The sequence below is a fragment of the Muscardinus avellanarius genome, assembly GCF_963383645.1.
Source record: "Muscardinus avellanarius genome assembly, chromosome: 6".
NCBI classification, from domain to species: domain Eukaryota; kingdom Metazoa; phylum Chordata; class Mammalia; order Rodentia; family Gliridae; genus Muscardinus; species Muscardinus avellanarius.
Window position 1 is genome coordinate 66,548,982 of NC_137791.1, and position 72,089 is coordinate 66,621,070.

Here is a 72,089-nt window from a genome sequence, read left to right on the forward strand (position 1 = left end):
AGAATATTTCTGACTTAGCTGACTGTCCTTCGCCCAGAGTCAGCAAGGTTTGGGGTTATGGAAAGTACAAAGTAAAAGGTCTGAGAGATGATCAGGTGGTGATGGCACAAGGGTATTGATTAACCTACCTGTAATGTATGCACTTTGGATTGGTCTCTATTGTATTCTGGTGGTGATAGCACGAGGATATTGATTGACCTGTAACTGTATAAATACCCCAGAAGTAGTTGACAAAGAGAGATGATATTGACCCAGGAGTAGGCGTTGGCCAGTACAGATGTCGGTCAGTAGGTTGACCAGTAGAAATATTGACCCAGGAGCAGGGGTCCTCCAGTAGAGATAGTAGGCTGGCGGCCCCCAACGTTAGAATTAAAAATTCTTTCATCCTCAGGCCTCTCTTCAGAACCTGCACTTTTGCCGGCTGGCTCCGGCAAGGGGTGCTGGGGATTGAATCCAGGGGCTTTCTGCCTCCAAGCTACATCCCTGGAGCCCTTTTTTAAGTTTATTTTTTGTCTATTTTGGAACTGGAGACCTAACCCTGGGTGCTACTTAGCTATATTCCAACCCCTTTCCCCGTTTGCCATACTGGGGATGGAACCCAGAGGCATTCTACCTCTGAGCTACACCCCCAGCCCTATTTTTTATTTTTTATTTTGAAACAGGGTCTCACGGAGTTGCAAAGGGACTCACTGAGTAGCTGAGGTTGTCTGAGAACCGCCATCCTCTTGTCTCAGCCTCCCAAATGCTGGGATTACAAGCGTGAGCCACCATGCCTGGCTTCATGTTTTGATTTGAGACAGGGTCTCTAGGTAGCTGAGAGTCTCCTTGCCCTGAAACCTTCCATACTCATATCTCAGCCTGCCAAGTACTGAGATTACAGGTGTGTGCCACCACACCCAGTTCTTCCCCCCTTTGAAAAAATACATACTAATTTTAGAGCAGTTGGAAATTCACAACAAAATTGAGGGGAAGGTGTAATTTCCTATGTAAGTGCTATTGCCACAGAAGTACAACCTCCCCCAAGCTGAAATTCCCTCACTAGAATGGTACATTTATTACAAGATGAACCTCGATTAATATGCCATTATCACTTAGTCTCTAGTTAACATTAGGATTCACTCTAGATGTACATTCTATGGTTTTTGACAGATGATTCTTGTTTCATCTTCTTGAGAGAGCTGAAATGGGTATTGTCCTTAAAAATACATACATATATATATATATATATATACACACATGCACATGTATTTTATATATATAAATATATTTTATTTATTTATTTATTTATTTGCAGTATTGGGGATTGATTCTTCCTGAGAGCTACATCCTTAACCCTTTTTTGTGGGTCTGGGGCTGGAACCCAGGGGCATTCGACCTTCGAGCTACACCCCCTGCCCTATTTTTTATTCTTTATTTTGAAACGGTCTCACTAAATTGCGGAGGGCCTCGCTAAGTAGCTGAGGCTTTCTGCAAACTGTGATCTTGCTGGGATTACCACACCCGGCTCCTTAACCCTACTTTTTATTCTTTATTTTGAACAGGATCTCACTAAGTGGTGGAGGGCTTCACTAAGTAGCTGAGCCTGACCACAAACCTGTCATCTTTCTGTCTCAGCCTCCCAAGTATTGGGATTACAAGCATGTGCCATCACGCCTGTCTTATGTTTTTTTTTTTTTTTTTTTTTAAAGAAGGCTGTGGATGTAGCTTAGTGGTAGAGCAAGCCAGAGGCCCTGGGTTGATCCCCAGCACACAATTTAAATACAAGAACGGGGGGAATATTTTTAACATCTTAGAAAATAATTCCAGATAGTTTCCATTTTTAAAAATTGTATATTAGCCAGGTGTGGTGGCGCACACCTGTAATCCCAGTACTTGGGAACATTGCAGGTTCCTGACCAGCCTCAGCTACTTAGGCCCTCCACAACTTTGTGAGACCCTGTTTTAAAATAAGGAATAAAAAATAATGCTAGGGGTAGCTGGAGGTAGAATGCCTCTGAATTCCATACCTAGTACCACAAAAAAAAAAATGTGTTTTTGGTATCTTATATTTGAAATCTCAACAAATAACCATATGCAAAGAATTAGCGGAACGTGAGGGCATGTGCCTGTAATCCCAGCTATTCAGGAAGCTGAGGCAGGAGGATAGAAAGTTTGAAACCAGACTAGGCAATTCTTCAAGACTTTGTCTCAAAATAAAATTTAAATAAATGGCTAGGGATGTAGCTTAGTGGTAGAGCATGTGTATGGTATACAGGAGTCCCTGGGTTTGGTCCCCAGCATTGCAAAAAAAAAAAAAAAAAATCCTAATGAGGGAAAAGAAATGTTTCACAGAATGCCATGTTTCAGTACTAAAACTTATTAGTGTACCATATCTTCTCTTTTATGAAAAAATATAGTTTATGTAACCAGTGAAATAAGAGGAAGTGGGATATTTTAAATATATTAACTTTACTGATATCAAGATATGTCTACAAAAAAAAACTGGTTAGGTATTTTTTAAGTGTTCTCTCTGTCTTCAGGGGTCTTTGTGGAAATATCACGACATAGTAATGTTTGGAATACATAGCTGTAGATTAGAATTAAGTTCTCTACTCATTGGCCATGGGACCAAGTCAGGTTGTTATCTGAACCTGTTTCCTTAGCAGTGAAATAGGGATAAAATAATATATCATCTTCCCATAATTGCTGTAAGGATTATTCATTATTCTCTGTAGAAGCATTTTATATGCCAATAATCCACTCTAATATTCATTGATATCACTAGTAACATGCTTTATTTTAAAATGCTTCCAAGCCAGGCATGGTGGTACACGCTTATAATCCCAGTACTTGGGAGGCCGAGACAGGAGGATTGCACAGTATGTTTGAGTAATATTTAAAATGCTAAAATATAATTTTAGTTTATTCTAAAATTTATTCTTTTTTTTTAATTTTATTTTATTGGTGCACTGTATTCATACATCATAGTGGGATACAAACTTTTGTAGACATACATGCACACATCGCCCAGTCAGCCCCCACCCGATCCCCACCCCATTCTCTCCCCATCCCTCCCTCCCATGCTTGGCTTAGTGGTTGACATCTAGTATTATAGCAATTTATCCAAAATTAAAAATGATAATCTCACATACAGTTTCATTTGTCTGATACCAAGCTTTTGATGACTTAAAGATAACATTTCAATATTTCTTTTTGCTTTCTTTCTTACCAGAGAATATTTTTTTCTTTTTTTTAGGTGAAACTATCATATATTTATTTTTCAGAAAAAAATCTATCCTGATATGGAATATGGACTCTAGATACCCAAAACAATCTCGAAGCAAAAACAAAGCTAGAAGATGTATATTTTCTGATTTCAAACCATATAAAGCTACAATAATTGAAACAGTGTAGTACTGTTCTAAAGGCAGATATATAGACCATTGGAGTTAAATACAAGCCTAGAGCTAACTTCTTCCCTATATTGTCAAGTTATTTTTGACAAGGTTTCCACGAAGATTTGGTGGTGGAAATAATAATCTTTTAACTAAATATTGTTGAAAAATAATAATTACATGGAAAAGAATAAAATTGGACCCTTACCTAATCCCACATACAAGTATTAACTCAAACTAGATAAAAGACCTAAATATAAATCTTAAGACTATAAACTTTTAGGAGAAAATCTGGGTCATAAAACCTCACAACATTGAAATTGGCAGTGATTTCTTGGATATGATTTCAATGGCACAGGCAACAGAAGAATATACAAACTCCCTAAAAAATAAAAAACATATTGTATATCCAAAGACAATGTAAACAGAGTTAAAAGTTACTAATAGAATTGGATAAAATATTTCCAATTGCTATATCTGAAGGTATATTAATATTCCGACTAGAAATCCTAAAAATTAACAACAATAAAGGCAAACAATACCCTTTAGAGATAGGTAAAAGACTAACATAAATAATGAATCTCCACAGATAACCAATCTTAGTTGTCTGTTGGATGGAAACTCTTGTTTCTCTGGTTCTGGTGAGTGTTACCTATTTCTTCTTTGTAGTTAATCTCTTTGAGTATTTTCTCTAGCGCTGGTTTTGAAGACATAAATTCCTTCAGTTTCTGTTTGTCATGGAAGCTTCTTATTTCTCCATCTAATTTGATAGAAAGTTTTGCTGGATAGGAAATTTTTGGCTGGAAGTTGTTTTCTTTCAGAGTTTGGAATATGTTACTCCAAGCCCTTCTGGCTCTCATGACTTGGTTTGGGAAGTCTGGAGTGATTCTAATTGGTTTGCCTCTGAATGTCACTTGGCCCTTTGTTTTTGTTGCCTTTAAGATTCTCTGCTTGGCTTCCACATTGGTCATTTTGACAATTATATGGCGTGGGGATCCTCTTCTCAGATCCTGTCTAAAGGGAGTTCTATAAGTTTCCTGGATCTGTGTATCAACCTCTTGCTCTATATTTGGAAAATTTTCTGCTATTACTTCCTTGAAGAGATTGTTGATCCCTTTGGTATCACTTTCTTTTCCCTCCTCTATTCCAATTATTCTTAAGTTAGCTCTCTTAAGATGGGCCCATATTTCTTCAATGTCAGATTCCTGCTGTTGGATATCTTTTTCTAGATTAGAAACTATGCATTCATTTTTGGATTGCTCATCTTCTAAGAGCGAGATTCTGTTCTCCATGTGGTCTAATCGGTTGTTTGTGCTTTGAATTGAGGCCTTTACTTCATTAATTGCATCCTTTATCTCTTTTTGGCTCTCTCTGAGTTCTTTTTGAAGCACCTCTATTATTTCTACAGTTATTTTCCTGATTTGATCTTCTAGAAATCTCTGATTTTCTGTTTTATCAGGTTCTGATATTGTGGGGTTGTGCACATTCATTACTTCAGTGTTATTCCTCTTTCCCATGATTTCGGAGGTTTGTGCCTTCTCTGGGTTCTTCCCTTGGGTCACTATGGCTTCACTTAAGGTGCTCTGGATCTCGAGTCTGTATTATCTCAGACCCTACTACTCCTTTACTGGGTTGTATCACAGAGTCTCCGACCCAGGGAGTCGATAGAGGCTGCTTTAAACTATGGGGGGTGCCAGGTTGCACGCTCTCCTATGGTGTGATATCTCTGCCACCACCACTCCCTCACTGGGTCAAGTCCCAGGAGGCACAATACTGGGATTTCTCCTCTGTGGCCCGCAATTTGACTCACTGTTCTTGAGTACGTAGATGTAGCTGTACTGGACTCGGTGAATTCACTGCTGCTGCCGCCGCCGGTGGCAATATGGCGCCTCTGCCACGCCCTCGGCCATGAGGCTGGCGTATTTTTTCTTCTCTGGTTTTGATTTCCACTCTGAATCCCTTTTAATTTGTTGTGCTTTTGGGGTCTTGTTGAGGAAATGTTTGTCTGTGCCTATGTGTTGTAGTGTTGGACCTATGCCCTCTTCAAGGAGCTTCAAAGTCTCTGGTTTAATTTCCAAGTCTTTGATCCATCGTGAGTTGACTTTTGTACAGGGTGAAAAAGTGGGATTAACATCCAATTTTCTGCATATGGTTAACCAGTTTTGCCAACACCATTTGTGCTGAGCTCAGCCACTGGGAGCTTTAAATGCTGTCTGCGCCGAAAGATCCCGCCTGGCTGTTCCGCATCGGCTCACCTCGGCTTGCTGTAGCCGTCCGCTGAGTTCGCCGCTGCCGCCGGCAGTATGGCGCTGCTGCCGCGTCCTCGGGCGCGTGTGTCTCCTCTGTGGCCCTGAGCTCTGTTCTCAGTCCGCTTTCTCTCTGGAGCCTGGTGGTTTTTTTGTTTTTCTGGTGATGGTGTTTTCTGGCTATGAAAGGCGCTCTTTTTGTGGTAATGGAGATTGGTTGTTAGCGGGACTCTTAAGCCCCGCTTTTCTCGGTCGCCATCTTCCCGGAAGTCCCTAAAATTTAGAAATTCTTTTTTGTTGTTGCTTTTTGCTATACTGGGGATTGAACTCAGGAGTATTCTGACTCTGAGTTACACCCCCAGCTCTATTTTTTATTCTTTATTTTGAAACAGGGTCTCACTAAGTTGCAGAGGGCCAGGTTGCAAACCTGTGATTCTCATCTCAGCTTTCCAAGTACTGGGATTATAAGCATGCACCACCATACCTGGGTGGAAATTCTTTTTATTCCTAAACAAAACAAATGCCAAAGGAAATTAAATATTTTATCTTCAATCTCCTTATTGTTTGCATAATATTTCTGTTGTATAATTTTGTGTGTGTGTCAAAAGAGTGTAAAGTAATATTAAATCCTAATTGATCTGTTTTAGTATTGCTGGCTTAGAAAAAGTATGGTTATTTTTTTTAGAAGTTTATATTTTGCTTATGTATATTATAATTTGTGACTTTATAACACAAAATTAATGTTTTTCCATTGAGAGTTTGCAATGTGTAACTGCCCTATTTTCTTTGTGTAGTGATAAGTTGCTGGAAAAGAGACTTTATAATGTGAAGCCAACTTCTGTTTCTGGATCAGTTTACCAATAACATTCACATATCTTAGGGAATATGAGGTGGGTCAAATGATGTTGTACAAACCTATTAATGAATCTCTGCATTGGAATAATGTTGCCTATTTCCTTGAGCTGTTTTTTTCTCCTTTGTAATTGCCAGTCTTTTCATTTGAAATCTGAATGCCATTCAAAGTTCTAAATCAATACTTGGGAATTTATAAGAATAAATTAGTAGAACTGTGGCTCCTTAGACATGCTCTATAAAAATAGTCTGAGATGTTTAGAGCAATTAGAGATGAAGGCCAGCATTTGCAGAGTACTTCATGTATAAAAGATTTCACTATATTGCATCTTTTGTTATTTTAATGGAGAGGATTACCTAACATTTCAGTGATGAGAGTTTTCGTTAAATTAATTGGAAAACAAAGGATAATCATTTCAGCTAAAGATTTGCCTAAGGGAATACCGTGATTTTAAGATCAATTATTTTTATGGATATTCTACTTTTGAACTTTTTTTTTATTATTTATTTTTGGTGGTACTGGGGATGGAACCCTTCTACCTCCAAGCTACTCTCCCAGACCTATCTTTTATATATATTTTTTTGTTTGGAAATGGTCTCTTAAGCCAGAGAGGCTGGCTTCGAACCTGCGTGATCCTCCTGTCTCTGCCTCCCAAACGAGGGGATTACAAGCCTGCGTCACCACGCCCGGCGCTCTACTGTTGAACTTTTAAAAGTTCGGAAACAGCCTGCGTGATGGCACAGGCTTGTAATCCCAGGATTTGGGAGGGTCAGACAGGAGAATCGGGGTTCACAAACAGCCTCAGCTACTTAGTGAGGCCCTCTGCAATTCAGTGAAATCCTGTTTCAAAATAAAGAATAAAAAATAATGTTAGGGGTGTAGCTCGAAGGTCGAATGCTCCTGGGTTCCATCCCTAGTACTGCATATAAATAAGTAGTTCAGAAACATTACTTGTATGGGGAGAATATTAACACTACTGTTCTCATTTAGTCATCTGTACATAGGTGCCTCCATACAGAGTTGGCCTAGGGGTAAGACTTGGACTTTGTAGTAAAGATACCTATGTTGAATACCTATGAGTCTTGCCGTTTAATAGCAATGAAAGTTTGGATAAGCTTCTTACCTTCTTTGAGCCTCTTTATCCATAACGTTAAAAAATATGAATACTCCTTTTGTGAGTTGTCCTGAAGATTGAAGTGAGTACATGTCAAGTATTTAATTCATGATAGCAATTACTATACGTATCTATCTATCTAATGTGCCAGACAGTTTATTAACTCATTTAAGCCTTTTAACAATCTTGTGTAGTTGGGGCTATTATTTACTCATTTTCAAAGATGATGAACTTGAAGCAGAATTTATCCTAATGTAGATCATTATAAAGCAAATTGTATTTCTTTTCAGGAAAAATGTTAATGACTCAGGATCACATACTTTATAAAAGTAATAATACTCATGTATTAAATGTTTACTATATACTAAATACAGGGCCACATACTTTACATACACTATTTAATTTAACCTTCACCACAACCTTAAAAGAAAGCTAGAATTCAGAGTAATTTTATTTATTTATTTATTCATTCATTTATTTATTTAGTGGGGGGGTACTGGGGATGGAACCCAGGGGCATTCTACCTCCAAGCTACACCCAGCCCTATATTTTATTCTTTATTTTGAAACAGGTTCTCAATGAGTGGCAGAGGGCCTCACTAAGTAGCTGAGGTTGTCTGCAAACTGCTGATCCTTCCTCCAAGTAATACCCCAACCTGATTTTATTTTTTATTTTGAAACATAGTCCCAGTAAGTTGCAAAGGGCCTCACTCAGTTGCCCAGGCTGACTTTGAATCTGTGATCCTCCTGTTTCAGCTTTCCAAGTACTGGGATTACAAACACGCACCACCATACTCAGTTTATTTTTTTAATTAAATATGTATATTTAAATTCTGGATATTTATGTTCTGGAGTTTAGGCTGAATTACATTTTCACTTGATACTAATATAGTCTTTATAAACTCCTAAAGTCTACTAAGTTCCTTATGGAGGGTAAAATGTCTTGAGTAAATATTTTCTTGTTCTGTCTTCTTGTTCTGTTATTTATAATAAACTTTTTAAAAGTTGAGGACATTACAATTTTATTTTATTGCTTTTTTTTTTTTTTTTTTTTTTTTTTTTTTTGCAGTACCTGGGATTGAACCCAGGGGCATTCTACCTCCAAGCTACACCTCCATCCCTATTTGTTTATTCTTTATTTTGGAACAGTCTCACCAAGTTGTGAAGGGCTTCACTAAGTAGCTGAGGCTGTCCATGAATTTCCTGTCTCAGCCTCCCAAGTACTGGGATTACAAGAGTAGACAACCATGCCTGGCTGAGGACATTGCAATTTTAAGCAGGTGTGTGTGTGTGTGTGTGTGTGTGTGTGTGTGTGTGTGTGTGTGTGTGTTATACTGGGGATTGAACCCATGGTTTCTCTACCCCACTGAATTATGTCCCAATCTTTTTTATTTTATAACAGGGTCTTACTAAATTGTTGAAGCTGGCCTCAAATTTACAAAATAAAAGGAAGACAGTTTGATTCAGAGACATACAGAGGCTCACAGAAGAAGAGGGATCATATCCTATTGGGAGAATTAGTGAAAATTTAGTAAAAGAAGCAGTGTGTGTGTGTGTGTGTGTGTGTGTGTGTGTGTGTGTGTGTGTGTGTGTGATGTACTGGGGGTGGAACTCAGGGACTTTTCTACCTCCAGGCTATAATCCCAGGCCTATTTTATATTTTATTTGGAAACAGGGTCTCACTAAGTTGCTGAGAGCCTCACTAAGTAGCTGAGGCTGGCTTCGAACATGCGCAATCCTCCTGTCTCAGCCTCCCAAATGCTGGGATTACAAGCGTGCGCCACCACGGCTGGTTAAAAGAAGCAGTTTTTAAACTGGGTCTTGACATTCTCCTACAAGGAAGAGCTCTTTCACATGTGTTTGAAGAAAACTGAGTAATGAGTTATGTAATATATTAGAAAAAGAATGAGTTTAGTCAGCTGGAATAAGACTTTAGCTTCTTCTGTTTTCTAGCTCTATGTTCTTGACTTTGGGCAAGCCAGGGATGTTTAGGTCATCTATAATGCTGTGATGCTTAAATGAGAGAATAGGTAAGATTTCTGGCAAACTCTGTGGCTCATAGTGGTTTAATAAGTAATCTTAGCTAGGTGTGATAGCACACACCTGCAGTCCAGCTACTCAGGAGGCTGAGGCAGGAGGATAGAAACTTGGAGACCAGCCCGTGCAACTTAGACACTGTCTCAAAAAATAAAAAGGGCTAGAGATATATCTCAGTGGTATAGCACCCCTGAATTCAATCCCAAGTACCTCAAAAAACAAACCTCCAAAAACCTAACTTCTAGTACTACAGAAAATAAGATTGGTAAAAAAAATAGACACCCTTGTCGTCTTGATCTTAAGTGAAGTGCTTCCAGCCTTTTCCTGTTCGGTATGATGTAGGTGGAGCCTAGTTGGGGCATGCCTTCAAGGGGTATGCTTGTCCCTGGACCCTGCTTCTCTATCTCTGTCCTGGTTGCCAAGAGCTGAGCAGCTTCCTCTGCTGTATGCTCCTGTCACCATGCTATTCTTTTTTTTGGTACTGAGGATGGAACCCAGGGGCACTCTACCTCTGAGATACACCCCATTCTTATTTTTTCTTTTTGAAAAAGGGTATTGCTAGATTGATAAGAGTCTTAGTACTTCCTGAGGCTGTCCTCAAACCTGCCACCCACCTGTCTTGGTACCGAGATTACAAGCATATGCCACCATGCTTGGCTTGCTATAGTTATTCTGTGTGTGTTGTGTGTGTGTGTGAGTGTGCACGCGCGCACACGTGCACATGCATGCATGGGTACTGGGGATTGAAACTAGGGAGATCCTGCTTTCAAGCAATACCCCTAGCCCAGTTTAAATTTTATTTTGAAGCAGGGCGTGGCGGCGCACGCTTGTAATCCCCGCGCTTGGGAGGCAGAGACAGGAAGATTGCACAGGTTCGAAGCCAGCCGCGGGCGCTGGCTTAGGAGACCCTGTTTCCAAATAAAAATGTAAAAATAGGTCTGGGAGTGTAGCCCGGAGGTAGAATGGCTTCCAGGAACCCCAGTACCACCAAAAAAATAAAGTAGAAAGCTTTGCATGTAATGGAACTTCAGAAAATTATAGATATCTTAACCAGAATTTTAGCTGCATCAACTTCTTTATTGTTAACCTTGTTTCCAGCTTTGGACAGGAGCAAATGGTCTGTGTAAAATTAAAGATTGTAGTTAATAAAAGTTTCTGTGGCAGATAGGCATAATGGTAGCCCCCAATGAGTCAAGTCTTCATATAATCCCATTTCAGGCAGGAAGAACCTATAACTTTCTTCTAATTAACAGCATTGGTGCTAGGATGTCAGGCTCTTCATTATGTTACATTATATAATAACCTTGTGAGCACACTGGAATGAGAGGCTCTCCTGCAGGCCTTGAAAAGTAAGCTACAAGGTAGACAGCCATGTAGCAGGGAACTTCCACAGTCCCTCAGAACTACAGACTTCTACATGACAGCAAAAAGCTAGGGCCCCTCAGACACATAGCTGCAAGGAAATAAATTCTACCAGTGACTGGGATGAGTGTGGAAGCAGATTTTTCCACAGTTGAGCCTTGGCCTACACCTCCAGTTCAGCTGTTTGAGGTCTTTAAGCATAGGATCTAACTAAGCTATGCCCAGACTTTTTTTTATTTTGGTGGTACTAGGGTTCCTGGAAACCCTTCTACCTTTGGGCTACACTCCCAAACCTATTTTATACTTTTTGTTTAGAAACGGTCTCTTAAGCCAGTGAGGCTGGCTTCGAACCTGCGTGATCTCTGCCTACCAAGCACAGGGATTACAAGCGTGCATCACCATGCCTGGCTACCCAGACTTTTAAACCACAGAAACTGCAGGAAAATAAATGTACATTAAGTCACTAAGTTTGTGGTGATCTGTTACTGAAGAAATAAATACCGAAGAAATAATCACTTGTATATCCATTATTGCATTTTAATAATTCTCAGTGTAGTCCTATGAGTAGATAGGTATCCCTGTTAATATATGTAAAAACTGAGGTTTAGTAAAGCCTTTAAAAATGGCCACACAGCCAGGTATGGTGGCACATACTAGTAATCCTAGTATGTGGGAAGCTGAGACAGGAGGATTACAAGTTTGTGGTCAGCTTCAGCTACCTAGTGAGGCCCTCTGTGACTTAGTGAGACCCTGTTTCAAAATAAAGTATAAATATAGGACTAGGGGTGTAGCTCAGAGGTAGAATGCTGCTGGGTTCAATCTAGAATGCCCCTGGGTTCAATCCCCAGTACCATGAAAAAAGACCACACAGTCAGCAAGTGGTAAAATAGTTGCTTAAACTTAAAATCCTTTGTTTCTGTTACTGCAGTAGAACTGTAGTGTAGAACTATTGATGGTGTAGATAGTCACTAAATATGCTTTGATAAGTTTGATTTTTTATGAATAATAAACTCTATCTGAAAATGAAATGAACTCTTTATGCAGCAGTTTCTGTGTCTGGCTATATAGTATCACTGTGGTAGAAGAATAAAAGTCACTAAAATGGAAGGCTGACACTCTTCCCCTGGTACTTGAAAAAGAATGTAGCTACAGATAAGCATCCTGCAGGGGGCCAGATAACCAGGCAACTGCCTGTAAATAGGTAAAGGCCATATCCAGCCTTGTAGAAGGCCACATAGGTCAGTGACCTGCTCAGGAATTTCCCCCTCTTGCCCTTCCTGTACCTAACATCCTTGAGTGATCCTGCAATCACTGTCATGTTTCAACTTCTGGAAGCCTACCTGGAACTCGGAGCCAGTCTTTTAGGAGCTATCCTAAATTCACCCTACTGATGTAATACACTTCCTCTTTTCTACCCTAATTGGCATTGGGTTGATTATTCCAGAGGATTTCTGCAACATTGCTAATCCTGAAAATATTACTGTAAATGGTATCTTCATTTCATAAAAGAGATAAATGAGGTTTAAATAGATTGTCATTTTCCTAAGATCATACATTTGAAAAGTGGTGGAACTGACCTCGAAATCTAAGATGAACTTACTTGAAACAAAACATCTGTTTTTACCTGGCATTGCTAAACAAAGTTTCTAAATTTTAAAAATTTTAGTTCATAGCCTCTCCTTTGGGTAGTATATTTGATATACCAAATATATATTTGATATATTTGAACTTTTCTCATATTAAGTTTTTGAGGAGTTCTTTTACTGGCATAATTAGATTAAGTGAATTATGTGACATTTAGCATAAAAACTACAGTTAAGCTGAGAATAGTGATGCATGCCTGTAATCCCAGTACTTGGGAGGCTGCGATAGAAGGATTGAAGGTTTGAGGACAGCCTTAGCAAGTAGTGAGACTCTGATCAACCTATTGAGAATTTGTTTCAAAATAAAAATAATTCAGGCATGGTGGCACACTCTAATCCCAGTAATTGAGAGGCTGAGACAGCAGGATCACAGACTTGAGGACAGCCTCAGCAACCTAGTGAGTTCCTGTTTCAAAATAAACAAAAAAAAGTGTTGGAGGTATAGCGCAAAGATAGCATGCCCCTGGGTTCAGTTCACAAAAACAACAAGAATAAATAAAAATTAAAATAGGGTTTGGGGTATAGATCAGAGGTAGACACCTCTGGTTTCAACTCCCAGTACCCCAAACAAAATTACAAAGTTACTCTTTCAATAATGATTGATATTATTGTATATATTTAGTATTAATATACTTTGGTATAGTATTAATATACTATTAGTAAATGATGAGTTATTTTGGTTTATATTTATGTGTGTTTTGTTTTTTATTTTTTTCAGTCCCAGTGAACTGTACAATGGCAGTTGAGTGAATTTTTTAAAATACCTGAAGTTTAATGACTATTATCTACCTTGTCTTCTCATCCTTAAAAAAGAATAAATGTGATGTTTGAGAAGAGAGCTATCTTGAAAAAGTAGTGTTGCAAATGGCTTCAGAATCTATAAATGGGAAACAAACTAGGAATAACTTCACCAAGGGGAAAAGGAAACCACACCAGCAAATAAAGACCAGACCTTCCGCAAGTGACTGTGATGGGGAAGACTCCTTCATCTTTGAAGCGGATGAAGCTTGGAAAGATTTTCATGGTTCTCTTCTTCGATTTTATGAAAATGGAGAACTCTGTGATGTCACACTAAAGGTGAGACTACTTTTGTTCTCACTTTTCTCAACCGCTAGTGTGGAAAATTAGGGTGTCTGTAATTGAACAAAGCACACTTTTGGTGCTATACTTGTTATAGTCACAGTGATTATTATCTATTTTCTTTCTCTCTATCTCTCTGTACTGAGGATTGAACCCAGGGGCATTCTATCTCTGAACTATACCTCCAGCCTTTTTAAAAATAAAAATCAGGAGAGGCTGGCCTTGAATCTGGGATCCACCTGTTTTAGCCTCCTGAGTACTGGCATCACAGGTGTGTGTCACCATGCCTGGTTCAATTTTATTTTTTAATTGAAAGGAAAAAGACATAAGAAATATTAAAAAAAAAGAAAGGTTAGCATAAAATAAAACTATTATGTTAATTTGATTGTGATTTTTGGTTAATTCTAAATTTAGTTTTTAACTTATTTTGGTTCTAGGAGTTGAATCCAGAGACATTCTACCTCTGATATACACTCACAAACCATTTTTTTATATTTTTATTTTGAAATAAGCTTTTGCTAAGTTGCTAAGGGTCTTGCTAAATTTCTGAATCTGGCTTTGAACCTGCAATCTTCCTGTCTCAGCCTCCCAAGTAGTGGGATAATATGCATGAGCTACTGCACCTAATTGATGTGTGTGTGTGTGTGTGGTGCGTGTGTATGCACGTGCACATGTGTTATTGGGGATTAAATCCAGAGGTATTGTTCTGCTGAGCTACACCTCCATCCCTAATTTTTATTCTTTTCTTTTTTCTTTTTTAGTTCTGGAGATGGAATCCAGGGGCATTCCTCTTAGCTACACCCCCAGTCCTATTTTTTTATTCTTTATTTTGAAACAGGTTCTCACTGAGTTGTCAAGGGCTTACTAAATAGCTAAGTGATCCTCCTGTCTCAAGTACTGTGATTTCAAGCATGTACTACCACGCCCAGCTGTAACTTAGTATTTAAGAGTTAATTTAGCTGTTTTGTTTTCTTTTTTAGTTTTTGAGAGTTCTATTGTTATTACTGAAGTTAGGTTGACATTGACCAGATAAGCTTTTAACTTTTTTTTTTTTTTTTTTTTGCGATACTGGAGGTGGAACCCAGGGGCATTCTACCTCCAAGCTACACTCCCAGCCCTATTTTTTATTCTTTATTTTGAAATAGGGTTTCACTGAGTTGCAAAGGATCTCACTAAGTAGTAGCTGAGGCTGTCTGTGAAATGTGATCCTCCTCTCTCAGCCTTCCAAATGCTGGGATTACAAGTGTGCGCCACCATGTTTGGCTAGTTTTAACTTCTGAATTTAAAATTTTTGATTTTTTTTTTTTTAGTCTGTTTAAAGTCAGAATTCTTGGTTATTTACTCAGCTGTACTTCGTTATATGTCTCTAATTTAACCTTTACTTCATTGCTATTAACTATTCAGTGAAATTTGTCTCCATCTGATAATTTAAATAGAGTAATTTAGACTTGGACAAAATTTCAGCAGTTCTTGAGTGAACTGTTAAGTCTGAGTTCTATAGGATCATGTTTTGTTAAGCAGACTTAATAAAATTGAAAAGTGATAAAGCAGTGTTGACAAGGTTGTGTTCTGATTGTTTCCCATTTCATATTTCACAGTTTGTTTTGTTTTCTTTTGGTTCATGCTAGACAATAGCCCTACATTGAGACAGTGAACTATACCCTCAGCCCCCATTACACATGTGTGTGTGTGTGTGTGTGTGTGTGTGTGTGTGTGTATGAGATATATATATATATACTGGAGATGAAACCTAGGGGCATGCTGCTTCCGAGCTACATCCCCAGCCCTATTTTTTTATTCTTTTTTTTTTTTTTTTTTTTTAAACAGGGTCTCACTGAGCTGCAAAGGGCCTCACTGAGTAGCTGAGGCTGTCTGCGAACCCTGATCCTCCTGTCTCAGCCTCTCAAATGCTGCCCATTAAACAATTAAAATACTTATTATTATCTCTATGTGGTATTATTAAGGGATTCAGTCAACTACATCTGTTCAGCATTTTCCCTGTGAGATTTGCCTCTTTGGGATCTTTTTCATTTTGCTTTTTTCTCCTGTTTGCACACATTCTTAGCACTCATTGTCATGATAACTAATTGAGGGTACAATTTGAAAAAGATCAGGTGACACTCAACACAAATTCATAAATTGAAAACAGGTTTTAGGTTACAGTCCCAGCTTAGAATGCACCTGAGGCTGGCTTCGAACCTGTGTGATCCTCCTGTCTCAGCCTCCCAAGCTCTGAGATTACATGCATGCGCCATCACACACAGCTCTTTAGGCTATTTTCAAATATTTATTAGATTACAGATCCTGTTTTAGTTCTGAAGTAAATTTGAAAACAGCCAAGTTTTGTTATAGTTTGTGATATAACTTGAGTCTTACTAGAACCTAAATCCTGCTTGATGAGTTCTGTTTATTTATTTATTTTTTTTAGTTTTTAATTTTTGGTGGTACTGGAGGTGGAACCCAGAGGCTTTCTACCTCCAGGCTATACTCCCAGACCTTTTTAATATTTTTTTTGGAAACAGGGTCTCACTAAGTACCTGAGGCTGGCTTTGAACCCGTGCGATCCTCCTGTCTCAGCCTCCCAAGCACAGGGATTACAAGCGTGCACCACCACGCCCGGCAAAGAGTTCTGTTTCAAAAGTAAATATTGTTTAGCAAATAGAAGTGATCCTCTTTTACTTGTTAAAATAAGTGGTATTCAAGTCAAGTGTGGTGAAACACACTTGTAGTCCCAGTATTTAACATGCTGAGACAGGAGGATCGCATGTTGGTGGCCAGCCTCAGCTTCTTAGTGTTGCCCTTTTCAACTTAGACCCTGTTTCAAAATAAAGAATAAAAAAATAGGCTGGAGCTAAAGCACAGAGGTAGAATGCCCCTGGGTTCATCCCCAGTAACACATACACACACACAATTGATGTAAGATTTCAGTGTTTTATTTATATTATTATATGAAATATATCATCTCAAATTATTATTTTTTTATTTTTATTTTGGTGGTACTAGGGGTACAACCCAGAGGCTTTCTACCTCTGGGCTATACTCCCAGACCTATTCTATATTTTATTTGGAAACAGGTTCTCACTAAGTTGCTGAGAGCCTCACTAAGTAGCTGAGGCTGGCTTTGAACCAGCGCAATCCTCCTGTCTCAGCCTCCCAAGCGCAGGGATTACAAGTGTGCGCCACCACGCCCAGCTTTCAAAGTAATTTAAACAGAAAAAGAAAAAGTCCCACTTGAGCTCATAATAAATACTAAATATTAGCCGGGCATGGTGGCACACGCTTGTAATCCCAGCATTCGGGAGGCTGAGAACAGAGGATCATGGTTCGCGGACAACCTCAGCTACTTAGGCCCTCTGTAACTCAGTGAGACCCGGTTTCAAAATAAAGAATAAAAAACAGGGCAGGGGGTATAGCTCGGAGGTCGAATGCCCCTGGGTTCCATCCCCAAACCTGGAGGAAAAATAAATAAATACTAAATATTGATGTATTTACTCTATGTTTTAGTTTTCTAATTGATAAATTATGACTAATAATTACACCTGCTCATAGTATTAGGACAATTGAGTTAGTATATAAAAACCACTTTTTTTTGGTGGTACTAGGGATAGAACCCAGGGCCTTCTACCTCCAGGCTACATCCCCGACCTGTTTTCTATTTTATTTGGAAACAGGGTCTCACTAAGTAGCTGAGGCTGGTTTTGAACCTTCGTGATCCTCCAGTCTCAGCCTCCTAAGTGCGGGGTTACAAGCGTGCGCCACCACACCCAGCTTAAAAACCACTTAAAAAGTGCCTGGTGTGTATTAAGTGCCAGATGTTTGCTGTTCTTACTCACAAAGTATAGCTGAAAGATGAGATGATAGAACAATCATAGTACATTGTGTAAACCTTGTAGATACACATGTAAAAATCGAGTGGATAATAAGATGACTGCCTGACTTTAAGAAATTAGTATTATTAAAACAAATACTCTATAATTTGTCTGGTGTTTTTGTCTCTTCTATAGCATGTGTTCTATGCTGATCTAAAGCTGATTTTGATATTAAACTGTCTGTCTTGTTTGTTTTGAACAGGTTGGCTCAAAGCTAATCTCTTGTCACAAGCTGGTACTGGCTTGTGTTATTCCCTATTTTAGAGCCATGTTTCTCTCTGAAATGGCCGAAGCCAAGCAAACGCTGATTGAGATTAGAGACTTTGATGGTGATGCAATAGAAGACTTGGTAAAGTTTGTCTATTCCTCACGGCTCACTCTGACTGTTGACAACGTCCAGCCTCTCTTATACGCAGCCTGTATTCTTCAGGTTGAGTTGGTGGCCAGAGCTTGTTGTGAATACATGAAGTTACATTTTCATCCCTCCAATTGTCTGGCAGTCAGAGCCTTTGCAGAGAGTCACAATCGAATAGACTTAATGGACATGGCAGATCAGTATGCCTGTGAACATTTTACTGAAGTAGTGGAGTGTGAAGACTTTGTAAGCGTGTCACCCCAGCATCTCCATAAGCTTTTGTCCTCCAGTGACTTAAATATTGAGAATGAAAAGCAGGTCTACAGTGCTGCCATCAAGTGGCTTCTTGCTAATCCTCAGCATCATTCCAAGTGGTTGGATGAAACACTTGCACAGGTAGGCCTAAAATAAGATTGTGTATGGAAATGAAATGGTAGAGAAGCAAATTAAGATTTTTATTGATTATGAAAAATGTAGCTTATTTAGGGAAGATAGAAACCATTGATGAAATACAATAGTGAAAATGGCTTCAATGCTTCTACTTTCCTATCCGCGTCCTATGTACTAATGTTTGTCACAGTTGAATGCTTTTTAATCTGAACATTTAAAATATTTCTTTGGCATAGTAATAGGGAGTATTATGTTTAGGCTAATAAAAATTATTCTGAGGATACATTTCTAAAGTAATACCATAACTCGCCAGGCGTGCTGGCGCATGCTTGTAATCCCGGCTCTTGGGAGGCAGAGACAGGAGGATCGCATAGGTTTGAAGCCAGCCTCAGCTACTTAGTGAGGCTCTCAGCAACATAGTGAGACCCTGTTTCCAAATAAAGTATAAAATAGGTCTGGGAGTGTAGCCCGAATGTAGAAAGCCCCTGGGTTCCACCCCCAGTACCACACACACACACAAAAAAGTAATATCATAACTGTTTTATAATAGTTTCTAAATTTTAATGAAACTTTTGCTAATGAATTATAGTTATTTCTAATTCTAAAAAGAACCATAAGATATCATGTTTTATTTCTTAATACTGATTTTTTTTTTTTTTTTGGTGGTACTGGGGTTCCTGGGAGCCCTTCTACCTCTGGGCTACACTCTCAGACCTATTTTATATTTTTATTTGGAAACAGGGTCTCTTAAGCCAGCACAGCTGGCTTTGAACCTGCGCGATCCTCTTGTCTTCGCCTCCCAAGTGCAGGGATTACAAGCGTGAGCTTGCGCCATCATGCCCAGCATAACACTGATTTTTTTTAAAAAACTGAGAAATATGTCATTATTATTATTACTTTTTTTTTTGCAGTACTGGGGAGAACCCAGGGGCATTCTACCTCTGAGTGACACCCCCAGCCCTATTTTTTATTCTTTATTTTGAAACAGGGTCTAGCTGAGTTGCAAAGGCCTCACTAATTAGCTTAGGCTGGCTTTGAACCTGCAAGATCCTCCTGTCTCAGCCTCCCAGGTACTAGGATTAAAGTGTGAGCCATCACGCCTGGCTATTGCTGTTTTTTAAAAATAGGAACCTAATAAGTAGGCCATTTAGAATGAATCTGTTATCCTTTTCTTTATTTTCTTTCTCTCCTTATTCACCCTACTCCACTTCCTCCCATCTCTTCTTTTCCCTCTCTTCATTTATTTCTGAGACGTAAAATGAATCTTTTTAAAAGTGAAGTGTTGCTGGGCATGGTGGCGTATGCTTGTAATCCCCGGGCTTGGGAGGTAGAGACAGGAGGATCGTGCTTGTTTCAAGCCAGCCTCACTGGCTTAAGAGACCCTGTTTCCAAATAAAAAAAATATAAAAATAGGTTTGGGAGTGTAGCCTGGAGGTAGAAGGGTTTCCAGCAGTACCACCAAAAAAGAAAAAAGAAAAAAAAGTGAAGTATTCTTATTTAGTTATTTTTCAAAATTAAATGCTTTGTTACAACTTTGTGTCTAATAAAAACTCAGTAATTATGACTCTGTGTGTGTGTGTGTGTGTGTGTGTGTGTGTGTGTGTGTGTGTGTTACTGTGGGCCTTCTACCTCTGGGCTACACCCCAGACCTATTTTTTTTTTTAATTTGGAAACAGGGTCTCGCTAGGTGTCTGAGAGCGTTACTGAGTTGGCTGAGGCTGCCTTTGAACCTGCAATCTTCCTGTCTCCGCCCTCCAAGTACTGGGATTACAAGCATGCACTACCACACCTGGCTAATTATGACAGTTTTATTATTTATTTATTTATTTATTGCAGTGCTGGGGATGGAACCCAGGTGCAGTCTACCTCCAAGTGACACCCTCAGCTCTATTTTTTTATTCTTTATTTTTGAAACAGGGTCTCACTGAGTTGCAAAGGGCCTCACTAAGTAGCTGAGGCTGTCTTTGAATTGTGATCCTCTGGTCTCAGCCTCCCAAATGCTGGGATTACAAATGTGAGCCACCATGCCCTGCTTAATTATGACAATTTTTAATAAAAATTTCTTAATAGCATTATTAAAAAATTAACAAATATTAAGAATAAAGCTAGGTATGGTGGTACATGCCTGTAATCCTAGTACTTGGGAGGCTGAGACAAGAAGATCAAACATTTGAGGTTGGCCGTAGCAAGTTAATGAGACCCTCAGCAACTTAGAGATACCTAGTTTCAAGAAATAGAAGATAAGCCGGGCGTGGTGGTGCACACTTGTAATCCCAGCATTTGGGAGGCTGAGACCGGAGGATCACGGTTCTCGGATAGCCTCAGCTTCTTAGTGAGTCCTCTGCAACTCAGTGAGACCTGGTTTCAAAATAAAGAATAAAAAATAGGGCAGGGGGTGTAGCTCGGAGATCGAATGCTCCTGGGTTCAATCCCCAGACCCACACACACACACAAAAGTAAATAAATAAATAAATAAAATAAAATAAAAGATAAAAAGGGGGTGAAGCTTGGAGGTGGAATGCTCCTGGATTCAATCCCTAATACAAAAATGAGGCATAAAATTGCTTATAATTACCAATGTTTGAGTATTTATAGGCAGATGAAACCTACTCAAAGTATGATTTTAAGTTGTTTTTTAAGCACTTGTAGCAATGTTTTGTTCTGGTTTTGGTTTTGTTATTCTGGGGATTGAACCCAAGGCCTTGTACATACTAGACAGATGCTCTACCACTGAACTATACCACCAGTCCCTAGATGAGTTTTAAAAAGAAAATAGGATGCAGTGATCCAATTACTATTTAAATCTTACATCCCTGCTATTCATGATCCTAGGTTCGTCTGCCATTATTACCAGTTGATTTTCTTATGGGTGTTGTGGCAAAAGAGCAGATTGTCAAGCAAAATCTAAAATGCAGAGATTTACTGGATGAAGCAAGAAATTACCATCTTCATTTGAGTAGCAGAGCAGTACCTGACTTTGAATACTCTGTTCGGACTACCCCAAGGAAGCGCACTGCTGGTAATCAAATTACTCATTTTAGTAACTCAGGAGTTTGTTGTTTGTTGAGATCTTTGTTGTATTTGGAGGTTGTGTATGTCTACCCAAAATTATATTTACCTAGGTAGTGCAAGATAATTAATATCTGATTATCTTATAGTAGTAATTGGCTAATAAGTATGTGTATGTGTGTATGTGTGTGTATTTTTTTCCCAATTCTTAGTGAACAAGATTTACTTTTACCAATAAGCCAATTAAAACATTTTTTTGGTATATCGTGGTCATACATCTTAATGGAGTACAAAATGGTAGAGGCATACATGCATACATCACCCAATTAGCCCTTATTCAATTCCTGCCCCATTCCTTCCTCCTCCCTCCTTCTCATGTTTGGCTTAGTGTTTGACTCTGATATGTTTCTTAATATACATCATGAACATTAGAGAATTTCCTTCTCCCCCCTCCCATCCCCTCAGTTAGGTTGCCTTATTTGCTCATCTATAGAATCTCCTTCTTCGTCTAGAGTTCCTCCCATGACCCATTTTTGCCCTAACTTACGCATATTAGGGAGAGCATCTGATTTTTTATTTTTTGTGACAAATTTCACTTAGTATTATGTTCTCCAGTTCAGTAAATCAAATTTTTAAAAAGCCACAAATCCTATATGCTCTGAAGACCTACTGAAATATGTTTTTGAGGTCTTACGTGATTTTTCTAGGCAGAATTAGCTCCTCTACTAGTGCATTTAGGACTTTAAACTGGTTTTGCTTTTATTTATTTAATTATTTATTTTTGTGATACTGGGTATTGAATTCAGGAGCATTCTACTCCCAACCTATATACCCCAACCTATATTTTATTTATTTATTTATTTATTTATGGGTCTGGGGATGGAACCCAAGGGCATTCGACCTCTGAGCTACACCTCCCCCCACCCTATTTTTTATTCTTTATTTGTAACAGGGTCTCACTAAGTTGCAGAGGGCCTCAATAAGTAGCCGAGGCTGACCACAAACCATGATCCTGTCTCAGCCTCCTGAATGCTGGGATTACAAGCGTTCGCCACCATGCCCAGCTTCCAACCCTATATTTTTATTCTTTATTATGAAACAGGGTCTCATTAAGTGGCAGAGGGCCTCACTAAGTAGCTGAGGCTGGCTGTGAACCTATGATCTTCCCAAGTACTGAGATTACAGGCGTGTGCCACCATGTCTGGCTCTTAAACTTTTTTTTTTTTTTCTTTGAGTGGTGGGGGAGCCCAGGGCATTTTACCTTTGAGCTACACTCTCGGCCCATTTTTTTTTTTTTTTTTATCCTTTATGTTGAAACAAGGTCTCACTGAGTTGCAAAGGGCCTCACTAAGTAGCTGAGTCTGTCCACAAACCAAATCTTCCAGTCTTAGACTCCCAAATGCTTGGATTACAAGTGTGTGCCACCATGCCCAGCTTAATCTTGTTTTAATATATTACATTGTAATCTATTTATTTGACTTTTTTTTTTTCTTTTGCAGTACTGGGGATGGAACCCAGGGGCATTTGACCTCCAAGCTACACCCCCAGCCCTATTTTTTATTTTGAAATAGGGTCTAACTGAGTTGCAAAGGGCCTCACTAAGTAGCTGAGGCTTGCTGGAAACCCATATCCTCCTGTCTCAGCCTCCCAAATTCTGGGATTACAAGCATGCACCATCATACCTGGCTTATTACTTGACTTTTTATGTGTGTGGAACTAAGAATTGAACCCAGAAGCATTCTACCTTCAAGCTACACCCTCAGCCTGATTTTATTTTTAATTTGGAAACAGGATGTCATTAGGCTGCTGAGAACCTCAATAAGTTGTGAGGCTAGCTTTGAACCTGTGATCCTTATGTCTCAGCCACCCAAGTCTGGGATTACAAGTGTGTGCCACCATGCCAGACTTGACATGTTTTGAGTTCTTTAAAGATGGCTAAGTATCTTATGTAGGTTTGTTTGTTTATTTATTTATTGTGGTACTGAGGGTGGAACCCCAGGGGCTTTTCTACCTCCAGGCTACACTCCTAGACCTATTTTATACTTTATTTGAAAACAGGATCTCACTAAGTTGCTGAGAGCCTCACTAAGTAGCTGAGGTTGGCTTTGAACCTGTGCAATTCTCCTGTTTCAGCCTCCCAAGTGCTGGGATTACAAGCTTGTGGCACTACGTCTGGCCTTTTGTAGGTTTATATCCTTAGTGCTCTAAGAGTAAGCTTTAATACATATTATGTGTTTAATTTTTTTCTTTTCTTTTGCAGTACTGGCGATTGAACCAGGGACATTCTACTTCTGAGCTACCTCCCATATATATATATATATATATATATATATATTTTTTTTTTTGCAGTATTGGAAATGGAATCCATGGGCATTCTACCTCTTAGCTATACCCCTAGCCCTGTTTTTTATTCTTTATTTTGAAACAGGGTCTCACTGAGTTGCAAAGGGCCTCACTAAGTAGTTGAGGCTGGCTGCAAACCGCGATCCTCCTGTCTCAGCCTCCCAAATGCTTGGATTATAAGCATGCGCCACCATGCCTGGCTTCCCTCCCCCAAGTTTTTATTGTTTATTTTGAAACAGTGTCTCACTAAGTTGTGGAGAGCCTCATTAAGTAGTGGAGGCTGGTGGCAAACCTGTGAACCTCCTGTATCAGCCTCCCAAGTATTGGATTTATAAGTGTGCACCACCATGTCTGGCTGAATATTGTTTTTACATTTTACCAAATCAAAAGAAGGACACTAGCGGGGCGTGGTGGTGCACACACTTGTAATCCCAGCATTTGGGAGGTCAAGACAGGAGGATCGTGATTTGCAGCCAGCCTCAGCTATTTCGTGAGGCCCTTAGCAATTCAGTGAGACCATGTTTCAAAATAAAGAATAAAAAATAGAGCTGGGAGTGTAGCTTGGTGGTAGAATGCCCCTGGGTTCCATCCCCAGTACAACAACAACAACAAAAAAAGCACCAAATGTATTTGTATCATGGACCATATTAAACACTTGGTATCTAAAGCTCACCCATATTTTTTAGACTTTGGCCTTGCAACAAAATAGTTTATGTTTACTGTGTGTGTGTGTGTGTGTGTGTGTGTGTGTGTGTGTGTGTGTGTGTGTGTGTTACTGGACATTAAACTCAGGAGCATTCTGTCTGAGAGATATACCCCCAGACCTATTTTATTTTTATTTTAAAACAGGATCTGCCGGGCATGGTGGCGCACACTTGAAATCCTGGCTCTTGGGAGCCTGAGACAGGAGGATTGCACAGGTTTGAAGCCAGCCTCAGCTACTTAGTGAGGCTCTCAGCAACTTAGTGAGACCCTTTTTCCAAATAAAGTATAAAATAGGACTAGTAGTATAGCCTGGAGGTAGAAAAGCCCCTGGGTTCCACCCTCAGTAACCCCCCCCACACACAATAATAAGTATATAAAACAGGATCTCACTAGATTGATGAGTTTCACGACTTGCTGAGGCTATCCTCAAACCTGTAATCCTTCTGTCTTAGCCTTCCAAATACTAGGATACAAGTGTGCCACCATGCCCCACTCATTATGTTCGCTTATATATTTGTACTTATAAAGAGTAAGATGTTTCAGGGATAAGAGAATATAAGTGAGGTCCAGTGTATTAGTCAGCTTTTTGTCACTGTGATTAAGTACCTAGGAATAAGAACTGAGAAGGAGGAAAGCTTTATTAAAATGGCTCATAATTTCAGAGGTTTCAGTCCACAGTTGGCTGGCTGCATTTCTTTGGGCCCAATATAAGGCAGAACAATAATGGCAGAGGGCATAGCAGAGGAGAGGAAGAGGGAAAAGACTAGTGGCCGGGTGGAGTTTTCAAGGACCCCTCCCTCCAGCTAAATTCCACCACCTCCCAGGAATGGATTCCTCCAGTGATGAGGTCAGAGCCACGTGGCCCAGTCCCTTGCCACATCCCCACCTCTGAACACGACCGAACTGATAGTGTAAGAAAGGGTGAAAGTTGTGTGCCCGTCTATAAAGAAATAGTTCTTTTAAATAATTAATTTAACATGAAAAATGTTATTTCTCCTTTTTATATATTAATGTAAAGAAGTAAATTTTTTAGTTATTGAGTTTTATTTTGTAAATTTTGTTCCATAAATTTAAGGTATTTGATGACACTCTTCAAATCCAGTTTGTTTGTTTGTTTGTCTGTGACTGCTGGGGATCTGATTCAGGGTCTTGCACATGCTAGTGAAGCACTCTTCAAATCCAAATTTGAGTTCAGCATCTTAGCAGCATAGCTTGCATGCCACAGTATATTAGACACTCAAGTACATGATCTCACATGATTAAACTTTATATAGTAGATTTTAATGAAGGATGCAGCCCTCATTATGAGATGGTGTTATTCCATTTTTTCCCCTTACATGCCATGTTTCAAGGTGACCTGCATAGGTGAAATAGTAGTTTTCACTTAAAAGGAATATAATCAAAGAATAAGATGACATTCTAGGAATATAATCCCAGTAGTACCATTAAATATCTGTAATTTAGGGCAAATTTCTTAATCTTTTAAAGCCTTGGTTTATTTGTAAGCAATTTGACTATAAGATCTTTACTTTTCTAATTTTAAGACCTAGTTAAAATATTCTATTAGCTTGGAAAGATAGCACAAGCAGTTCTAGTCATTTATTTATGCTATTATTCAAACATTAAATGCCTGCTATATGGCAGGCTCTGATGCAGGCATTAAAATATGTTCTATTTGGTGTAAACACAAATAGAATTTAGTCAGCCCCTGTTTTGGGAGAATTTGCAGTGTGGCCTAAGGGAATAGACATTTGGATAAATACAGGCAATAAAATATTTCAAATGCTTTAAATAATTACAAACTCTAGTAGGACACACAAGGAAAGAGTGGTTATTTTTACTTTGGAAGGGTCAGAAAAGGTTTTAAAGAGAAATCTCAGCCTTAGTTTTGAATAATAAATGGATGTCTTCTGAATGCTGGTTAGAGAAAAAAAAGTGTTCAGTTTATTTAACACTTATTGAATGCCTAGTACATACCAGGTACTGTGCTAGTTCTTATCATGTATGCATACATGCTTAATAAACCTTAACCTAACTTTGATTCGGGTGACAACTGTCAGTATAATAGATTATTTTAATATTTTATGCAAATGATAGTTACCAAAAGTGCTGTAGGAATAGCAAGGATGAGCACTATTTGTATATTGTAGGAACATGAAGTATAGAGACAAAGGGAAGAGGCTGGATTGATCCTGGAAGATCTTCATGTTGTGCTAAGGCTTTATGTAAGGCAATTAATGCTTCTTAAAGTATGAAGGAAGTGGCCATCCTTGGACCAGCAGCATTAGTATCCTTGCAAACTTGTTAGAAATAACAAGGTACATGAGCAGTGGGCCAGGGATGGAACATGGAAAACACAAGAAAAGTTTGGAGACAAAGGGAGACTTGTATATTATAGTTATCAACTAAGGAATTGAAGAGTGAACTACATATCAAATATTGCATTGTGCTCATTAAGAAAGATCTTAACTTTGAGATTGATTAGATTTATTATGATTGACAAGAGCAATTTTATGGAGTGGATGAGGGTATCAGCCAGACTAATGGGATGTGGGCAAGCAGACAAGAGCTGACACATCCTATTCTTTGAGAAATTCAGATGAGAGGTGAATTAGATTAAATTTCTAGTAGCCTCACATTGAATATCCAAATAATTCTCCATTTTTAGCCGTTACTTAAATTTAGACATCCTAAATATTTTCCCACATTGATTAAGGAAGAAGTTTTAGAAGGCGTGATTTTTACCTCTGTCTTCTGGCTTACCTGTAGGTGTACTCTTTTGTGTGGGTGGTCGAGGTGGATCTGGTGACCCTTTTCGCAGCATTGAATGCTATTGTATCCACAAAAACAGTTGGTTCTTTGGACCGGAAATGAATAGCCGAAGGCGACACGTGGGTGTCATCTCTGTGGAAGGTGGGCCTACTTTTGCTTAAAATCATATCACTTGATCACAACGTTCTTTTTAAATACTTGAACCTTGAAAATTTTATTCTTTATTTCAGATCTTTAAAATATATTAATGAAATATTTGGGTAATGATTGTTTACTTGTTTTATGCTCTACACAATGTATAACCTGTTGCATATAGGCATAGAATTGGGAGGTATGTAGCAGGGAAAAGGAGATGAATTAAACTATTCTAAGTTTTATTTGCAAAAACTTAAACTAAGGAAAAATGTTTATTGAGGTCACTGTGTGTGTGTGTGTGTGTGTGTGTGTGTGTGTGGTACTGGGGTTCCTGGAAACCCATCTAACTCCGGGCTACACTCCCAGACCTATTTTTATATTTTTATTTGGAAACAGGGTCTCTTAAGTCAGCAAGGCTTGCTTCGAACCTGCGCGATCCTCCTATCTCCACCTACCAAGTGCGGGGATTACAAGCGTGCACCACCACGCCTGGCTTGAAGTCACATTTTAAATGTATATCATTTTTTGGTGCCACCAGATTATTACTGAACTTAGATTTTTAAAACTCATTATTGAAAATGACTTCATTGCAGAACCATGGATAAATTGCTACAAAACATTTAAAAATTATTTTTCCTAATTATAAGAGTATAAATGGGTTGGGTGTGGTGGTGCACGCCTATAATCTCAGTACTTAGGGAGGCTGAGACAGGAGGATCAAAGGTTCATTGCCAGCCTCAGCATTTTAGCTAGACTTCTAGCAATTTCGGGAGACCCTGTTTCCAAATAAAAAAATTAAATAGGGTGGCGGGTATAGGTTAGAGGAGAATTCACATGGGTCCAATCCCCAACACACACACATGTACACACACACACACACACACACACACACACGCGCGCACGCGCGCGCGTGCGCACTTTTGGGAAAAAAATAGAACATATTTTAATAATTTAAAATTTTATGTAACCCAAGCACCCAGTAATAATCATTTTACAGTTTAGCATCCAGTCTTTCCCATTTGTGTGTGTTTTATTTTTAAAAAATTGATTATATTAATAGTTTTATGTTTTCCTTTTTTTTTTTTTTTTTGTGGGTCTGGGGATGGATCCCAGGGGCATTCGGACTCCGAGCTATAACCCTTACCTTATTTTTTCATTCTTTATTTGAAACAGGGTCTCCCTAAGTTACAGAGGGCCTCATTAAGTAGCTGAGGCTGTCCCCAAACTGAGACCCTCCAGTCTCAGCCTCCTGAATCCTGGGATTACAAGTGTGCACCACCATGCCCAGCTTTATGTTTCCCACAAAAAAATAAAATACTTAGGAATAAACTTGACCAAGGAGGTAAAAGATCTCTACAAAGAAAATTATAAAACACTGAAAAACGAAATCGAAGAAGATCTTAGAAGATAGAAAGATCTTCCATGTTCATGGATTGGCAGAATAAATATAATTAAAATGGCCATCCTCCCAAAAGTGATCTATAAATTTAATGCAGTGCCCATTAAACTACCAAGATCATTCCTCACAGACATAGAAAAATCAGTCCTTAAATATATCTGGAATAACAAAAAGCCCAGAATACCCAAGGTAGTTCTCAGCAACAAAAACCATGCAGGAGGAATCATAATACCTGACTTTAAACTATACTACAAAGTCATTGTAATAAAAACAGCATGGTACTGGCAAAAAAAACCCAGATACATAGACTAGTGGAGCAGAATAGAAGACCCAAAAACAAGACCACACACTTTCAGCCAATTGATTTTTGACAAAGGGGCCAAAAACTATACACTGGAGAAAAGATAGCTTATTTAACAAATGGCGCTGTCAAAAGTGGCTAAACATATGCAGAAAATTGGAAATTAATCCCACTTTCTCACCCTGTACAAAAGTCAATTCAAGATGGATCAAAGACTTGGAAATCAAACCAGAGACCTTGAAGCTCCTTGAAGAGGGCATAGGTCCAACACTGCAACACATAGGCACAGATAAACACTTTCTCAACAAGACCCCAAAGGCACAACAAATTAAAAGGCGAATCAATACATGGGATTGCATGAAACTGGAGAGCTTCTGTTCAGCAAAGGAAACTGTCAAGAACCTCAATTGAGAGCCAACAGAATGGGAGATTTTTGCCACCTACAGCTCTGATAGAGGATTAATATCTAGAATATACAGAGAACTCAAGAATCTCAACACTAAGAAAACAAAGCATCCAATAACAAAATGGGCAAACGAACTAAATAGACACTTCACAAAAGAAGAAATTCAAATGGCCAATAAATGCATGAAAAAATGCTCAACATCACTGGCAATCAGAGAGATGTAAATCAAAACTACCCTGAGATTTCACCTAACTCCAACTAGAATGGCAGTCATTCAAAACACAACAATAGATGCTGGCGAGGATGTGGAGAAGTGGGAACTCTTAAGACGTTGGTGGGATTGCAAATTAGTGCAACCACTTTAGAAAACAGTATGGAGAATCCTCAGAAGAATAGGAACAAATCTACCATTTGATCCAGCAATACCACTTCTGGGTGTCTACCCAAAAGATAGGAAACCAAACTACCAAACTAATGCATGTGTATCTATGTTCATAGATGCGCAATTCATCATAGCCAAACTATGGAACCAGCCAAGATGTCCATCAACAGATGAATAGATTACAAAACTGTGTGATATGTACACAATGGAATTTTACTCAGCCATTAAAAAAAACTCAATTATATCATTTTCAGGGAAATGGATGGAACTGGAGGACATTATGCTAAGTGAGATTAGTCAGTCACAAAAAATAAATCAGATGCTCTCCTTAATATGTGAGAGTTAGGGACAAATGGGTCATAGGAGGAACTTAGATGAAAAAGGAAATCCTATAGAGAAGCACGCAAGACAGCCTAAAGGAGGAGAAAGGAGGGGGGAAGAGGAAAATCTCTAAAACACACAAAGTACTTAAACATATCGAAGTCAATCACTAAGCCCAACAAGGGAAGGAGGGACGGGGAGGGAATGGGGTGGGAATTGGGTAGGTGTTAAATCAGTGATGTGTACATGTATGTATACACAAGTTCTTTACCCCAATATGATGTATGAATATAATGCACCAATAAAAAATTTTTTAATAAAAAAATTTAAATAAAGAAAAAAGGAAAAATCTAAAAATATAATTAAAAAATGACATTGATCATAATGTTGAACAGTAGTTAAAAATGAACTTATTGTGACATTCTAAGCATATATTGTTTATAGAAAAATGCATATATTGTTTATATAAAAATAACAATATCATCAACTAATTGGAATCATATGAAAACGCTTCTTTATTTGACAGGTAAAGTGTATGCAGTAGGTGGACATGATGGAAATGAACATTTAGGTAGCATGGAGATGTTCGATCCTCTTACTAATAAATGGATGATGAAGGCATCAATGAACACAAAAAGGTAGATGGCACATGGAAATTTATTTTGAATGAAGAGAATGAAGTTTCCAAATTAAAAGGCCTTATTTTAAATTTTTTTCTTTTGACAAACTTTACCTTCTTAAACACATTTTGTTAGTGTCCAAAGTGATGCTTTGATATAACTTTTTATATTTTAAGTAATAGGATCACATTTTGACATACCATTATTGTAGTTTTCACTTGAATATTGCTTTTTCTTTTTGTTTGAAAAAAATTTTAGATCTTTCAGAAAAGCTGCAAAAATAGGAGTTCTTATGTGTCAGTGGTTCTCAGCTAAAGATGATTTGCCCCTTCTTGTAAACACTTGACATAGTTTGGAGACGTTTTGGGATGTTCAACTTTGAGGGTGGACAAGTTGCTGCTAGCATCTAAGGAGAAGAGTAAAGGTGCTGCTAATGATCCTGCAACACGTAGGCCACCCCCTTAGAGCATAGAGTTTTCTAGCCCCAGATGCCCGTGGTGCCAAGGTAGAAGGTATACCTTGCTAGATAGCTTTCACCCAACTTTCCATAATGTTAACAATAACATCTTATGTAGCCATGGTACGGTGATTGAAATCAGCATTGATATGACACTGTTAATAAATCTGTGTGCCATAATTAGCTTTTGTCAATTTTCCCACAGTTTCTTTCTCATCTGATTTTTCTTGTCAAATGTATTAGCAGAAAATTCAATGCACTGTGAATTCTTGAAGGGACAGTAGATGTTTTTGTTTTGTTCTTGATTTTAGGGGAATTGAAGTGTCTTTAGGGTTTATCTGTTACATAAGATACTGACTTTAGGACTAAGACATGTATTTTATCATGTTAAAATACTCCCAATTTGCCGGGCGTGGTGGTGCACGCTTATAATCCCTGCACTTCGGAGATGGATACAGTAAGATTGTGCAGGTTCGAAGCCAGCAGCTGGCTTAAGAGACCCTGTTTCCAAAAATAAAAATAGTATAAAATAGGTCTGGGAGTATAGCCCGGAGGTAGAAGGGTTTCCAGGAACCCCAGTACCACCAAAAAAAAAAAAAAAAAAAAAAAAAATACTCCGAATTTCTGTTTTTCCTACTAATTTTAACATGACCATCAACATTTTAAATGCTCATCAGTGAGCCATATGTGGTGGCGCACGCTTATAATCCTGGTACTTAGGAAGCTGAGACAGGAGGATCACGGGTTTACAGCCAGCCTTAACTACTTAGTGAGGCCTGCTGCAACTTCTTGAGACCTTGTTTTAAAATAAAGAATAAAAAAATAGGGCTGGGGGTATAGCTCAGTGGTAGAATGCCCCTGGGTTCCATCCCCAGTACCGCAAATAAAAAATAAAGTAGGACTGAGGATGTAACTCAGGTACAACGCCCCTGGGTTCAATCCCAAGAACCACATTAAAAAAAAGGATGGGGGAACAATTGAATGGTTTGATCTAGAGTCAAGAAGACTTCAAGGAGCAGCTATATATTTTAAGAGGTGTATGTTTTAGTAGGAAGGAATAAACCTTTTTTCTAATTCTGTATAATACCAGTGGAATATACAATAATTCTTCCCAGTTACTGCAATTGTATATGTCAGAAAGTTCACATATAAATTTTGTACCAAATGGGAGATTGAATTATATTACCTATTATTTTCCCTTTTTCAAATTTAAAGTTAGGGTGAAGATTTCAAAGACCAGTATATTCATATAACTAGATAATAAAATAAACTGAAGTTTCTTCTTTTTCGCTTTTTTTTTAAATTGCAGTACCATTCTACCTCCGAGCTACACTCCACACTCCCAGCCCTATTTTTTAGTCCTTTTTTTTTTTTTTTTGAAACAGGGTCTCGCTGAGTTGTGAAGGGCCTCGCCAAGTAGCTGAGGCTGTCTGCAAACCATAATCCTCCAATTCTCTGGTCTCCGCCTCTCGAATGCTGAGATTACAAGCATGTACCACCACACCCGGCCCAAAGTTTCTTCTTTTTTTTACTTGATGTTGGGATTGAATACAGCCTGTGCATGCTTGGCAAGTGTTTTACAACTGATCAATATTCCTAGCCTTCTTAAAAACATTTTATTTTGAGACAGAGTCTTGCTAAGTTGCCCAGGTCTCAAACTTACCATTCTTCTACCTCAGCTTCCTGAGTAGCTGGGGTTACAGGCATGCACCACCATGTCAGTGTGAACTGTAGTTTTATTATAAAAGAAACAAAGCTGAGTATGGTGGTACATGTCTATAATCTCAGTACTTGGGAGGCTCAGACAGGAGGATGCCAGGCTCAAAGACAGCATCAGAAAGTTAGTGAGGCCCTTTTTAACTTAGTCAAACCCTGTTTCAAGAAAAAAAAATAAAGTAGGTCTTAAGGTATATCTCAGAGGTAGAACACCCCTGGGTTCAATTCTAATACCTAAAAAAAAAGTTTATGTGTAATCCTAGCATTTGGGAAGCTGAGACTGAAGAATCATGGTTCACAGACACCCTCAACTACTTTGTGAGGCCCTTTGCAAATCAGTGAGACCCTGTTTCAAAATAAAGAATAAAAAATAGGACTGCAAGTGTGGATCGGAGGTAGAATGCCCCTGGATTTCATCCTCAGTACTGAGAAAAGAGTAAACAAACCAAAACGAACAAATTCTTCATTACTTCATAAATATGGCATGTATGGTTTTTAAACATAAGAAACATTCTGTAAGACTTAAACATGATTTGTTATCAAAATGAGCAATTTCAAGGTCTGGGGATATAGTTTAGTGAGTGGTGGATACTTACCTAGTATGAACAAGGTCTCCAGAACAATACATAAAGCAAAGAACAGTTGTTTTTTTGTTTGTTTGTTTGTTTTTTGGTGGTACTGGGGGTGGAACCCAGAGACTTTCTACCACCAGACTACACTCCTAGGCCTATTTTTTGTATTTTATTTGGAAACAGGGTTTCACTAGGTTGCTGAGAGCCTCACTATAAGTAGTTGATGCTGGCTTCGAGCCTGTGCGATCCTCCTGTTCAGCCTCCCAAGCGGGGGGATTACAAGTGTGTGCTACCACCCCCAGCAGAACGATTATATTTTTATTTCATTTTAATTTTTTTGTAGTACTGGGGATTGAGCCCATGGGCATTCTCTCTCCTAGGTATGCCCCCAACCTGATTTTTTAAAAATTATTTTGAAACAGGGTCTCACTAAATTGTGGAGAGCCTAAGGATCTGCCTGTGTCCGCCTCCCAAGGACTGGGATTCAAAGTGTGTACCACCATACCCAGCTTAGAAAAGGACAGTTTAAAACTAAACTGTGCTTGGGGTCCTTGGACTTTCTCCGGTACTAAAGCATGGAAGATTATAAAGAAATTAGAAGAGAGTTTTGCTGACCAGATTTCTTTTAGAGGAAGGAAGATTTATTTGGTCACAGTTTTTGGAGATTTGGAGGTTCAGTCCATGTCAGGTGGGCGTGCAGAGCTCAGGGCATGGCAGAGGGAAGTGGAGAGAGGGAGAGTGCGCTCTGCTCTGCTCACACATCATGGAGGCCAGAAGCAGAGAGTGAGCAGGGGGAGGAAAGACCATATAACCCCCAATGTCACACCCACAGTGCTGCTCTTAGCAGTCAGCAGTCAAGCTATGCTTCCAATTTTGTTGCATTGTTTCCGTGTGTTGACCAGATTTTTTTTTTTTTTTTTTTTTTTTTGTACTGGGGATTGAAACTAGGCAGTCTACCTTTGAGCTACACCCCTCACCTAGTTTTTAAATTTTATTTTGAAACAAGGTCTAAGTTTCAAAAAGCCTTGCTAAGTAGCTGAGGCTGGTCATGAACCTGCCAAACCCCTGTCTCAGCCTCCCAAGTACTGGGATTACAAGTATGTGCCACCATGCCCAGCTCTTGACCAAATTTTTTAGGCCTATCTTTCTATGAGAAAAAAAATCCTAGGGGAGAAAAATCTAGTCCTAAAAATGCTACTATTGCCGGGCGTGGTGGCGCACGCTTGTAATCCCTGCGCTTGGGAGGCAGAGACAGGAGGATCGCGCAGGTTCGAAGCCAGCCGCGCGCGCACTGGCTTAGGAGACCCTGTTTCCAAATAAAAATGTAAAAATAGGTCTGGGAGTGTAGCCCGGAGGTAGAAGGGCTTCCAGGAACCCCAGTACCACCAAATAAATAAATTAATTAATTAATAATAATAAATGAAAATAAAATAAAAAAATAAAAATGCTATTATTTTCCACTATCTACAGTTGATATTTTAATATTTTAATATGGCTTGCTTTATACTACAGAGCCTTAGGGAAGTTTATAACCTAATGATGGAGTAAAGAAGATTCTGGTAAAGGAAACAGAAAAATACCAGGCAGAGGTATAGGCGGGAATGCAAATGTTTGATGTTATGGAGATGAGAAAAGAGTTTTGAAGAGTAGGAAATAACCAATAATGTCATCTGGTCTTGTGGTTTTCACATCTGCCTGGATCTAAAAACCTTGTGTTCTAGAGAGCACATGCACAAACCTGAAAGTTTTATAATCATACTATTTTATAATTGTAGATTTTTACACCAGAGGAAACGGGTTAAGGAAACTGAAAATGAATGATAACATTCTTCTTATAATTCTTCCTTAGAATATCCCTGGTAAACATAGAGTTAGAATCTCTGAAATAGCCGCTTTCTCTGTTATACATTGAGCATCCCTAGGCTAAAAACCTGAAACCAAATATGCTCTAAAACTGAAACTTAAAGCAATAATCAAAAAATTTCAGATTTTGGAGGTTTTTTAAATTAATTTTTAGGTTTGGTATCCTCAACCAGTATTCTCTGCAGATAATCCAAAATTCCAAACTCTGATAAAACCCCAAATCTAATACACTTCTGGTCAGAAATATTTTATTTTTTATTTTTTTGCGGTTCTGGGGATGAAACCCAGGGGCATTCTACCTCCGAGCTACACCCCTGCCCTGTATTTTATTCTTTATTTTGAAACCGGGTCTCACTGACTTGCAGAGGACCTCACTAAGTAGCTGAGGCTGTCCGCAAACCGCGATCCTCTGGTCTCAGCCTCCCGAATGCTGGGATTACAAGCGTGTGCTACCACGCCCGGCAGAAACATTTTAGATAAAGTAAAATTGACCTGCAATAAGTATTGTGCTGGACACAGTGGCACACACCTGTAATTCTAGCTACTTGAAAGGCTGATGCCAGAGGATCATAAATTCAAGACTAGCCTTAGCGGTTTAGCAACTCTCAAAAAGGGGTAGAGATATAGCTCCGTTGGTAGAAAGCCTATAGATTCATTCCCCAGTACTGCAAAAGAAAGAAAAAATGAAAAAGAAGAAATAAAGCATTGTGCTATAAAGCTTGTAACATTAAAAACATAGAAGAATGTTCTTTTGTTTGTGGGCTAATGGAATCCTGCAACAAAATCAGTTGTACAGTTATGTGAATGAGAGTGGCTTTGACCTCCATTAGCAAGCCCCCCTCAACCCACCGACGCCTCAGTTATGCAACTGTATGTTTTAATAATTGAATATTTTGGACTTTTTAATACTATTTTGTTTTTTATTTCTTCATCATCTTATTATTGCTATTATTATTACTGTTATTAGTAGTACTGGGGATTGAACCCAGAGGCGTTTTACCTCCAAGCTACACCCTTAGCCCTTTTATTATTCTTTGATTTGAAACAAGGTCTCATAGGTTGCTAAGTTGCTGAGGCTGGCCTCAAATCCACAATCCTCTTGTCTCAGCTTCCCAAGTACTGGGGAGACACGCACCACCACACCCAGCTTCACTTTATTATTTAATCTGATATTAAAGTAGCCTGTGTAGTTTATGCACTGTATAACTTTAAGGGCACTATTCTCTTAAAGTAACACAGTTTGGTAACCATGGACTATTTATTTAGAAACTTTGATAAATCTGAAAATAACTTTTTTCCCTGGAAACAAACCCAGATGCTGATGTGTTTTATTGTTTTTGCAGGCGAGGAATTGCCTTGGCCTCCTTAGGGGGCCCAATTTATGCAATTGGAGGGTTAGACGACAATACCTGCTTCAATGACGTGGAGAGATATGACATAGAGTCTGATCAGTGGAGTACAGTGGCACCAATGAATACCCCCCGTGGAGGAGTTGGCTCAGTGGCTCTAGTAGTAAGCTATATGGCAGCTCGCCTGTTGAACTGCATTCTATGTCATCCATAATCAAATTAGGGGGTGAATTCCTTCGAACCACCCCCTCATACTATCCCTGGATAGTATGGGGCTGTAACTGTATTCTCTATTTCTATCTTTGTAATCTATTTTTGTAGTAAACTTATTTCAGTCTTCAAAAAAAAAATAGGAAAGATCTGATATGTTCATATCACCAGCATGCAAATATTATGCACCACAGTGTTTAATGCAATGCTGCTTTCTTGAACGTTCTGGGCTGCCATATAAAAATAAATTAAAAATCTAATGAAATGTTTTGTTTTTCCCCATTTAGAACCATGTTTATGCAGTAGGTGGCAATGATGGAGTGGCTTCTTTATCTAGTGTGGAGAGATACGACCCACATCTGGATAAATGGATAGAAGTCAAAGAAATGGGCCAGCGAAGAGCAGGCAATGGAGTTAGTGAGCTTCATGGTTGCTTATATGTTGTTGGTGAGTAGATATATCAGGATATACAGTATATCAGAATACACAGAGCTGTCATAAAACAACACAGTAAAAAAATTGTTACATTTAACCTGAGATGAAAACAGTCCTGAGATGTGCTTTGGGATTCATTCTCTTTTATTTAGATCTTCATCTTCCATGTTTAAAACTTCTGCCAGGTGTGGTGATGCAAGCTTGTAATCCCAGTACTCGGGAGACTGAGACAGGAGGATCACAGGTTTGTGCCAGCATCAGCAATTTAGGCAACTTAGTGAGGCCACCTGCAACGTCATGAGACCCTGTTTCAAAATAAAGAATAAAAAATAGGGCTGGGAGTGTGGTTCAGAGGTAGGATGCCTCTGGGTTGAATCCCTAGTACCAAAAAATTCATATTTTTCTAGAAATAGCAAATATATCTAAAGTAGGGGATTACATTTTTTTTTGCAGCACTGGTACTTTTTTTTTTTAATTTTATTTTATTGGTGCACTGTATTCATACATCATAGTGGGATACAAACTTTTGTAGACATACATGCACACATCGCCCAGTCAGCCCCCACCCGATTCCCACCCCATTCTCTCCCCATCCCTCCCTCCCATGCTTGGCTTAGTGGTTGACATCTAGTATTATAGCAATTTATCCAAAATTAAAAATGATAATCTCACATAACAGTTTCCTTTGTCTGATACCAAGCTTTTGATGACTTAAAGATAACATTTCAATATTTCTTTTTGCTTTCTTTCTTACCAGAGAATATTTTTTTCTTTTTTTTAGGTGAAACTATCATATATTTATTTTTCAGAAAAAAATCTATCCTGATATGGAATATGGACTCTAGATACCCAAAACAATCTCGAAGCAAAAACAAAGCTAGAAGATGTATATTTTCTGATTTCAAACCATATAAAGCTACAATAATTGAAACAGTGTAGTACTGTTCTAAAGGCAGATATATAGACCATTGGAGTTAAATACAAGCCTAGAGCTAACTTCTTCCCTATATTGTCAAGTTATTTTTGACAAGGTTTCCACGAAGATTTGGTGGTGGAAATAATAATCTTTTAACTAAATATTGTTGAAAAATAATAATTACATGGAAAAGAATAAAATTGGACCCTTACCTAATCCCACATACAAGTATTAACTCAAACTAGATAAAAGACCTAAATATAAATCTTAAGACTATAAACTTTTAGGAGAAAATCTGGGTCATAAAACCTCACAACATTGAAATTGGCAGTGATTTCTTGGATATGATTTCAATGGCACAGGCAACAGAAGAATATACAAACTCCCTAAAAAATAAAAGAAAATATTGTATATCCAAAGACAATGTAAACAGAGTTAAAAGTTACTAATAGAATTGGATAAAATATTTCCAAATGCTATATCTGAAGGTATATTAATATTCCAACTAGAAATCCTAAAAATTAACAACAATAAAGGCAAACAATACAATTTAGAGATAGGTAAAAGACTAACATAAATAATCAATCTCCACAGATAACCAATCTTAGTTGTCTGTTGGATGGAAATTCTTGTTTCTCTGGTTCTGGTGTTACCTATTTCTTCTTTGTAGTTAATCTCTTTGAGTATTTTCTCTAGCACTGGTTTTGAAGATATAAATTCCTTCAGTTTCTGTTTGTCATGGAAGCTTCTTATTTCTCCATCTAATTTGATAGAAAGTTTTGCTGGATAGGAAATTTTTGGCTGGAAGTTGTTTTCTTTCAGAGTTTGGAATATGTTACTCCAAGCCCTTCTGGCTCTCATGACTTGGTTTGGGAAGTCTGGAGTGATTCTAATTGGTTTGCCTCTGAATGTCACTTGGCCCTTTGTTTTTGTTGCCTTTAAGATTCTCTGCTTGGCTTCCACATTGATCGTTTTGACAATTATATGGCGTGGGGATCCTCTTCTCCGATCCTGTCTAAAGGGAGTTCTATAAGTTTCCTGGATCTGTGTATCAACCTCTTGCTCTATATTTGGAAAATTTTCTGCTATTACTTCCTTGAAGAGATTGTTGATCCCTTTGGTATCACTTTCTTTTCCCTCCTCTATTCCAGTTATTCTTAGGTTAGCTCTCTTAAGATGGGCCCATATTTCTTCAATGTCAGATTCCTGCTGTTGGATATCTTTTTCTAGATTAGAAACTATGCATTCATTTTTGGATTGCTCATCTTCTAAGAGCGAGATTCTGTTCTCCATGTGGTCTAATCGGTTGTTTGTGCTTTGAATTGAGGCCTTTACTTCATTAATTGCATCCTTTATCTCTTTTTGGCTCTCTCTGAGTTCTTTTCGAAGCACCTCTATTATTTCTACAGTTATTTTCCTGATTTGATCTTCTAGAAATCTCTGATTTTCTGTTTTATCAGGTTCTGATGTTGTGGGGTTGTGCACATTCATTACTTCAGTGTTATTCCTCTTTCCCATGATTTCGGAGGTTTGTGCCTTCTCTGGGTTCTTCCCTTGGGTCACTATGGCTTCACTTAAGGTGCTCTGGATCTCGAGTCTGTATTATCTCAGACCCTACTACTCCTTTACTGGGTTGTATCACAGAGTCTCCGACCCAGGGAGTCAATAGAGGCTGCTTTAAACTATGGGGGGTGCCAGGTTGCACGCTCTCCTATGGTGTGATATCTCTGCCGCCACCACTCCCTCACTGGGTCAAGTCCCAGGAGGCACAATACTGGGATTTCTCCTCTGTGGCCTGCAATTTGACTCACTGTTCTTGAGTACGTAGATGTAGCTGTACTGGACTTGGTGAATTCACTGCTGCTGCCGCCGCCGGTGGCAATATGGCACCTCTGCCACGCCCTCGGCCATGAGGCTGGCGTATTTTTTCTTCTCTGGTTTTGATTTCCACTCTGAATCCCTGCAGCGTGTGCTGAGCTCAGCCACTGGGAGCTTTAAATGCTGTCTGCGCCGAAAGATCCCGCCTGGCTGTTCCGCATCGGCTCACCTCGGCTTGCTGTAGCCGTCCGCTGAGTTCGCCGCTGCCGCCGGCAGTATGGCGCTGCTGCCACGTCCTCGGGCGCGTGTGTCTCCTCTGTGGCCCTGAGCTCTGTTCTCAGTCCGCTTTCTCTCTGGAGCCTGGTGGTTTTTTTGTTTTTCTGGTGATGGTGTTTTCTGGCTATGAAAGGCGCTCTTTTTGTGGTAATGGAGATTGGTTGTTAGCGGGACTCTTAAGCCCTGCTTTTCTCGGTCGCCATCTTCCCGGAAGTCCCCCACTGGTACTTTTTTAAAAACGTGCACTACCACACCTCGCTAGGGATTACATTTATATTTATTTATGTATTTATTCATTTATTTAGTCATACTGCGGATGGAACCCAGGGGTATTCTACCTCCGAGCTATATCCCCAGCTCTATTTTATTCTTTTTTTTTTTTTTTGTGTGTGTGTGTGTGTGTGTGTGGTACTGGGGATTGAACCCAGAGGCATTCTACCTCTGAGCTACACCCTCAGCCCTATTTCCTATTTTTTATTCTTTATTTTGAAACAGATCTCACTGTTGTGGAGGTCCTCACTAAGTAGCTGAGGCTGTCCTCGAACCTGCAATCCTCCTGTCTCAGCCTCCCAAGTCTGAGATACTATTTTATTCTTTATTTTGAAACAGGATCTCATTAAGTTGTGGAGGGCTTCACAAGTTGCTGAGGCTGGCTGCAAACCTATAATCCTCCCATTTCACCCTCTCAAATACTAGGATTACAAGTGTGCACCATTTGAAATACATAGTATTTGAAAATGTAAGGCCACAGATTGAATGTGCTTTGCCAAATTCTTGAAAGGACTACTACTTGTTTTCATTTCAAAGGAAGTTGTACTGAGTAAGTACACCAGTAGATACTTCATTTAAATGAGGCTATGCCGGTGTGTGTGTGTGTGTGTGTGTGTGTGTGTGTGTGTGTGTGTGTGTGTGTGTGTGTGTGTTGGGGATGGAACCCAGGGACATTTAACCTCCGAGCTACACCCCTGCCCTATTTTTTTATTCTTTATTTTGAAACAGGGTCTCACTAAGTTGCAGAGGGCCTCACTAAATAGCTGAGGCTGTCTGTAAACTGTGATCCTCCGGTCTCAGCCTCCTGAATGCTGGGATTACAAGCGTGCGCCACCACGCCCGACTTATGCCAATCTTCATATTGCTTTTTGAGTTAATAAAGCACTGACATGGAAGGAACATTAGAGCAGTCCTTTCGTGGTCTGTAATGTGCATGTGAATCATCTGGGGATGTTATCATACTGCACAGGAGGGTCAGAGTCTATGTTCCTAACAATCATTACTGCTTCCGTATGGTCATCCGTTCTGTTCAGCGTTAACTCAGCAAGGCTTTAAATGATTATGAAATGGAAGTATTTCTGTCAGACTATTTTAAGAATTAGAGGCGATATATGTTAAGGATCTCAAACTCTAGCACTTTGTAGTTTTCTCACAAATGAATAAATATAGTGTGATGAGTAAACCCTTCCTTTACAGAGGAAGAAATAAGTTCAGAAAAGTTGTCAGCAGCATATGTCACACTTCAGTCCATTGTACATCACTGTATTTCAGTCAAGTTGATTTAATTAAATTCAACCCATTAGAGAAGTTTTGCTTGAATTTTTTTCTTTTCTTTAACCTTGTTGATCATAATACCAATACCTCTTGTTCTCAGGAGAGGAAACTGAGCAACCAAAAGGTCTATTCATTTAGACTCACAGGAAGCCTTTAAAAAGAACTTTAGCCAGGCGTGGTGGCGCACACTTGTAATCCTAGCACTAGGGAGGCTGAGACAGGAGGATCGTGCAGGTTCAAAGCCAGCCTCGGCTACTTAGTGAGGCTCTCAGCAACTTAGTGAGACCCTGTTTCCAAATAAAATATAAAATAGGTCTGGGAGTATAGCCTGGAGGTAGAAAGCCTCTGGGTTCCATCCCTAGTACCACACACACACACAAAAAAAGAAAAGTTGAAATAACAGTCTATATTTTACCTCAGGAATATAATAAATAAATTGTTAGAAGGATTTATAGAAAAAACTGTCATCATCTAGAACATAGAGTAGGAGGTGTGGTTTTAGGAAAAATTTGTGAGAATTCATAATCTACCACCTCTGTAATTGTGCTGGCAATGATAAGGGAAACACCTGGAAAACTTTAATTTGTCTGGATGAGCCATGTGATTGAGTATAATATATTTCCTTCTCAAGCCTTTTTACTACTTAAAAATATAATACACAGAAGGAATCTCAGTCTTGCCTGCTTCTAGGAGGCTAAGGACAATTAAATGAATGCTTTTCCCCTATGTTTTCTAAATTGTCTACTTAGTCAGTTTGGTGGCACACACTTTAATCCCAGTACTTGGGAGGCTGAGATAGGAAGATCACAGCTTCATGGCTAGCCTCAGCTACTTAGGGAGGCCCTCCGCAATTTTAGATCCTGTTTCATAATAAAGAATTAAAAGGTAGGGCTGGGAGTATAGTTTGGATATAGAACGCCCCTGGGTTCACACCCCAGTTCTGCATAAACAAATACATTAATAAATAATAAGTAAATAAGTAAAATATCTTCAGTTAAATTAACTTACGTAAGTAAAATTATCTGCTTAGATACAAGGACCCCAGTCTTCCCATGCTAAGATTTTTAAGGTTGGGTATTGTGTTGCATGCCTATAATTCCATAATTGGGAGACTGAGGCAGGTGGGTCACACGTTCTAGGCTAGCCTCAGCTACTTAGTGAAACCCTTGGCAACTGAGTGAGACTATTTCAAAATAAAAAAACTAAATTAGGGCTGAGGGTGTTACTTAAAGGTAGAACACCCCTAGGCTTAATCCCCAGTATCAAAAAGGAAAAAAAAAGTTTTTTAATCTTACTATTGAGGATTATCATAACTTGAATTTTAGAATGTCTAATAATAGTTGGTGGTGGTTGACAGGTGTTGGAATGACTTTTTTTTTTTCTTTCTAATTTTCTGTAAACCATGCTAATTTTTTTTTTTTTTTTTTTTTTGTGGTTCTGAGGATGGAACCCAGAGACATTCTACATCCGAGCTACACCCCAGCCCTATTTTTTACTCTTTTTATTTTGAATCAGAGTCTCACTGAGTTTCAAAAAGCCTCACTTAGTAGTTGAGGCTAGCTGTGAACTGCGATCTTCCTGTCTCAGCCTCCCAAATGCTGAGATTACAGGCGTGAGCGACCAATGCCCAGCTCACTAAAATTGTTTTAAAAGATTAAATTAAAGAAGCTATTGAAGAAATTTAGTAGTTAATTTCTATGAAATGTAACACTGTTTTTAAATATTTTTTATAGGTGGTTTTGATGACAATTCTCCTCTGAGTTCAGTTGAGCGGTATGACCCTCGAAGCAACAAGTGGGATTATGTAGCAGCTCTGACCACTCCCAGGGGTGGAGTGGGGATCGCAACAGTGATGGGCAAAATCTTTGCAGTTGGTGGTCATAATGGCAACGCATACTTAAATACAGTAGAGGCATTTGATCCGGTGTTGAATAGGTAATTACATGTTTTCTTTATGCTTTAGTGGTATCTTTCAGTAACATTATTCCAGAGTAATCTTCTCATATAAAGAAATAGAAAGAGAATAGGCCTCCCATATTTGTGGGGATGAATTTCAATACCCCCTAGTGAATCCCTGAAACCACAGGTATTAATCCTTATATATACTATATATACTTATATGAAGTTTACTTTATATATTAGGCACAGTAAGAGATTAAAACAATAACTAAAAATAAAATAGAAGAATTATAATAGTATACTGTAAGTAATAAAATGGCCAGCATCACTATTTCTTGCTTTGGGACTATTATATACAATAAAAGTTACTTGAACACAGCATTCTGGTACCAGTACAGTTGATCTCAAATGTGACCTGGCAGCTAAGTGACTGACTCGTCTCTGCAGAGGAAGCATCAGACAAAGGGCTGATCTGTGTCCCAGGCAGGACAAGTGAGACCATGTGGGATTGCATGACACTACTCAGAACAGCATGTAGTTTAACACTTAGTAATGACTTGTTTATGAAGTTGTCCATTTAATATTTTCAGACTGTGGTTGACTACAGGTAACAATCTATGGAGGACTACTGTAATGCTGTTTGTAATTGTCAATATAAATCTTTGGAATATTTTATCTTCCTTCAGAAACCTACTGTTTTTCAAAACCAGTTCCAAAATAGGGAGTCTTTGTCTTTGGTTGGTATTTTGAGTAAAGAAGGCTTTCTTTTTAGGGTAACATTCTTTCTCTTCTGTCTTTTCAGATGGGAGCTTGTTGGATCTGTGTCTCACTGCAGAGCTGGAGCAGGGGTAGCTGTGTGTGCCTGTTTAACCAGCCAAATTCGAGATGTAGGTCATGGATCCAGTAATGTGGTTGACTGTATGTGATTTGAGTTCCAGTCACCAACCACTTAGTCATACCTGTTAGGCAAGGAAGACAACTGTAATTTTGATATGATACCCTTTGAATTTTAGCAACAACTAGAGTCTTATTTAAATGTTAATAGTTGTATTGTGACTCAGTACGATTTTTGGAATGAGAGCTAAAGAATTATAAATTTGATACTTTCTGCTTTAGCAAACAATGGAGTAGGGAAAGAAGACGGTCTAACTCGGAACCATACCTATCCTGAAAGATGTTAAAGTAGTGCCAAAACCTTAAAATTTCTCTTTATGTAAATTTTCAAGTTTTACCATTTCTTTTGCCTAAAGGTATTTACTTTAGGTAGTAGATTTTCCTAGAGGGAGATTAGAAGCTCTTCATCAACACGAAAACACATTAGAGATCTGCTTCTTTTGGAGATTGTTTCTACTTGATGTTTATGAATTTATATCTTGCTTTTTTTTTCTAGGTGTTTATTTTAAAATTTTCTGTATATTTGCAAAAGTTGAAAGATGTTTTTTTTGAGTGCCATTTGGGTGTATTCTTGGAAGCATATTGGACTGCTATAAGAAGCCCTTTGATTTGCTAGAACACCAAAAGACTTAGCTAGGAATATTCCATCTGAATGAGCAAAAAATGAACCAGAGGCAATATTGGAGAAAGTTTTAGATTTAATATTCTAGTGCCCAACTGAGAGACCTTGAGAAGCAACCGTGCAGATTATAACTTCCTAATGAGGGGGATCAAAATATCCTTAGTTTTCTTCTTTGACTTAATCATTTGATTTTGAACCTTTCTGTTTTATTTCTTCCCTCTGTCCTGCTTTTTCTTTTTCTTTCTTTTTCTTTTTTTCTTTTTTCTCTTTTTTTCTTTCTTTCTTTTTTGAGTGTGTGTGGTACTGGGGGTTGAACCCAGGAGTACAGGAGTATTTTTACTTTTGAGGCACACCTAGCCCTATTTTATTTTTTAACTTCAAAAAGCAAGGGTCTAAGGTTAGAGGACCTTGTTAAACTGCTGAGGTGGGCCAAAAACTTGTGATCCTCCTGTCTCAGTCCCCCAAGTGCTGGCATTATAAGCGTGCGACACCATGCCTAGCTCATCCTGGTTTTTCTAACTGTACAAATCTTAATATTTATTAGAGGATGGATGCATTTTTATTAAAAACCCTTTATAAACCAGCTTACTGTGATTTGTCCATCATTGATGAATTAAAGATGTTGGTAAAAACAAAGATTTTTCATTATCTTTAATATCTTCCAGTGTAGTGACTGCATTTTTTTTTTTAGTTTTTGATTTTTTTTGGGGGGGGTACGGTACTGGGGATGGAACCCAGAGGCATTCTGCCTGTCAGCTACACCCTCAGCCCTATTTTTCTATTCTTTATTTTGAAACAGGGTCTCACTGAGTTGCAAAGGACCTCACTAAGTAGCTGAGGTGGTCCTTGAACCGCTATCCTCCTGTCTCAGCCTCCCAAATGCTGAAATTACAAACATATGCCACCATGCTTGGCTTATTGACTGAAATTTAGTTGAAATATTTCTACAAATTAATTTGAAGCCCAGATATTGATAAACCTAATAGGCCTTCATTGTTTTAAGTAGCATTATAAAATGGCCTGTTTTTCATTATATGTATATATTTTTATAAATAATAACTTTATTAAGATCATTAAAATATCTTATATTTGTTTATATTTGCAGTGCAGTTTGGCACCTTTCTTCTAGGCTTTCCTAATTTTTTCTTTAGCTGTACATTATAATTTATTGTAGTTCACTTCTGGTCAGTTTTCTGATTTCACAAGGAAGCCTAGGCAGTGAAAGATACTTTCCCATCCAGCTAGCCCTGAAGTTTATTGACTCACTAAATGTGATCCTGGACTTGTCAGTACAGGAGGGCTGAATGCCCCATTCCAGAAGCTGATGCCTATTGGAAATGTCAAACCTAAATGAAAAAAAATTAAAGCACAAGCTGGCTGATAAATGTCTCAAGAAGCAAATTTAAAAGTTCCCAAATTATGTTATTTTTTTTCTACTGTCACCTTATGGGCCAGTTCATAAGTCATTCATGGGTTTTAAACCAGTGTTCTCTAGAGCACTACAGCTATCTTTCAGTCACTCCCCAAAGCACTTAACTCTACAGCACTTACTAGACTGGCTACAACTGGCTGGATGTGAAGAATAAGTCTCAGAATTTGGCCTCAACTGTCTATTTCTTATATTGGATGGGGTTTTATGTTATAAAGCTTATCTACTATGGTTACTAGTATCTATGTCATATTTATTTTCAGGGGTTGAGGTTCTTATTGCTTCCTGTTGTTATTTAAAATTTTTCTTAATATATTTCTGTTTCTGTTACATGTACAGAGTTTGGGTGTGTTACAGTTCCATTTTTAATTTTTACTATACAGGGATCGTCTAACATACTAAGTTAGGACCCTAGCCACCCATAAAATATGAAATACTCTTAAGTAATCTAAAGGGAACATATATGGCTGTCTCTTATATTGTCTATCTGAAGTCAAAAGCATATTCTGGAAGAACCTGAGCACAGTAGGAAAATAAAATAAAATCAGTAGGTAGTCGTTTTACTGAATAAAACCACATTCTTTGAGATATGGAAGGAGAATTATGGTAAAGGAGTGATTCAGTTTCAGGATAATGATATTCATAGGAATGAAGAAATAGTCAAAAAAGATAACTATTGTGAGGTTTTTCCCTTTGGCCTCAGATATTAACAGCGCCTACCAAAAAGTTATGTAAACTAGAGGTAAAATACTGAAATTAAAAATGGAAAAATGAAATTTTATTTTGTTTGTTTTTAGATGAGGTCTGTGTTGCCCAGCCTGGCCTTGAACTCCAGAGTTCAAGGAATTCTCTTGCCTTGGCCTCCTGAGAAATTGGGACTACAGGTGTGTGCCACCACACTCATAGCCTTCTGTATTCTTCCAGAAATATTTCTAGGTCCTTTTGTGTGTTTCTTCCATTTAGTCATTACAGCCACATTTTTGCTGTTTGCACTCCCACTTAAAAACAAATTATTTAAAGCCAGGCATGATGGTGCATGCTTGTAATCCCAGCATTTGGGAGGCTGAGACACGAGGATCGTGGTTCAAAGACAGCCTCAGCTACTTAGTGAGGCCCTTTTCAACTTAGTGAGACCCTGTTTCAAAATAAAGAATAAAAAATGGGGCATGGGGTGTAGCTCGGAGGTGGAATACCCCTGGGTTCCATACCCAGTACTGCAAAAAAATTTTTTTGGCATTATTTTTGATTAATTATACTATGTTTTATAACTGATTATTTTTGAAATATCTGAAAGAATTTTGTACTCCCTCTAAGGAGCATTGTTCATTTTTTAAATTCTCAAGTGATCTTTAAACTTAAAATGTTGTTAAATGCTTAGGTAAGAGATTGTTGAAATTGTATCAGATGGCAGGCATGGTGGTGCACACTTGTAATCCCAGTACTTGGGAAGCTGAAACAGGATGATCATAAGTTCGTGGCCAGCCTCAGCTATGTAGTGAGGCCCCCTGCCACTTAGACCCTGTTTCAAAATAAGGTATAAAATAGGTCCGAGGATATAGCTCAGAGGTAGAATGCCTCTGGATTCAATCCCTTATGCCAGGAAAAAAAAAGAAGAAGAAGAAAAGGAAAGAAATTGTATAAAATACTTTTATAAATGATAAACTTGAAAATTTTATTGAATTTTTTTCTTTGTGATTTTATGATAAAATGAAAATGCATTTAGAATCTAATGTTTATCAGTTTAAAATGTTTGTGATTTCTCATACTAGTCTTCAAAAAATACATATTATTGGAATGTCATTGGCTGTTTTTCTTTATTCCCTTTTGTGAAACTTGAAATGGTGATAAAATTTCTCTATAAGTCATTGTTATACTGCTCCAACACATGAAAATAGTAGACAATCACATATGCCACCAAGTACTGATTTTAAGGAGTTGGAGTCATTATTATTTATTAATTCAAAATATATTGCATATGTTTTAACAGGAATTTTTTTCTGTAAGGTCTGTAGCTTTTCTTCTCATTATTTGATTGCAGTTACAGAATCCTATGAAAACTATGTAATTATTTTCTACCACTCAGATACAGAATTGATGTAGTAGACTTATTGTAATATTTTTTCCTTATATAAAGGATCTTTATGTTTAACTGAAAATTTTGTGACTCACAAAAATTAGAAGTTAAAGGAAACTAATGTAAGTAGTTCCACTAATCGTAAGCAGATGTCTTCTCAGTAGTTTTACTCTTGTACTATCTAGATTATTTGCATTTAAATGAATGTTTGTCTTTCCAGGTAGTAACTTAGTGAAACTATGGCTGCTTTTTTTTAAAGGAATGTTGCCATTGCTAAAAACTTTATGAAACTCATCTTTGAAATCAACCCTTTGTAAGCCATTTAAGAAAATTAGTTTCATCATAGTCATGTATTTATTTTAACCAAAATCTTTTTTTTTTCCCCCAGTACTGGGGATGGAACTCAGGGGCAATCTACCCCTGAGCTACACTCCCAGCCCTATTTTTTTATTCTTAATTATTATTATTATTAATGGTACCTGGGGTTCCTGGAAACCCTTCTACTTCTGGACTACACTCCCAGACACCTATTTTTATATTTTTATTTGGAAACAGGGTCTCTTAAGCCAGTGCGGCTGGCTTCGAACCTGTGCAATTTTCCTGTCTCCGTCTCCTAAGCACGGGGATTACAAGCGTGCACCACCACACCTGGGCCTTTTATTCTTTATTTTGAAACAGGGCTTCACTAAGTAGCTGAGGCTGGCGGTGAACCTGTGATCCTCTTATCTCAGCCTCCCAAATGCTGGGATTACAAGCATGTGCCACTACACCTGGCTCTCTGTTTTAACCAAAATCTTAACTTGAATATGGACATGTGTGTTTTGTTTATCAGAGAAGACACAAAATATTTAATGGCTGTTTCCATGGGTTTTCACCTCAATCAATCTATCCTCAATCTATCCTCAATGAATTAAGATTTTGTCTCATGGGCTGTGTGTGTGTGTGTGTGTGTGTGTGTGTGTGTGTGTGTGTTCATGTGTGTTCTGTCTGTCTGTCTGTCTGTCTGTCTCACATTGGGGATTGAATCCAAAGGCATTCTACCTCTGAGCTATACCTTCAGCCCTATTTTATTTTGAAACGGTCTCACTAGGTTGATAAGTCTCACTACTTGCTGAGACTGTCTTCAAACCTGTGATTCTCCTGTTTCAGCCTCCCAAGTACTGAGATTACAAGTGTGTGGGCCACCACACCCAGCTGCAAAGTGTTTTCAAAAGTAAACAATTTGAGTGAAAGACCTTTAATATCATCCTGAGCAGTAGAAACATAAGTGAAAGGAGTGTGTAGCAGCCTCATTGAGGGGTGACTTTTTAATGTAAAAATTCTTTCATAAGGTTTTACATATTATTGAATTGACTACTCCAGAGCATAAAAACAAAAATTGTATTCCCAATAGAGCATGTCCCATCTCCCAGCCTGGTGACATTTTGCGCTTGACAGGGTCAAATGGTAATGACCTTGATAGGGCATAAATATGTGTGCCATCTCATGTGCAATTCCTTAGAGACCCAGTTAGGTTCTTCTCCAATGTCTCTTCCAAATGTTTCTATCCAAATCCATTGGGGAATGGATTTTCTTTTCTCTTTCTTTTCTTTTTCCTTTCTCTCTCTCTCTCTCTCTCTCTCTTTTTTTCCCCTGGTGCTAGGGATTGAGTCCAGGGCCTTGTTTTTGTGTCCTGGCCTGGAATTGTTTGATCTTGAAAGTCTTGTGAGAAGTGGTGAGGAAGCTGGGCGTGGTGGCACACGCTTTTAGTAATCCTAGCATTCCGAAGGCTGGACAACCTCAGCTACTTAGTGAGGCCCTTCCCAACTCAGTGAGACCCGGTTTCAAAATAAAGAATAAAAAATAGGTCTGGGGTGTAGCCCAGAGGTAGAATGTTCCATCCCAGTTCTGAAAAAAAAGAAAAAAAGAAAAATTAGGGCAGGGGGTGTAGCTCAGAGGTAGAGTGCCCCTGGGTTCCATCCCCAGTTCTGTTAAAAAAAAAATTAAAAAATTAGGGCGCAGGTGTGTAGCCCAGATATAGAATGCCCCTGGGTTCCATCCCCAGTTCCAGAAAAGAAAAAAAAAAGTGGTGAGGAGCAAAGCCAGTACCTTGTTATTTTGTTCTGTGCGTTGTGTGGGGGGGGGGTTACTAGGGATGGAACCAACGGGCATTTTACCCTTGAGCTACACCTTCAGCCTTATTTTATTTTTTATTTTGATATAGGGTCTCACTAAGTTGCTAAGTTGCTGAGGCTAGCTTTAAACCTGCAATAATTCTCTCAGCCTCTCAAGTACTGGAATTACAGGCCAGCTCTATCTATTTATTTATTTATTTATTTATTTATTATGTGTGTGTGTGTGTGTGTGTGTGTGTGTGTGTGTGTGTGTGTGGTACTGGGGGTGGAACCCAGAGGCTTTTCTACCTCTGGGCTATACTCCCAGACCTATTTTATATTTTATTTGGAAACAGGGTTTCACCAAGTTGCTGAGAGCCTCACTAAGTAGCTCAGGCTGGCTTCGAACCTGTACGATCGTCCTGTCTCAGCCTCCCAAGTGCAGGGATTACAAACATGCGCCACCACACCCAGCATTATTATTTATTTTGGTACTGGGGGTGGCACTGGGCTTTCTACCTCCGAGGCACGCCCATAGCCCTATTTTTTTATTATTATTTTTGTGTGTGTGTGTGTGGCACTGGGGATGGAACCAGGGGTATTCTACTTCCGAGCTATACCTCCAGCTCTATTTTTTTTTTTTTTTTTTTGGCGGGCCTGGGGATGGAACCCAGGGACATATGACCTCCGAGCCACATCCCCTGTTCTATTTTTATTCTTTTATTTTGAAATGGGGTCTCACTATGTTGCAGAGGGCCCCACTAAGTAGCTGAGGCTGTCCGTGAACCGCGATCCTCCAGTCTCAGTCTCCCTAATGCTGGGATTACAAGCGTATGACACAACGCCCGGCTTCTATTTTTTATTCTTTATTTTGAAAAAGGGTCTCACTGAGTTGCAGAGGGCCTAAGCAGCTGAGTCTGTCTGTGAAATGCAGTCCTCCTGTTTCAGCCTCCCAAATGCTGGGATTACAAGTGTGTACCACCATGCCCGGCTTTATTTTTTAAATCTGCAAACAGATTCTCCCTTGGTTGCTGAGAGTCTCACGGTTACTAAGGCTGTCCTCGAGCCTGCAATGCTGTCCCAGCCTCCCAAGTACTAGGATTTCAGGCATGCGTAACGTTATTTATGGTGTGCCATTCTTACTTGCATTTGGTGATGTAAATGTCTGCTTAGTTGAACTTGTGATCTAGAGGTTCTAAATTGGAAATATTCTCTTGCAAAGGCAGTATTTGCTTCTCTATGCCTCAAGAACACTACTGACCTGGGACGCTGTATCTGTCTTCTTGGCTCCTCCCTTTGCTTTGGGTGCACTCTCTTGCTGATAATTCCGTGTGCTTAGGGCAGCCTTGGCTTCCTTCTTTGCTTACCACTCCTGCTGGGGAGCAGCTCACTTATTGGCCCTTGGAGGTTCCCTGCTTTCCTCAGAGCCCAGGAAAGCACGCAGAATTCTATTATTTATAATTTAGGAACTAAGAGTAGCAGGGCATCTCTTCAGCCATCTCTTCTTCATTACCCTACAAGCTAAATGTGGCTTTACCCTTTTAGAGGCCAAAGAAAAAAGCAGTTTTATCTTACATGGTAATTCACTTATCCTGATCTTATATACCCCTAGATACCTCTGTGGAGTTTGTTTGAATACCTTAACAGAATAGACTTTTTGATAATATATTTATCATACCTGAGGTTTCTTGAAGAAATTTGAACTCGAGATTTATGAAAGGATAACTCAGGAAATAAACAATTACTTGGTATAGCGGTGCCTGTAACTTTAAGTGCCGTGTCCTGAATGTCTCAAGCATCCTAAAAGTTATTTTAGATGCACCTGTGCCTTAATCCCTTCATAAATGATTCCCAAGTATTAAAGTCTATTGAGGAAACTTTCTTTTTAAAACAAGTGTTTCTACTTAATGTAACAAATGTAATACCTTTTGCCAAAAGTAATAAAATTTCTAGCTGACCATAAATTCCCTGATTTCCCTCTCCATTTGAAAACACTGATTGTTTCCTGCCTGGAAAGCAGAGCTCAGGTCTGAAGGACACAAGAGCTGCTCGCATTTGATTCTATCCACAGAGCTCTCGTTCTCAATCTTTCACTTGTTTCCTTGTGCTGCCTCTTAGGTAATGCTAGTGGACTTTTTTGGGGATCAGCTTTATTGAGTTATCATTTACATAAGATTCACTCCCCTATAAAGGTACAGTTTAGTGATTCGGTAAATTTATAGAGTTGTGCCAACACCACCACAATCCAGATTTAGAACATTCTCATCCCTCCAGAATCCTCACCAACACTTGCAGTCTCTACTCTTCCCTTCAGCCGAGGTCACCACTGTCCTTTCTGTCTGTAAATTTGCCCTTTCTGGGATTTTATATAAATTGAATCATACTGTAGATTTTTGTGTTTGTTTTGGTGTGGTACTGTGGGTGGAACCCAGAGGCTTTTCTACCTCCAGGCTATACTCCCAGACCTCTTATATTTTATTTGGAAACAGGTCTAAGTTGCTGAGAGCCTCACTAAGCAGCTGAGGCTGGCTTTGAACCTGCGCGATCCTCCTGTCTCAGCCTCCCAAGTGCAGGGATTACAAGCGTGCGCCACCACGCCCGGCACATTCTGTAGTTTTTGCATCTGATTTTTTTCACGTAGCATGTTTTTGGGTGTTCCTCATCCAGTCATGTTTACACTGAACAGTATTCCATTTTGTGTATAGATCAGATCTGTTTATCCATTCACCAAAGATGGTCATTTGGATTTTTTCCATTTTGTGCTTATTATATGTAAAGTATCTTAATGTGAACATATGTTCCCACTTATGTAAACAGATGACTAAGTTTTATGGTTACTTGATTTTAGCTTTTTAAGAAACTGCTGCAAGTCCAAAGAAACAGTGATTTACTGTATTATATAACCACCATAAAAATGGGAATTTTTAGTTTCTTTTCATTCCCTCCAACACTTGGTATTATCTTTCTGGGTATGAAATGTCAGTGTGGTTAGATCTTTATACTTTGAAAACAGCATCTTTTTGCTAAAGGAAATGGTTGCCATCTAGTGGCCAATTCTGCACACTACTCAAAAAATGGACACTAATTGGCTTGTTAAAATTTACATTGATTCCGAGTGTGCTTGCACATTCACACACTGAGTGCAACCTGAGCCCAGCTTCAAAACGTTTCCCTCATTACCACTCTTAACAATCATCAGGAACGGGCTGGTTGGTCGTGGCTTTAACTTAATCTCAGGAGGTGCATTATAGTTTTTATGCATTAAGGTCTTTTGGTATAAGGGTTTACACCTGCAGAACAGCTAAGGCTTATGAAGTGAGGGCAAAAAAGCCTGGAGATGGTTGCTTTGACTCTGATCTACCACATTCTTTCAAAGCATAGCCAGAAAACAATTACTTTTTTACTAGTGGAGTGAATGTAATAAATTGTACACAAATGGAGCGTCTGGTGGCTCCTTGGTATTTTCAGGTAACACTTTGTAAATATGTCTGTGGAGAGCTGTAAATTTTTAAGATAGGTCTCAACTGCCCTCAGGCTCCTAGGGCTCTGTTGAAAAGAGTACACAAGGCATGTTAAAAAAAATACACACACACACACACACACACACAACCTAGTGTAGCTAAGCTAAGGAACAGGAGGAAGGGGTCTACTTAAGGAATGTGCATTTGGTAAGTAAAGAAAGATGTGGCTTCAGGAAATTATGGTAGTAGAACCAAACATTTAATGACTTCGTGTAAGGCCCTACAAGTATTTTTATTTAAAGTATGCACACAAGTGATATATCACGCTTATTTTTTTTAGCAAGTAGAATATAGACACATAAAATTCCCTTAAGCTCTTAATGCTCCAAATTTCCAAATACCTAACAGTGCATTTGACTCTCCTGGCATGCTAATATAATCATGTATCTCCAGATGTGCATACACACACACACACACACACGAACACAGACTACTAGAGAGCACCTGATGGGTCTGTCTATGGTTGGTTTACTGCTTTAGGCAAATGGAGGCAAGGAGAGAGGCCATGTCTTCCAGTATTATGACATTTTGGACACAGTGATTCAACTCCATATTAAATATGGTCCAATCCACTTAACTGGAGTGTATAAAGGGGTATATAGATTAAGATAGAACAAGGTTCATTAAACTTCAGGGCAAGCACTGGATAAATTAGGGAAAATTAAATAGATTAAGCATTAAGCATGCTATCAGAGCCTTTTTTTTTTTTTTTTTTTTTTTTTTTTTTTTTTAGTTCTGGGGATTCAACCCAGGGGCATTCTACCACCAAGCTACACATGTACCCTAGCCCTATTTTTTATTCTTTCTTCCTTTATTTTTTGGGTTTGGGGATGGAACCCAGGGATATTTGACCTCCGAGCTATACCCCCTGCCTTATTTTTTATTCTTTAATTTGAAACAGGGTCTCACTGAATTGCAAAGGGCCTCACTAAGTAGCTGAGGCTATCCAAGAACTGCGATCCTCCAGTCTCAGCCTCCTGAATCGCTGGGATTACAAGTGTGCACCACCATGCCCCTTATTGATATATATATATATATAGTTGTGTGTGTGTGTGTGTGCGCGCGCACACACACACACACACACACACAGTACTGGGGATGGAACCCAGGGGCTTTTCTACCTCCGGGCTGTATTCCCAGACCTATTTTATACTTTATTTGGAAACAGGGTCTAAGTTGCTGAGAGCCTCACTCAGTGGCTGAGGCTGGCTTTGAACCTGTGTGATCCTCCTGTCTCAGCCTCCCAAGCGCAGGGATTACAAGCGTGCACCACCATGCCCGGCCTTTTATTCTTTATTTTGAAATTGGGTCTCATTAAGTTGCGGAGGGCAAAAGTAGCTGAGGATGGCCAAGAACCCGCAATCCTAAATTCCCCAAGTGCTGGGATTACAAGCATATACCACTATAACCATCTCTATCACAACCTTTTAAAAAAAAATTCTGGTCTGAAGGTTAAGTCCAGAGGCATCCTACCTCTGAGCTACACTCCCACCCCTATTTCTTTTCTTTTTTTTTTCTTTTTTTTTTTTTTTTGTTGGTACTGGAGGTGGAACCCAGAGGTTTTCTACCTCTGGGCTATACTCCCAGACCTATTTTATACTTTATTTGGAAACAGGGTCTCACTAAGTTGCTGAGAGCCTCACTAAGTAGCTGAGGCTGGCCTCGAACCTGTGTAATCCTCCTGTCTCAGCCTCCCAAGCGCAGGGATTACAAGCATGCGCCACCACGCCCAGCTCTCCCACCCCTATTTTATTTTTTGTTTTGAAATGGTCTTAAGTTGCTCAGGTTGGCATTGAACCCAAGATCTTCCTGACTCAGTTCCCAAAAACTGGGATTACAAGCATGATCCACCGTGCCCAGCTAGAACCTTGAAAATGTTAACTGCAATGTGACAAAATCACTTAGGTCAATACTGAAATTACTTAATAGAAACTTTACACTTTCTTGTTGTTTGCACTGTACTGGGGATTGAACCCAGGGGTGCTCCACCACTGAACTACACTCCCAGTCCTTTTGATCTTTTAAAATTTTGAGAGAGGGTCTCACTAAGTTCCTGTGCACTGATCTTGGAACTGCAATCCTCCTGTCTCCCTCCCAAGTTCTGGGATCACAGGCTTGCACCACTGCGCCTGGATTGGACTTTGTTTTTTTGGTTTTTTTTTTTGTTTTTAATCAAGAGACAGGGGTCTATGTTACTTTGGTTGGCCTCAAATTTTTTGGCTCATGTAATCCTTCTGCCTCAGTCTTCTAAGTAGCTAGGACTACAGGCTCTTGCAACCATGCCCCAGCTTAATGGGGACTTGAAAATTTGTTTTGGAACCCAATCTAATGAGTTATTTATATAGACAGTATTATTTAACTTCTCCCCATAAAAACTACCATAAAGTAAGGTGTACATTTGTCCATCTAGTTCTAAAGGCAATTTTAAAGAATTGTGTTCTAGCCAGATGTGTTGGCACACGTTTGTAATCCCAGTACTTAGAGGAGGATCACAGGTTCCAGGCCAGCATTGGCAACTTAGGCCCTCTGTAACTTAGTGAGGCCCTGCTTCAAAATAAAATAGGGCTGGGAATGTAGCTTGGAGGTAGAATGCCCCTGGGTTTCATTCCCAGTCAGTCTCCCCCCCCCCTCTCTCTCACACACACACACACAGTGTTCTAAATTAGTTTTGAATCATAAATATGTAGAAATCCCCAACATGATGGTTTTGAAGGACAGTAGCTTTTAAATAACTTCTGTATATCTCTTAAGGTTTAACAAATTTTCCTGCTTAACAAGGAAATATTTGATTACTAGTATTTTCCTTTCACAGATTTTAAGGTATCACATATTTCACTTCCTTCCTCTTTGCTATAGGCTATCACAGCATGCAAGTGACTCCTGCAGGTAGAGGTACTTGTTCAACGCCATGCTTTCTATTTGCTTTCTGTTGGTTGTTTAGCCTGGACCTGTGGTGAGGCCAAGCCATTCAGTCTTCAGGGTCACCAGCTTGAGAGAGAAAGTTGTGTTCTGTCCTTCTCTCTTAGGCTCGGAGAACACTGGGGGAATTTATGATGTTGCCTATTTAAGTTACCATTTTCTTTTTATACTTTAAAGTTTACTTTTACATTGCTTGTGATTACAAAAACGTGTTTACTTCTTTAAAAGTTTACTTCAAAGCCGGGCGTGGTGGCGCACGCTTGTAATCCCAGCATTCAGGAGGCTGAGACAGGAGGATCGTGGTTCACGGACAGCCTCAGCTACTTAGTGAGGCCCTCTGCAACTCAGTGAGACCCTGTTTCAAAATAAAGAATAAAAAATAGGACAGGGAGTGTAGCTCGGAGGTAGAATGCCCCTGGGTTCCATCCCCAGACCCGCAAAAAATAAATAAAAAATAAAAGTTACTTCACCAAATTTTACATTTTATTAAACTTCTCAGTTTCTGCAACCAAGAGATATACCAGTGTTTTTTTGTTTTTTTTTTATGGTACTGGGGGTAAAACCCAGGGGCTTTTCTACCTCCAGGCTATACTCCCAGGCCTATTTTATACTTTATTTGGAATAGGGGTCTCACTGAGTTGCTGAGGCTGGCTTCAAACCTGTGCAATCCTCCTGTCTTAGCCTCCCAAGCGTGGGGATTACAAGTGTGCTCCACCACACCCGGCTATACCAGTGTTTTGACCAGTGCTGGTGAGTGGAGAAACTCTTAAGGCAACAGGCAAAGCACCGTGAGAAGGATGGTTGCCCACTGTGCTGGGCTGAAGTGCCCAGTGACCACAGATTCTCAGGACTGCCTTCCTCAAGCTCCAACTGAATGTCTACTCACAACCAGGGTTACTAACCCCAAAATGGCTGAATGTTAACAGGATAGTAGCCACAGAGGAGTGTTGTCCTCAGCCTAACAGATAAACTGGCTTACACCGTGCTGTCAAGCTTGAACTAATTCAGTCTGCTGGGTTCACTTTAGAATAGTGACATCCAAATAAAGAACAGTGGCCAGAAGCAGGGACAACGGCTATTTGAGTGGGAAATGGCCAGATCTTTAGCCACCTGTTCCTGGGCACAGACATGGCATCCAGGAGCCGAACACAAAGCATGTCACTTTATATGGAGGAGACAGACTATTGAGTAGACGTGAGTAAACCTCACAAGGCCAAGAAACCAGTCTTACCTTGCTTTTTTTTTTTCTTTTTTTAACCTTCATTCAAAATAAGCAAATACCAGTTAACAAGACTGCACAATTTGCAGTGGATTTTAGATTTACCTCTATGGGCCATAGAGATAACCATGGTGAGATTCATCTATGACCATGGTTTCAAGACTGCTGGTGTTAAGGTGCTTCAGGACAAAGTGCTTTTACTAGAATAACATCATTTTCTTACAATGGTTATAAAGATCAATGGAAGCACTTGGGAGGCTGACAGGAGGATCACAGGTTTGAGGACAGCCTCAGTAACATAGCAAGACTCAGCAATTTAGTGAAACCCTGTTTCAAAACATTTCAAAACATAAAAAATTAGCACGCTGGGCGTGGTGGCATGTGCTTGTAATCCCAGTATTAAGGAGGCCGAGACCAGAGGATCATGGTTCATGAACAGCCTCAGCTACTTATGCCCTTTGCAACTTGGTGAGACCCGGTTTCAAAATAAGAATAAAAAATAGGGCTGGAGGTGCAGCTTGGAGGTAGATTGCCTGTGGGTTCCATCTCCAGTACCACAAAAAAAAAAAAAAAAAAACCCAACAACAACAACAAAAAAAACATTAGCCAGGTATGGTGGCACACACCTGCAATCTCAGTTATTGGGAAACTGAGACAGGAGGATTACAGGTTCGAGGCCAGCCTCAGAAACAGAAACTTAAGCAAGGCCCTGTTTAAAAAATAAAAATTAGCACCAGACATGGTGGTGCACGCTTGTAATCCCGCACTTGGGAGGCAGAGACCGGAGGATCGCGCAGGTTTGAAGCCAGCCGCGGTGGCTTAAAAGACCCTGTTTCCAACAGTTTAAAAAAAAGTATATAATATAGATCTGGGAGTGTAGCCCAGAGGTAGAAGGGCTTTCAGGAACCCCAGTACCACCAATAAAAATAAAAAATAAATAAAAATAAAAAAATAAAAATTAGGGCTAGAGGTATGGCTTGGGAAGTAGAATGTCCCTGGGTTCAATACCCAGTACCACCAAAAAAAAAATTTTTTTTAAGGGCCTGGGTTGTAGCTTAAAGGTAGAATGCCCCTGGGTTGGATTCCCAGTACCACACACAAAAAGGACCAATGGAACTCCAGATAAAGACCCTGAGTCAGTAGCAGGAATGGGAGTCTGAACTGTTGTAAGCAGCTCACAGGCGATGTCTACTGAAACGCAGGCAATGGAGCAAACCCAGGAGGAGTCATGCGGTAGGTTGCAGGCAATCAACAACCTGGTCCAAGTCCTTTAACCTCCAAGTTGGTAGGAAAATCTAGAAGATGATGTAGGTACACAAATCAGAGCAAGATATAAAGTGACCAGGGGCTGAGGCTATAGCTCAATGTAAGAATGCTTACCTAGCATGATTTGATTCCCAGCAAGCACTGCAAAATACCAATAAACCTGTGACAAAATGATCAACTTTTGTCATTAGATAACTGTGAATAAACTGTAATATTGCTTTTTACATTATACTCACAGCTGGCCAGATTGTTAGTTTATCCACAGTTGGTGGGAAAAGTAGTTTGATGGCATTAAAATATTGACTAAGCTTGGCTTACATTCTGACCCAGAGAATTCTCCCTTCAGGAATTTGTTCAATAGAATACTTGTAAAAACCCACAGAGATGTGTGCAGCAGATTCTGTCAGTACAACATTATTTTTGGGAGCCTCTGCATTATCACCTCCTTTCAGTTTCTCGAGAAGACTACTCTTGAAATCCTGGCCACGGGGTCAGCTAGAGGCACGAGTCAGCTGCAGGCACTTTTCTGAAGTTCATTCAGTTGAATATGTTTGGTTTTCCACATTCATTAGTGTGAGTACATGGAGAAAAACATGTGCATGTGATCTGGTTTTTCCTTCTGATGTGTGACTGCTTAAGAGGATAATTTACAGGAATACTTAGCAGGGGAGATAATATAAACCCATCATTGTCTCTCCCCCCCAACACATGAAATAGGGTAAAGAAAATGGTAGGAGCGGGCCCAGTCACAGAGAAGGTTGAATTAAAGCACTTACCCAGAGAGGCACATGGTCTTTTAAAGCTAAAATAGAAATGTCTGTTTGGAAAGTATTTCAAGAACCACCCTTCAGTCTGTTAGAAGGGCAAAGGCCTCTATTATCAGAACCTTCGTGTCTCGCTGAAGTCTTACTTTCAGCTGAGTGTGGTCTACTGGAAAACCACAAGTGCTCAGAGTCCTATTTCTAAGACAAGACAGTGCAGACAGTACAATTACCTAATCACAACCAAAGTAACAGCGATAAACCTCCAATTATATTCTGGAAAAGACCCATTGGGCTGAAAAGTTGTTGGAAATGGATTTGGGGATTCTGAGCACCACCTAGTTGACTTTGTTAAAAGTAGCCTGGATTATGACAATGTACATTCCCAACAGGCAAGTTGTAAACAAATGTCTATTCAAGTCTCGCAGGCGCCAGAAATGCCTACTTGCAAATAAAAAGACTGAGCAGAGCTGGGGCATGGTGGCGCACACTTGTAATCCCAATACTTGGGAGGCTGAGAGAGGAGGATTGCAGTTCACAGCCAGCCTCAGCTACTGAGTGAGGCCCTCTGCAACTTAGACCCTGTTTCAAAATAAAGAATTAAAAAAAAAAAAAAATAGGAGCCGGGCATGGTGGTGCACACTTGTAATCCCAGCATAGGAGGCTGAAACTGGTGGATCGTGGTTTGTGGGCAGCCTCAGCTACTTAGTGGGGCCCTCCACAACTTAGACCTTTTCAAAATAAAGAATAAAAAATAGGGCAGGGGGTGTAGGTTGGAGGTTGAATGCCCCTGGGTTCCATCCCCAGACCCCCCACACACACACACACAAAGGGCTGGGGGTGTAGCTCGTAGGTTAGAACGCCTTTGGATTCAATCCCCAGTACTGCCCCCCCCCAAAAAAAATTAACAGGACACTGAGGGAGAGTACCACTTACCCCACAGAGGGGCTGGTATTTGTGGTAGTAAAGCTGCCAGGCACCATAGCTGAGACACCTCTTACCTTGAAACACCAGAGGCAGAGACCACAAGGACACTGGGAGAAGTCAACCTACTTAAAATTTAAAATCTGAAAAGCAAAAGATAATTTGGAAATGTGTAATGAATGAAAGATAAATATTTTTAAGTCACAAAAAGATGCTGCCTTCTCGCCTGCACAGGTCATCTGGTTTTTATACTGCTTGGCATCTCCTTCCTCCTTCATTAACAGAACTTTTCTTGCAATGAACTCATCGCATGTGATTTATGTAATAACAGCTTTCCTCACTTCTATGGTATATTTCCCCCCACCCCCAGTACTGAGGATGGAACCGAGGGGCATTTTACCTCTGAGCTACACCCCCAGCCTGATTTATTCTTCATTTTGAAAGAGTCTCACTGAGCTGCAAAGGGCCTAAGTAGCTGAGGTTGGCTGTGAACCATGATCCTCCTGTCTCAGCCTCTTGAATGCTGGGATTACAAGTGTGCGCCAACCTGCCCAGCTTATTCTTTATTTTGAAACAGGGTCCCACCAAGTTGCCAAGGGCCTAAGTACCTGAGGCTGTACAAATACTGGAATCACAGGCATGGTGCTGTGGTACAGGCCTATAATCCCAGTACGTGGGAGGCTGAGACAAAAGGATCACAGGTTTGAGGCCAGTCTCAGCAAGAGTGAGACCTTCTGCAACCTGGAGGGACCCCATCTTGAAAAAAAGGGAGGGGGGCTAGAGGTACTCCTCAGAGGTAGAGTGCTCCTGGGTTCAGTCTTCAGCGTGAAAGAGAAAAGGGAGAGGGGCATAGGGAGAGGGAAGAACAGCAGTAGGAACGGGAGTTCTTCATTAGGATTCAGGGAGAAGTTGGGATCTGATGGTGCTGAGGGGAGGGGTTAAAATAGCCATCAGCTTTTGAGTAATTATGCTGTGCATATTGGAAACACTATCAGTACTGTGACCCTTACCACCACACTGGGTAGATTACCATATCAAAGGTTTGTAAATGAGATCAACCCAGATAGCTTAAACAACTTGTCCAAGGCCATATAAAATTAGCAATTAGCCCCTAGGATAATTCTTTAGTGATGGCAAAAAGAAAAGAAAAAAAAAAAAAAAACAGACTTTTTTGTGTGTGTGGTCCTGGGGTTGAACCCAGGGGCATTCTACCTCTGAACGGCATCCCCAGCTCCTTTGTTGTTTCTATAAAATGGTCTCAGTTGCAGAGGGCTTCGCTAAAATTGCTGAGGCTGGCTGTGAACCTGCGATCCTCCTGTATCAGCCTCTTAAGAGCGACACCCTGCCTGGCTTCAGCTAGACTTTAGATTGGATACTAACATTGTACGAGTGTGTCTACTCGACAAACAAATGCAAAACAGGCAAACTTGGCCACTGGTTTACCTGGAAGTCGACGTCAGGAGAAGCCAGAGCAGCAACATTAGGCTTAGGCGTGTGTGTTTATGACTTTGAGAATAAACCACACAGCAAGGACGAGCTCCTCTCTGACCTATTTCTCTCCCCATTTATCAGTCAACACTTACTATGAGCCAGAGCTGCTTATTCCACGTGGAACACTCCTGGGCCACAGATGGCAATTTCACGGGGCACCTGTGAGAATCGCTTTGTTCAGGCAAAGCAGTAAGAGCAAGGATTTGACTCCAATGATTTCTCTTAAATTTTTATTAATTTTTCAACAGCTCAATCCTCTGGTGAAAAGGAAAGAATGTGAAGATGAACAAATCAATTACATTTTTTTAAACAGCATTTAATCCTCATTATAGAGAACAACAAACAAAAGATCTGTGGCACATTATCTTTGGAAAGATCTTTTGCAAATTTTTCTTCTAAAAAAAGGCAAACAAACTATAATTCTCTCATAGATCACACCTGTCTCTTCCATAGGACTATACAAGGCAGCTAAATTTTATTCACAAAAGCCCCAGGCTGCAGTCCCACTGCTGGAGTAAAGTACACAGAGTCCTGCTGAGTCACACACACTGCACATCTTCCCACTGAGAGCATCACTGCTTTCCTATCCTACGTACAAGTTCATCGTGTTGACCATAGCGGGCACATTATTCCACAGTAATGAAAGAAAAACTCATTATTTTAAAGATAGCCCAGTGATTTTCACTTATCAACTGGAAAGATTTATTCCTGTTTTAAACAATTTTTATAATACCAAGATCTGACTTTCCTCTAAAGTTATAAGAAAGCAAAAATATATATAATATAATATAATATATAATGGCAATAAATAAAAAAAAGGCAACCCTGCTCAGGTATCATCCAAAACATGATCACATTCAGGAAAAAAAAAAATTAAAACAAGATTTGGGACACACGAGTACAAACACACATGCACACACCCCGACGTGAACAGTGTATACTTGGTATCTGAGGGGAGGATGTGCAGTAATCTGAACAATACGTGTCATGGCCTGAACGAAGAGAAAGGCAAACTTAATACTGCCTTTGCTGAGCACTGCTTGAATCTCGACTCTTCAGCAAACAAGTCCTCTTCCTTAGTCGGCCACCTGGTCTGACAGCACAGCTGGCCAGCCTTGCCGTCAGTGGTCATTCCCTCCTCCTCCCAGGTGGGTTTTTAATCTAGAGGCTCACAGGGAGCTGTAGGGTTCCTTTTTGCCCTCTGAGGCTCCCTTTTAGGTAGAGAAGTATGGGCACTTCTCTACCCAACACAGTACCTGGTGATGTCTGATGTATAGGGGAACAAAATATAGTGTGCTTTCCTCTAAGGACAAAAAGAAATTTAGAAAAGGAAAGTGGTAGATGGTGCTTGTCAATGCATCATAAATAAAAAGTAAAGAACATGGCCAGTGCTCACAATTTAAAAAGAAATGTGTATTCTCAGTCACTAAGAAACCAACCCAACTTGATTGCATAGTTGAGGGTTAGTTACATGGCAGAAATATCACTTGAAACTTGCAAAGGGGCAGTGCCAACACCAAGCTATTGCCATTCCATCTCCCTCCAAGAAGACAACAAAGAAAGGCACAGAAGAATACTTTGCTTCCATTATTCCCCAAAGGAACCAAAATCAAAGAAGGCAACCTGCTAGAAAAAAGAGAAAACGAACAAGTACCACCATAATGGATCCTGATATCTCTCCACAGTTGCAATATGTATATTGCACTTTGCAGTATGAAAATGTATACTTTTGTTTCTAAAAGAAGCCCAAAATATTCTTGCAAGATTTAAATACTGCAAATCAGTGGAAAAGAATGTAACAGATAAAGTGGTAAAGTTTTTCAAAGATATTTTGTAGTGTTGGGGAAAATGAATAATTTTTTTAAAAAGGTACAATCTAGTAAGAGGCATAGACAAATTGTAAAGTACATAACAAAAAGCCCAACACATCTACCTCAAGATGCACAAATACCCTTCAAACTTTCTGTTATTCTTTTGTGATAATGCAAAAGACGTTAGACCCATGTAACATCTATTGAAGCTGTAGCAAAACACAGCATTATTTCAAAATTAAGTTTGATCAACAAAGGCACAACAAATATTTCCAATTAAATAATCTCATCTATACTTGTGTGTATGTATACATAAACATATCCTTTTATATAGCAGAGATAATAGTTGTGGATGACACAGTAGGTTTTTTGCCCTTCAGAATTCCCAAACAGTAATCATAAGGATAACTCCCAACTACACTAACATTAATATGTAAGGTACCAATTAAGCCAAGAGAGGGAGAATTGATCAGCTTCTAAACATCCTGAGATCGTAAATTAATGGATACAAAACAAGGGAGGTAAGTGTGGTTCAATTTTTCTAGGAAAAATAGCTATACATTTTGGCTAAAACAGATCTACAAGATTTTAAGGTCCTTTTGCTTAAAAAGTCAGATGCTTTTTAAATTTAGTATTTTGATCAAATCATAGTATCAGACAAATTCTCCTTCTCTGATGTATTCTTGGTAACTTCCTGAACCCTCACTTTCTTCACCACTGTTACCTCGTGGTTTACATACGCACAACCTTAAGCAAGCATAATCTGAAAAATTTCCTAAGTGTTTTTCATTATTTAGCAGGGCTCTTAATTTCACTGATTCACATTTTAACTACTTGAGAAGGGAAGAGACATTTGATGCTTTTCAAAGTAAAACAGTGTTCTTCCATTCTCATTCATTCATTCTTTACACACACACACACACACACACACACACACACACACACACACACACACATATGTAGTGGCAAAAGCAAGATTTACACTATTTTTGCTCAAGATGTCTTGCCTATGAAGTATGCATTATTCTGCTGTCATGAGCACTTCACACATTCAGAACCTCAATTTTATAATCTAATCATCTCAAATATCTACCTTGGAACAAATTTTGCTTTGGGGAATTTTAAGCATGCAGTGAAGCAGTGTGAATGGTTTAAAAATCTTCCATATTCCTCTATGCAACTGTGAAAAGACCTATGATCACTAAGGATTCATCAGGCACTACCTTATACGAACTCTATTAAAAAGATGGTCATTAGGAATTCTCTTTCAGATACAGTGAGTGTTGTAAGAATCAGAAGTATCCAATGATCAAAGAAGTACAAATTGATCTGTTCAGGTTTGCTAGTTTTATCAAGGGCCAAATATAATTTTACTCTAGATTTAAGGACAGAAAAACTCCCACAAAGAATAAGGCCACTGAAAAAGCGATCTGTTCTTTTAGACCTGGATGAGAAATCTCCTTGGAAATGTCCTTCATCCAGGGAGCACCGTGGCTTGCTGATGGGACACGCGATGATGAGTCACAGGCACGCACACTCCAGCACACGGATGTGGATCAGCCCCAGCTCGACGGAGCTGCCCGGCTGACCGCAGCTTGTGTCAGGGAGTGAGTGGTGTAGTAAGTGGGGAGGGAATGGCCAAGGGACTGCGGGAAAATGATGTTGAATCGTCACGTGAGCCTGATTCTGGTGCCCTGACTCCCCACACAAGATGCACACATACAACCTAGCAGGCAACTATTGTTTTAACAAGTTTTTTTTTTTTAACCAGTAGGTTAAAAAGACCATAGCTTTGCTTTAGAGCATCAACAGAGGCAGTTGCTTTGCAGGATCACACATCCAAGGTTCAATGCTCAGAATCAACACCACTGTCATTCTCTGGCTTCCACCTACCTGGAGAAGACACAGAACAACTTCACACAGACAGTGCACACTGGGAAAAGTAGCATCCCTCCCGGCCTCAGTGCGTCCCCTCAACACATTTACCAAACTACCAAGGGGCTTCCGGCGTTCATCAGAGGGACTGCAGGCGTCCTCGTTATAAGTACAATTCTCCCTCCATCACCAATAAATAAAATATGAAGATGTGAAACATGCTCAACAGCAAAGAACATGAGGAGGTGCAGAATGGGTGAAGGGGGAAAAATAAGCCAATTAGTTATGGAGAGAACACTCACTCCTCAATTTTAATACATGTGCAAATTTTACTTCTTCCTAAAGTGATAAAAAGAACTGACTTTTTAAAAAATACTGCACTCAAAAGAGTATTTCCACTAATAACCTTCAGAGTTTCAATGAAAAAGAAATCTGTGCTTGTGGGAATTCTGATTGTGTTCTGTTGCTTTCGGTCATTGAAAACAAACCTAGTTTTGTGTAGACAGTATGGCGATAGTTTATGGGAAGGCCATGGATCCCCTTCCACCAAATCACCTAAGTCAACAGGAAGGCGTGTGGTGACCATTTTTTTTTAAGTCTAACTAATCTCCCAAATCGCCACATCCTCTCAGTTTCCCTAGACAATCAAGGGTGCTGAAGGTTTAGTTTTGCTATAAATATAAAATAATTAATCACAGAAAAATAGAGCCTCTCTAAGAAGAAGATTACACTTTTTCTTTGTTCACTGACAAAACTCTTGAGTTGGGCGGACATGAGTTACCACAAGGCTGTAGACCATCGACCAGCACTTCAAATTCCGGCTCTACTTCAACAGAAATCAGAAAGCACTCGGGCCATCTGGTCAGTCAGGTAACAAATGTTGGTTCCCTTCTTTCCCAAGGTGGGAAATTCAGAATATAGTCAATGGCGACTGCCTTGTTAGCGAGTCTCTTCCACAGAAGCTGGAAGCAGGGGTCAGGTGGCCCTCCAGGAGCCGATGGGGATCTCGAGAGGGCTCCTGTGTGTGGTGCTCCTTCTCCGCTGCACAGGCTGAAACCAGCGCTGGGCTGAACGTGCAGTACTCCGGGTAGCAGGGGGTTGCCTTCAGTTTTCTAAATTATGACAATACTTGGTATTATCAAACCCACTGTTCACCGGCAGAAAGTGGAGTACAGTGAAGTCCTTCACGACTTTTGTACAGATGGCCATTAGAACTTATTAAACAAGTATTTCCCCCAAAATGTGGAAGTAAAACATCCACAAAACCCTCCACCAAAAATCACTGTTTTAAAAAATGTCCTTCTTGGAATGGACTAGTGTGGCTGCTACTGAGATCATGTAAATTTGCTTTCTGAGTTGAAACAGCTTTTCGTTTCATTTGCAACTTGCATCCTACTGGTTAAAAAAAAAAAAAACCAAAACAAAAACAACAACAAAACCACAGAAATGTTTCTAGACCATTCAGATGCCCACTGGGCTACATTGCACTTCTATCCTTAGTTAGGAGAGGCAAGGTCGTCTCCGGGGCTGACATCCACCCCTGCTTCTGCAGAACCACAGGGTCCAACCAATGACCATACAGTGCTTGAGATGTAAGTGGACAAACGCCCTGTCCACCTCAGGCTGCTTCTCTTCTTAAGCTTGGTATCCTGATGAGACAATGTCAAGTCAAGACTGTTTTCGAGGCTTCCAATGTGCAAAAAAAAAAAAAAAAAAAAGTCCCCAAGGCATTTAGTCAACTTGGACTTTCGTTAAGGTGTTTTGGTTACTTGTTTAAGCCGCTGAAAACCCTGTCTTGTATAATGTACCAGGTCCACCAAACTGCTGTTGAGGGCCAAGGTGCAGGTTTTTGTGCTGAGCTGAGCAAAAAATTCTGCAAATAAAGAAAACCCCCAGTAAATACATATGCGTACACATAAAAATTAAAATGGAAAACACAAAAAGTGAAGGGTTTTTTTCCCCACAATATTACAATATTCTGTACTTCATTTACCACAACAAAAAGTCCCTGTCTACCCATAAATGCTTGCTGAGTGCCCACATCCTTCTACTAGACTAGAAGGCACAGACAAGGTTCTGCTCTCAACTTAAATCCAGGGTGCCTGCCTAGCACAGCGGTTGGCACTTTGAAAACACCCAATTTATACATTTGGACCAAATAGATGCATGGAAAAAAAAAAAGCAAAAAACAAAAACCATGTTAAAAGTATTATTATATTGTTAAGAAAGATAAAGCTTTAAGAGGCTGTGGGGACAAGTCAGAGGATGCAGCCAGCTGGCTGCCTTCTTCCCCTATGGCCAAGAAGAACACTGCAATGGCCTTGCTCTGGCACTGGGATACATGAGCATTGACTGAGTAGCAGCCGGCGCTGGCACCAGCCTGTTCCCCAACTGCGGACTTTGCCACTCCTAAACTTTGAATTTCTCTCAGCACCTTCCTTCCCCTCAAAAGACTCAAGCATTTGTTGAGCTACATTCCTCCTACTATAGCCGACCCTTCTTCGCATGCACTGAAGAACTCTGCACAGGGGTTGGGCTGAGCTTCAACTTTCCAGTGTGCTGGTCCAGGAACAGCCAGCGACCTCCCGGCTCCTTTGCTCTGCCCTTTGGCTCGCATTCTCGAGCGAGCTGAAACGATGCTATGAGATCCGCAAAGGATCAAGGGCCACTTTCAATTTGGTCTTGCCAAGAACTCGCCGCAGAGCTCCAGCTCTGCACCGCAGAGCCCTGAGCCTCGGCCTGTCCGCGGGCCATAGGGCAGGATGGAGACAGCCAACAACACTCCCTCCCCCGGGGACGCCCCCAAGTCCACCACACAGCCCTTTACCTCTGTTCTTCCTTGTGAGGACCTCGGCTTGCTCCCAAAGGTCGAAGGCCGTCAGGACGTGGGACGTGATGGAGACATAGGAGGAGGTCATGTTCTGAATGGTGACTGGGGTGCTGATGGTGGCCATCGCCCCGCTGCTCCCCATACTGCCAGCACTTGACTGGGACCCTGCAGAGCTGGCAGGAGAAGGCATCGGGGAGAGAGGGGACGGTGTGCCTGTGCTTCTGGAAGGTGAAAAAAAAGAAGACTTGGCTCATCACCGAGGCTCCCAGAGCACAGATTTCCAGTCCCTGGAGCTCCAGGCTAAGTCAGTTTCTGGTGCATTCACCAAAATCAAGATCATGGCTAAGATCGGTCTACAAGGTCTGAGACCTACTGGCGGATGCATCTTTATCCTAAATACACTTTTCTATGCCTCCGCATTATCTGCTTCTTCTACTGAGAATCTCTTGCTATGGCCGATTCCAACTTATGTTAGTGACTACACACACACACACACACACACACACACACGTATATAAGTACATACCTGTATGTTTTTTAATCCATTCAGTAAATACTAAACTGAGCCCCTACTCTGCATCTTTGTGTGGGGGAGTAGAAGAGGGTTATGGGGATTGAATAGGAGCATTCCACCTCCTAGCTATACCCCCAGTCCTATTCCCCCCCCCCCCCGAAACAAAGTCTCACTAGGTCAGTGAGAGCCTTACTACTTTCTGAGGCTGTCCTTGAACGTGCGATCCTCCAGTCTCAGTGTCCCAAGTACTGGAATTACAGGTGTGCACCACTACACCTGTCTCCTACTCTGCATCTGACACTCAGGTGCTGTGGATACAGCAGAGCTTCCTTTCTGTCACAACTTGCATTTATTTTCCTGGGTCACAGCACCATGAAGCTGAGACTGTATCTTACTACTCTTCACATTACCGGCACTTAGCACAGTAGGTGCTGAAAGTAGGCAGGCTCTCGACAAATTCCTGCAGACTCACCCAGTGAACTGGCCTAAGGCTGACTATGAGGAGACTGGGCAGCAGGGAACTCAATCTTTTTTTTTTTTTTTTTTTTTTTTTTTTGCGGTACTGGGATGGAACCAAGGGGCATTCTACCTCTGAGCAACAATCTCAGCCCTATTTTGTATTCTTTATATTCTTGAAACAGAGTCTCACTGAGTTGCAAAAAGCCTCACTAAGTAGCTGAGGCTTTCCGTGAACGTAGATCCTCTGGTCTCAGCCCCCCAAATGCTGGGATTACAAATGTGCACCACCACGCTCAGCTTCAATCTTATCTTTACTCTGCCCTTGCTTAACTATCTGGGCATGCAGCTCGGGGGTAGAATGCCCCTGGGTTCCATCTCCAATAACGAAGAGAGAGGGAGAGGGGAGGAGAGAAAGAGAGAAAAGGAAGAAGAAGAAGAAGAAGAAGAAGAAGAAAAAGAAGGAGGAGGGGGAGGAGGAGGAGGAGGAGGAGAAGGAGGAGGAGGAGGAGGAGGAGGAGGAGGAGGAGGAGGAGGAGGAGGAGGAGGAGGAGGAGAAAAGAGAAGAGACGGGACGGACAGGGATATCACCAAGACATAAAAAGTACATGATCCTAAGGTGGAAAGATGGATCGGCAGCAGCAGCTTCACATGTGGCATCTGCCCTGTGGGCTGCCTGCATCCTAAGCACGCCTAGCAGATTGCATGGACTAGAGAGAAATCTCCCTGAGGGCAGCCACTCTAGTCTGCTTTGCTTACTGCTTCGTCCCCACTAGTGACAAGGGTAGAATGAAGAAGGGCTCTTACTGAGCAGATGGCTGGAGTTACCTAAAAGGATGTGACTGACTGACAACCTATTAGCTTAGAATATCTTGGAGTAGGAGTCGTGAAATTTTCACAAGAAGTTACTTCTCAATCAGCACTTTCTTTTTTTAAGAGAGGCCATATGGGAGACTCTTCTTTTGAATTGCTAGAAATGAAGCAGTCTTGTAAGTGACGCTCTTATAATAGCAAAACCTATTAGAATTGGGAACTTCCCCCCAAAATATGACCAAATTAATAATAATAATAATAATAATAATAATAATAATAATAATAATACTAGGCAAAGGCTACAGGAAAGAATGCTCCACTTTCAATTTATAAACAACACAGATTCTGTGTTTAACATTTTACAGAAGGTAAACAATTACAGCTCATAGAGTGGGAAAAGTAATTTTTTTTTTTTGGTGGTACTAGGGGTGGAACCCAGGGGCTTTTCTACCTCCAGGCTATACTCCCAGACCTATCTTATACTTTATGTGGAAACGGTCTCACTAAGTTGCAAAGGTCCTCACTAAGTAGCTGAGGCTGTCCTCAAACTACGATCCTCCTGTCTCAGATTCCCAAACGCTGGGATTACAAGCATGCACCACCACGCTCGACTTAAAAGTAATTTTGCTAGTAGAAGTCAGGCAGCATGGTACACGCCTGTAATCCCAATTCTTGGGAGGCTGAGACAGGGAAATCATGGGTTTATAGCCAGCTTAAGCAACTCAGAGAAAGACCCTGTTTCCAAATGATATAAATAAGGCTGGGGGAGTAGCTCAGAGTTAGAATGCCCCCCACCCCCAATTCTG

General features: G+C 39.8%; 2 protein-coding genes across 5 annotated transcripts in view; one reads left to right on the top strand and one right to left on the bottom strand.

The window, feature by feature from the left end:
* Positions 1-13,492: 13,492 nt before the first annotated feature.
* On the top strand, positions 13,493-44,697 carry KLHL8 (kelch like family member 8; the record flags this gene model as incomplete). 3 transcript variants are annotated; one of them, XM_080697842.1, is made up of 9 exons in its annotated part: positions 13,493-13,705; positions 17,780-18,328; positions 21,155-21,341; positions 27,149-27,292; positions 30,622-30,733; positions 36,667-36,835; positions 37,170-37,329; positions 43,606-43,807; positions 44,574-44,697. In XM_080697842.1, the coding sequence occupies 9 exons, from the start codon at positions 13,493-13,495 to the stop codon at positions 44,695-44,697; spliced, it is 1,860 nt and encodes a 619-aa protein (XP_080553968.1). The 3 variants fall into 3 exon arrangements, with proteins under 3 accessions (XP_080553968.1, XP_080553969.1, XP_080553970.1); XM_080697843.1 differs by having other exon boundaries at positions 18,008-18,328; XM_080697844.1 differs by lacking the exon at positions 17,780-18,328.
* A 23,724-nt stretch (positions 44,698-68,421) lies between these two features.
* AFF1 (ALF transcription elongation factor 1) overlaps positions 68,422-72,089 on the bottom strand; it is a gene marked incomplete at both ends in the record, with an annotated part of 202,174 nt that continues 198,506 nt past the window's right edge. For both annotated transcript variants that reach the window (XM_080697336.1, XM_080697335.1), the window contains 2 exons: positions 68,422-68,543; positions 69,498-69,721. In XM_080697336.1, coding sequence (XP_080553462.1) covers positions 68,422-68,543; positions 69,498-69,721 — 346 coding nt within the window. The remainder of the gene's footprint in view (positions 68,544-69,497; positions 69,722-72,089) is intronic.